The sequence below is a fragment of the Cervus elaphus genome, chromosome 1, assembly GCF_910594005.1.
Source record: "Cervus elaphus chromosome 1, mCerEla1.1, whole genome shotgun sequence".
NCBI classification, from domain to species: Eukaryota; Metazoa; Chordata; class Mammalia; order Artiodactyla; family Cervidae; genus Cervus; species Cervus elaphus.
Genome location: NC_057815.1, coordinates 61,654,749 through 61,716,230, shown reverse-complemented (window position 1 = coordinate 61,716,230; position 61,482 = coordinate 61,654,749). Strand labels below are relative to the sequence as shown.

The window sequence follows — 61,482 nt, the reverse complement described above, 5'->3', positions numbered from 1 at the left end:
GATTTATTAATTTATCTTTTCAAAGAACTTTGTTTGGTTAATATTTTCTATTTTCCTGTTCATTTCTTTCTGTTTTAATCTTTATTATTTTCTTTCTTCTGGTAACTTTGGGCTCAGTTTGTTCTTTTTCCAGTTTCTGAAGGGGGAGAGTGAGGTTGTTTAAATGGAATCTTTCTTGCTTTGTAATGTAGGCATTTATTGCTGATATTCCCCCTTAGAACTTCTTTGGCTTATCCCACAAGTTCTGTTATATCCTAACTGTTTAACATACGCAAAACAGTACTACCATTTGTACTTTTCACAGTCTTTCTCAAATGTTTCACTGATGAAGATTTTAATGTTATGTCCCTACTCCTATTTTTTCCATAATCCCTGTGATTTTGTTATTTTATCTTACATACTGTGGTGATTTTTAGAATATGTCTCATCATAGCAGAGAGAATTTTACTCAGTGGACTTGTAGTAGATGGTGAATTTTTTCATTTCCATGGATACTAAAGGCTTCTGAAATTGCAGGCGCCAATGTTAGTCAGCAAATGCTGTCTGGGTGGCCATTTGGACCAGCCGTTTTGTCCCATAATTAAGAGCAATAAATATTTATTTATTGACAATTAACTACCAGCTATTATGATAAGTGGTGGCTATATTGAGGCTAATAAGAAATACTGCCTGTAACTCTTTCAGTCTAGTGGAGGAAAGAGAGACAAGTAATTACAATAGAGGGGAACTGATACTATTAAAGAATAAAGAAAAGCAAGGTCTTTTCTCTCCAGACATCAGTGAGTCAGCAAAGACCTCCCAGAGAAAAGTTTCCTCTAACCCAGACCTTTCAATGCAAAAAGTCAGTCTCTTTCATCATTGTCCCCATCTCTGCCTCTTTACTCTCTTTCCTGAGTTACCCAAGCTACCAGAGGCAGAACAAGGAAGAGTTAATATGGCCCAGGTGGGAGGGGTAAGGGCCCTGAGGGAAGCAGCTAGAACAGCCACATAAAGGGCCCCACAGGCATCAGTCAAGGTGAAGAGAAGCTGCAAACACTTGGTGCTTAGGGCCTTTCCTCAGTCAAGTCTTCTGGGGCTTTTTTCCTCCTTCATTTATCCATCCAACCTTTATTAAGTTTCTGCTGTGGGCTAGGTTCTGGGAGAAACTGGCTCTACTCATCCTGCCTCCTCCAACACCAGAGATACTTCTTCCTCCTCTGGCTGCTAGTCTGTGTTGAGTGCCGTTTCCTCCCCTTCTGTCACCTGCTCTGCCTCTGGCACCCCAGGAATGAGACTCAACTCTGGAATGTGACCCCCCTTCTGGAATGTGAAGGAGGAAAGGAGACAGAGAGAGAAGTTCCTTTCTCTGCTGCCATCTCTCTTTCTCCGTTGCTTCCCACGCCCAACGTCAATTCTCCAGCCCGTGTTCAAGTTCACTACTTCAGCATGGAGTGAAGAATAACAGAAGAACCCCACACCCCAAAAACCCACCAGGTTTTCTCCTATCAGCCTTCCTACTTTGCTCCAGGTCCCTTCTGCCTCCTCCTCCTGTTTCTCCCTTTCTCTCCACTCTCTTCCTTTCCTCTTGGAGGGCTGGTGCCCAGAATGTTAAAGCTGGGCAACACGTAAGATCATTGTGCCCACCCCTGCTGAGGAAGTCGGGCCCAGGAGTTCTGCCTAAGATACAGTCAGGAACAGGACCAGCCTGAGGCCTGATCCCCACCCAGCACTGGCTTTCTCTTCATCTACAGAGACTAAGACTGACTCTACTTGGACTCTGAGGAAGAAAAAATTCACCTCAGCTCCACTCTCAGCTGAGCCCCAAGTGGAGGGCTCCAGCTATTCTAGCACGGCAGCAGTGACACCCCCACTTCGCTTCCACTGTTCCCCTTTACTCCCCCAACACTCACGGACTTTCAGGCAAAGGGATTCTTCACCCGAGCTAGGGTTGTGACCCTGATTATCCAAGGTTATATCCATATAATCCCAGTCAAAGATTATGCCACTGCCTCCCAGCCCTGCATGATTCCTACACATACATGCATGGATCTGTGCCACTGACACCCCCAAAATCTCTCCCTTTGTCCTTCTCCCATCATGAGTCATGCTTCCATGAGCCCGGAAGCTCTGACCCCACAGGATGACAGAAGCTCCACAGCCCAACGCTACCTTCTCACGCCCAGCCTTCTTCATAATGACCGGCATCCCAGGGCTCGGGGGCGCGCAGGCCTGGCTGACACTGGTCTTTGGGCCCGCGTACCTGCTCTCCCTGCTGGGGAATGGAGCACTCCTGGCAGTGGTGCAGACAGCCTCCACACTGCAGCAGCCCATGTTTCTGCTCCTGGCCACCCTGGCAGCCACAGATCTGAGCTTAGCCACATCGATAGCTCCAGGGCTGCTGGCTGTGCTGTGGCTCGGGCCCCGGCCTGTGCCCTACGCTGCCTGCCTGGCGCAGATGTTCTTTGTTCACGCACTGACAGCGGTGGAATCCGGTGTACTGTTGGCCATGGCCTGTGACCGCGCTGTGGCAGTCGGGCGTCCGTTGCACTACCCCATCCTGGTCACCAAAGCCCGTGTGGGGTATGCAGCTCTGGCACTGGCGCTAAAAGCTGTGGCTATTGTTGTGCCTTTCCCTCTGCTGGTCGCACGGTTTGAGCACTTCCAGGCCCAGAACATAGACCATGCCTACTGTGCACACATGGCAGTGGTGGAGCTGGTGGTGGGTAACACACGAGCCAACAACCTGTACGGGCTGGTGCTGTCGTTGGCTGTGTCGGGTATAGATATTCTAGGCATCACGGGCTCCTATGGGCTCATCGCCCACGCGGTGCTGCGGCTGCCCACCCGGGAAGCCCGCACCAAGGCCTTTGGTACCTGCAGTTCCCACATCTGTGTCATTCTAGCCTTCTATGTGCCTGGTCTCTTCTCCTACCTCACACACCGCTTTGGTCGTCACACCGTCCCCAAGCCTGTGCACGTCCTTCTCTCTAACACCTATCTGCTGCTGCCACCTGCCCTTAACCCTCTCATCTATGGGGCCCGCACCAAGCAGATCAGGGACCGGCTCCTGGAAATCTTCACATTCAAGAAAAGCCAGTTCTAATGAGCAGTGAAAACAAGGGAGCCTGAGGGTGGGAGAGGGGGTACATTCAGAGGAGTCTGGGGTCTGGAGGTGTGGATGATGTCATCTTTGTCCCATGATCTGCATATGACTGTGACAACCACTCAACAGATATTTGCTGTGAAGTCTCTGTGTACCAGAGATCTGTAGACTGGTCTAGCCATGCATCCTGCTTGGGAAGAGACAGGAGACAGGCAAACATGTTGCCATGCAAAGGAGGTAAGAAAAGGTGCCAGGGAATTATCATGGGACAATACACATGATTTAACTTAAAACCACCCTCCTCCTTCTCCCCTGACTCTGCTCCATCATTTTAACCTAAATCTGCCCACGTTCCCACACCAAAGCTTCTCTATAGACCCTGGACCCAGGGGTCTGGAAAGTGACTTAGCCTCCAGATTCAAGTACTTGGGCACCTATCTGGAATTATAGCCCTCCCTCTATGCCTGGAGTCTGATTCTGTTTTCAGTCTACCCTTCGGGAAGGAGTTAAGCAGGCTTATTCCCCAGTTTCTGATAATTGGGATAAGATGCCCTGGATTCCCAAATTTTTCCAAGACTGTGATCCTGAAGACATTCTCAATTCAGAGAACCTTCTTGGTCTCTATATGTAAACCACTATTCCCCCTACCCTCACTGCCCTGCCAAAGTCTCAGATATTGATGACTAGAACTTCTCTCCCTGGGCCTATAGCTTCAGGGGTCAGGGGTTCAACTGAAAGAAATTTTGATAGCCCAGAAAATCATTGTAACCAATTCACCTGTTTGCCAGAGATCATTATCTTCTCTTACCAACATGCCCTTTTGTGCATCCTCAAACAAGAATATAGAATTCTCAAATAAAATTCTCATCAGCACCCCTATTTGTCCTGGCCAGCATCATGAGCACATGATGTTGGTGCAATATGATGAAACAGGAATATTTCACATTGCTGTGGCTACCAAGAACAGAAATATTAAACAGGAAGTGTCATGGTGTTGCCTAACATGGGATTCACTTTCTGCTAATTTAAAAAAAAAAAACTCCACACTGCAAGGACCTTGCACAGAAAGATCTTTCAAGCCAGCATTAAGTCTGGGTGCGCGGCCAGTCATGTATTCAGTTGTCTAACTCTGTGACCCCCAGGCACTCCAGCCCATCAGGCTCTTCTGTCCATGGGCTTTCCCAGGCAAGAATACTGGAGTGGGTTACCATTTCCTCCTCCAGGGGATCTTCCCTACCCATCTCCTGCATTGCAGGAGGATTCTTTACTGCTGAGCCACCAGGGAAGCCCAGCGTTAAGTCTAGAATGAGTATATTCTCACATAAAAGGTAGCGAGACACTGTTACGCGGTCAGAGAAAGCTGCGGGCTGCACAGCCAGACCTAAGCTCTCTGGGAAAATGATCATAACAGTGGGTACTGGAGTTAATCACAAAGACCTGAAGTGGGTGCAGTCAGAGCACTCAGCACAGGTAGCTGGACCGAGCACCACGGGATGCCACACGGGAGGCTGTGGATCTGAAAAAAAGCAAGTGATGCCATCTCCAGGTCCTCATCAACAAGTAACTACAGAGAGAGCCCAGAAGCTGTGTGATTTTCAGAGTGTTGTCACACTGAAGCCAAGTGGACAAGGAGCAAATTCAGTTTTTCTCAGTCCAAGTGTAGACTCCGTCATTCTCAAGGCTAACCTTTTTCATGAAGTTCTGAGGTAAAAACCATCCACGTAATGATTTTGCAGATAACTTTGATAAAATTCTAACCCTAATGGGTCATCGGTCTTTTAAGATGTACACATCTTTCTCTTAGTGAAACCTCCTCAAAAAATCTATATTGACAAAATAATTAGAGATGTGAACAAACATGTATGCAGTAAGATATTTATTACAACATTATTATAAAGAAATATAAAGAAATGTGACAGTCCTGTGTCACACACACACACACACACACACACACACACACGCACACGCGCGCGCGCACACACACACACACACATACACCTTCCCAATCTGGTACATGAAAAGGGAAATCATATGCAGCCAATGTTCAAAAGCAATGAATCCTGTTCCCCGCCCACCACAGGAAGCCTCTCTTCTAAGGCACCTTCATTCTGTGGTTGTGCACAACTCCCAAGGCAGCTGAGTCCAAAGCCATACATTGTCCACTGTAAGTCAAAAAGTCCACCCCCTTGGACATTTTTATTTTGTTTTGGATTGAGATTGCATACATACCTACCATGTGGTGTATTTAGAAGGCTTTTCTGGCACGCTTACTCCTCCACAACAACCTGAGAATGATTATAAGCCCATAATCCCTTATCTATAATTCCAAAATAAAAAAATCTCTGAAGAAACAATAGCTTGTTCATAACTTTGACCCAAAATCTGGCCTGACCCGTCACGATCATATTTATAATATTTATTTATCTCAGTATGAATATTCATATATTTAACTACAGAAACATTGATAGATTTGATTACAGTAGGGCACTGCCCTGAATCTCACTGGGGTACTCCTTTACGTATCATAAAGGCACTATATTCCCTTTCTAAAATCTGAATCATCCTGAATTCCAAAATATACCCATCCCAGGAGATTTCAAATAAGGGATTAGGGACCTGTAGGATTATCCCTGTAGCCCAAGAGAAGTGAAGAGACCTGTTAGGACTCTTTGTCACTCTAAAGTCTTTGCTATCAACACCATTCTACACTACCCTAGAAGTTCCTGTAGAAAGCAGCATTGTTCTCTGGATAACAACCCCCACCTGTTTGTTCCCCTCATGCTCTCCACTCTGGTCACCCCTTAAATACGCTGATGAGCTGTGCCCCTTTCCCAAGGGAGACCACAGAAGGTGCTACAATGGCGGAAAAACCCATGAACAGGATAAGGCCCAAACAGCCCAGTCCTCGGGCTCATCAATTCCACCCAGAACTCAGCTGTCATCTCTTGCCCTTCAGCAATTTTCAGTCTCAGATTCTATGTGCCAAAAGGAAAGACAGATTTACTTAGGGTAGGGCAATAAGGGATTAGGGAGTCTGGAGAATCATGGTAATCAGACAGCAAGAGAGAGAAGACAGAGGTGTAGGATTCTGGCCAAGGAGTTGAACTGTACCCAATTTCCCCTCTGAGCCCCCGCTATGAACAAAAATCTGCAAAGAGAGCCTCATCTGATTTCACCAACAGCACATCATACCTGCACCTGCTTCATCCACCTGCTTCTCAATCTGGATCCCCCCTCAGGAGACAGATGTGTGTCACTCCCTGCCTCTGTCTCCCAGCAGCTCTCACTGTCTCTGTCCCTCTGCATCTGTCTCCTTGCACTGATGGCCAGCCTTCCCCTACGCATCTTGTCTTTGTCTGCTCTCTACCTCTATCTACCTCACTCAGAATTCCTTTCTAAGAAAAAAGAGGTGCCAACTATACTTTACAAGGTGACCTCTCCTCATCAACCATAATTAAAAATGTGCCAAAGGGGCACCAGAAGGAAGAGAGACTTGGTTTCACATAACAAGAAACTTGGGATTTCTGGTTTGGTCTACTGCATCTCTTCTCTCATCCTACCCATTTCCTTTTCACCACACTGCATTGTACTTCTACCTGCACACAGCTCTCCCAACACACTCAGGTGAGCAGAAGGAACATGTTGATCTCTCCCTTCACCAAAAAGAACTACTGGTTAATGGTTAAAGCTGGAGTCAGGCAGGAATGGATTTGAATCCCAGATCCTCCAATAACTCACTGTATGCCTTGCATTAAATTTATCTAACCTCTCTGAGCCTGTTAATTCACCCATAAAATAGAAATGACACTATCTACTTCAAGGATTACTAAAAGGATTCACTAAGATAATTCATTTGAAGTGTTTGGAATAGTCTCTAACACAATTTTAACAAACATTTGAATATTAATTCTTCTCCTGGACCATGACGCATGCTCACTGTCAAACCTTTGCTCAAAGACCTGATATCCTAGCCCTGTCTAGGAAGAGCAACCCTCTCCTAGGAAACTTTTCCTGACAACACTCTCTCCCACCTTGGTAGGACCCTTCCCAGTGCCCCATACTCGTATCACCTCAGCCAGCTCAGACAATGGCCAACTTTGTGGGGTAACCCGACATGCTGGGGAGGGATAGGGTAGGATGCACCCCACATGCTAGGGGTCTTCACAGGCACACAGGAGTGGAGTGGGAAAGTAGCTACTAGCAAGACTCTCTAGAGTGGTTCTTCTCCAGGGGAAAAAACCACTCTTCTTCAGCAAAACAACAGGTTGAGATTTTGGGGCAGAGAAACAAGTGAAAACCAGAGATTAGGGCCATAAAGAGTATCCACCAGATACAAAGCAGCCCAGGAAAGGGAATAGAGGATGAAGAAAATTTTTCTTAAATTTACCTGGGAAATTCTGGCTTCCAGAAAATTCTCTCCAGTTACTAAGGCAACAATACCCCAATTTGATTCTTATCCTCCACACTGTCACTGCTCAGCTTGGCAACCTCCTACACACACCTGGTTTTTACTGCAATTGTAACCCACTCATTAATAATGGGTTTCAACCTAGGCTGCATATTAGAATTGCCTGGGAGCTTTTAGAATTCCTGATGCCCAGGCATATTCCTGACCAGTTAAATCAAAATCCTTGGGCATAGGATCCAGGTACTAGTAATTTCTAAAGCTTTCAGTTCGTTCCAAAGTACAGCCAAGGTTCAGAACCACTGCTTTGTTCTCAGTTTAAGTCCTGATCTGTGCTTCTCCATGTCTTTCAAGACCCCAATCCAACCTCACAAAGAAGTTATTTGCAACTGACAACAGCATTGCAAATTGCTTTAAGGAGGAAAGGCTTGATCCTGTTTCCTTAAAGAATTCAGACCAAGAACTATACACACACATAAACACATCCTAATGGAAACCTCAATCTTCCTCCCCCACTGAAGCAGGAGAATGAACGGGTTGACTAAAAAGTATGCACTCAGGTTGCGGGTACAGTGAGGTTATGAAAGTGACTGCCCTCTCCACACCCCAGGCCCCAACACCCAGCAGGACCTCTATGACCTCATGCTGCAGTAGGTCAGAGTCCAGCACCTGGGGCCTCGCCTCCCTGGGCAGCCTGGGGTCCCGCAGCAGCCACTGCCCTGCCTAACCCCTCCCACACCCCGTCATGTTGGTTGGTACCCCCCACCTGCTGACACTGGATGAAGCTGATGCCACCTGGACTCTCATCAAAGATAAGGTAGGAAAAGAGGGCAAAAGAGGAAACAACACAGTGTGACCTACATAGGTCTCAGCAGCTTGTAAGTAGGAAGAGGTTGGAAGGGTGAAGACAATAACAACTAGGATTCACTCAGTGCTGTCTTCTGTGTGAGGCACTGCACTAAGTGTCCAATTTGATTACAATTGCAAAAACAGTCAGAAAGCTTCCTTGAAAGACAATGAATGGGGAGCTAAGAGAGTAAGAAGAAGTGCTGTGTTGGGGACAGACTTAGAAGGTCATAAAGGCTTCCTGGAGTAAGTAACATTCTAGCTCTACAAGGAGAAGTTATTCACATGGAGGGAAGAGGAATACCTGGCACATAAAGAGTGTGTAAGAAACACCTAAATGGGGGGGAGGGGGACGGGAGTGAGTGAACAGTGTACTAACTAAAGGTAGAATATGTGCAAACATCAAGAAAGGGAAAAGAAAAATGTGTATTAGTGAACTGCAAATAGTCCTCTGGAACAGAGTTCAAAGAAGTAGTGATGAAAATGAGGAAGAAGAGGTACAGGGGCTAATGGTGAAAGGCCTTTTACATTTTCTAAAGAACCTGAACTTTACCTTTGACCTCTTCACAGATATTCCCTCCAGTTTAACTTCCACAGGATGAGAAACTTGGGTTTTGAACCAAAATATACAGATTTTCAGAAGCAGGCAGATTTCAGCTCTATCTGAGTTGCCGGTGTCCAAAAAAAAACCACACCAAATTTAGATGGCCACAATTTCTGAGATTAGAGAATTTAGGGATCAATTCTGGTCATGTTATCTGAATTAAAGTGAATTTGAAGCCTTTGCAGAAGGCAACCCACCAAGTTTAAAACAATCATCTTGAAGTGCCCAGTAAACTCAAAGCAGCCTTAATGGCACGTAACTCCCATTTGAAATGGAGTACTTGCTCACCACAGAGGTCAGCTTCCCAGGCAGAAAGAGAAGAGTCAAGGTCCTCTCAAGAATGAGAGCAACTAGTCTCAGCAAGGGGAAAGGATGGTCCTGATCAATTGGGGTGAAGTAAATGAGCTCTTTAACTATCAGAAAGCTACACCACCTCTGAGAATCAGAAAAACTCCCTGTCCTATTTAAATGAACAATTGTCAGGAAAGTCAGGGTAGAGACATACAGGATAAATCACTGATGATATGTGACAAATTCAAGGTTTGAGTGACCTGATTTCCTCTCTCCAGAACTGCTGAGTTAGTGGGCACTTGTAGAACACCTCACTAAACAGGATGTGGCTCAAGGGCTCCCTATTCAGAATTCAAACCACCAAGGTACCTACAGGAAGATAATCTTCCACCATCATTTTCATGGGCTGCCCCTGGGAGAGGCTAAATTTGCAGGCCTCTAAGTCCTCAGAACTTCCACCCAGAAGCACAGTGGAAGCAGGCAATGGTCTCAAATGGTGACTCTGCCAAGAACACACTCACCCTAGCACAGAGCTGAGCACGTTATTATTCCTACTTTAGGATAACATTGGGGCCCTCAGAGTAAGAATAAGGGCCTAATAAATTTCCATGGCAAAAACCAAGCACAAAAAGGCCAAGACAAGAAGGACCAAACCAAGAGGAACTGTGATCCGTAAAAGCCTATTGGAACTAGTATTACAAACATGAGGCCTCAAATCCACACAAGAACTATCTCCTTCAGCTCAGGCAGAAGATGTATACTAAGAGGTTATAAACATAGTATAATAAGCATGAACTTCCAGACCTATTTGTGTATCCACTCTTGGTTAGTAACAGCACCCATCTAACCAATCACCTAAGAATAATCGTTGAGGATGCCTTTTCCCTCACCCCTTAAGTGACCAAGTCCTACTAATTCTATAACCTAAGTATCTTCCCCCACGGTTTTACTTCAGGGCCTTACCATGTCTTACCTGGAATTTTACAATGCTAACTGACTTTTCTCTATTTTGTGCCTTCTTAGACAAAACTAACTTTCTAAAATGCCTACCTGAATCGTGCCCCTCCTAAGCAGAGCCCTTCAAGTGGCTTCCCACTGTCCTCGGGGTAAAATTCCCGTTAGCACACACGTAAGGCCTTGAATAACTGAGCTCCTGTATCCTGTCCCTCTCCATACCCCAGACTTAACATGAAAGTATCTGTTCCTGACTATGCCCCTCTTAGTTTCTAAGTTCAAGCTTTTTTCACTGGCTGTTCCCTCTGCCTGGACTGACCATTCTCTTAGCTTGCTAATTCCCTCAAAGCTAAAGTATTACCACCTAGAAACTATCTTTGATCCTCTTCAATCAAAGACAAAGGCTGTTAAATCATCTGCTCTGCAGTTTGCTCTCTGAGCTGTTTTAGGACAAGGACAAAGTCTCTTGTATCTAGCAGAGTAGCACACAGCAGACATTCAGGTTTTGCTATAGGAAGAACTCGGAGACAAGCAAGAAGCACCACGCTGTGAGCACTTTGTGGAGTATAAAGAACAGTGACAGTGGGAGGGTCCATCTAGAGCAGGCTACCAGGTTAACTAACTCCTAACCTGGCCCCATCTCAGTCCCTGACCTATATACTGACTGCCCGCAGGTTATCGAGGAGCGCTTTGGGCCCAATGTAGTGGCAGTACCTTTTCTGTCTGATGCAGCCTGCTATGATCTACTGGGTGTTCTAGTGAAACAGTCCCGCCCAGCCCACAGCCGCCTGGCTCTGCCAGGTCGGCAGGGCCGGCGGGCACTACAACCAGTGGGGCTGCTACCAAACCTCTTGGAACAGGCAGGCTCTGAGGGTGCCTTCGCCCACTGCACTCGAGAATACTCACCAAACAGCCGAGCAGAGATAACCTATGAAGAAATGCGACTGCTGGATGGGCAGCCCTGCCGGATCCGCTTACACATGGGGGGTCTACGCAAGAAGATGGCCTTCCTGCTGCTGCCACCAGGGCAGGTGAGCCTACAGCAGTCTCTTCCCTGGCTCCGAAGCACCCACAGCATCTACATCATCTACCAGGTCTTCTCCTGCTCCTGGCTACAGCTGGGGCTGTTGCCAACAGCCCGTGAGCCCCAGCTGCTCCGGTTACAACGATCACTGCCTATTGCCTTCTCCTGCCTCAAGTTTTCACTGCAACCCAAGGGAGTGCTGGGACCACAGAAGCCCCTGATCAAAGACCCACTGCCCCAAGGGGCCAGCTGGGCCAGACCCAACCTCAGCATCATGCCACCATCGGCCCCTGCATCAGCCTCTGATGACATCCCCGAAGCTGCTGATGTGCCCCCACCTGTCCCAGCCCCACCTACGCCACCTCCCCAAGAAGGGCCAGAGGGCAGACCAACCAGATTCTCCTACAAGGGTCGAAACCCCTTCCGAAGGGGCCCCCAGATGCTGTCAGGTACTGCTAGAGGAAATGAAGATGAGAGGGCTGGGATACGGTGGAGGGAAAGTGCATGGGGAGTATAGCCCAGGAATGTGTGGGCCACACGTAACTCCACACTGGACCCTGGTCAAAGGGATGGAGTAAGGGAGCCAGGGGAGGGTGAGATGGAAGCATGGTCCTGGTGAGGGGGTGGGTACAGGACAGAAGACCAGAGGGAGGGACCAGGGAGGCAGAAAGACCAGGGCACGAGTCAAGCTGTGACTATCCCCAACCCTGGCAGAGAACTGGCTCTTCAGCCCCCGCAGCCCCCCACCAGGAGCCCAGGGTGGGGGCCCCGGGGACCCCGACCGGCACTCCATGTCCCTGCCCCTGCTGCAGGGTCTATCCTCGGAGTTCGACAGCGACGAATGAAGCTGAGGCGAAAGATGCAGGGGGCGAGGCCCCCAAGATCTGACATGGGGTACTGGTCCCCAATAAACATCAACTGCTGCTCCCCCAAACATTTTGGGCCCATGCTGCTTCTTCCTGTGGGGGTCTGGAGGATGAAAAGTCCCAGCTTTTTTCTCTAGGCTTCTTGTCCCCTCACCCTCTAAAGGCATAAGAGGTACCTTGAAACCTTGGTATCATGTCCTCACCAGAGAGAAAACACCCTGACCACTTCCCCATCTATTTACAACTTTCCTGGAGCCCCAGCCCCACAGATAAAGGGTGGGAAAGAAAAATGAGCACAGAATAGAGATTTCCCTTTTATACATATTGCAACAAGTTCTCCAGAAAACATTCATCAGAAATAAATTAAAAAGTCCTCTTGCCACTGCCTCCAAACATAAAAAGGAGCCTACACCCTGGCCCCAGCCCAGGCCACCCAAGGCCCTGATTGTCCATGGAAGAAAGTTAAGGATTGAGGGGCCCGAAGCCTGAGACAGGAGGGCCAGACCCCTCCTCGGAAGTATCCAACAAGAAAGGTGAGGTGACAGCGTGCGCCTGGGAGATGGCAGCCAACTCCTTGAGAAACTCAGGGAAAATGACTGCACAGTAGACAGCATTCTTGACTCGCAGAGCCTCACCTTGGCGCTCAGGGGCCCCACCCCGGGGGGGTAGGACTGGTGTCGAAGCCCCAGGGGAGCCCCCACCTAGGCCAAGTCCTGCGCCACCGTCTCTCCCAGGCTGGAGAACCATCTGTGCCGCCTGCCGAGCCCTGGTTGGACTGTGTGCATGCCGCAGGAGTAGCTCCCCCAAGGACGGCCTCCGGCTCTTCACTGGGAACAAACAGGAGTGTCGGGAAGGTGCTGAGGTCAGGCAGAATCCCTTGGCCTGGGAGAGGAGAGGTCCCCACCCGACCCCACCCCTACCTCCCAGGTTCATGAACTTCTCAACTAGGCCTCTTAACACCTAAGTGCTGCCTGCTCAGCCTCCTTCCCTCCATCCAGCCTTCCCACCAGTCAACCACCATACTCAGTCTTCAGTCAACCCTTCATTCCCAGACAGGACTCCTCCCTTCTCCAGGTCCCTTTACCTTGAGGGATTCTCTTACTGCTCCTCCCTTTCCAATCACTATTCTACATCACTAAGCTCTTCCTCCCCAGTCTGTAACATGCCCTTACTTCCTGCTGCCCAGCACCCTCTATACTAGAGTCAAACACTTCCCCTTTCCCCCTTCCCATCTATGACACCTCAGCCACACCCTCTGCTCCTTCAATACCCACAGAGGCTACATATGCAATCAGAGTTCAGTGACTTTATCAGATCTGTCACACACCGCTGTCCCTCCAAGATCTACTCTCCTGTGCTACCACTTGGCCTTCCACCAATTCCTTTCCTAGAACCACCAAAGCTATCCTCCCACTGGTTGTGGCCAGACAACTTCATGTCAGTTCAAATGAACCACTGAAAATACTGCCTTCTCTCCTCTAATTTCCTGCTGAGACTCCTGGCCCTGGATGTATTCTTGTCCCTGTCCAAGACCTAGGGCCTAGACTCTGGGGATCTAGTCTCCAGATCATGATATCATTTCCATTCTCTCCCTCTAATACTGGCGACAGAGATACATTAAACAGATACATTAAATGTGGCTTTCAGAGTCCATTACAACCAGGTTCACACACTTCCTCCCACTTCTTCTAGAGACTCTACAGAGCCCTCGGCTTTGGCACCCCCATCTATCTGCTCCCCCAGAACCTTCCAGGCTCTTCTCATGCTTCTGTAGCCCCTTCTGCCTTAGTTTTTGTTCTCCTTGATGTTTTCATCCCTGCCCTAATCCTCCTATACCCAACTTTCCTCTAATTTGGCCTCCACTCACTTCCCATTTTACTGCCCTATCACGATGCATTTCAATAATTTGTTCTCACGTCTTCTCCTCAAACATTAATCTGTGAGTTTGAGGGCTTGCACTCTGTCTTATTTACCCCTATATCCCTGGACCCTTCCACAGTGAACATAGTACCAGGACTGTGGAAGCAAGATTACTTCCTGGCACTAGACCATGAGGAAGTCATACTAAGAAACTTCAGCTGGGCCTTCACAGCTCTATAATAATCCTCCTGGTACTCTCTTCCCAACCTACACACTTTCCTCCGAAAGCCCTCATCTCACCTCTGCTTTCTTGCTCAGCATATTATTGTGCTTCCTACTTAGATTAGCAAATAAAGGATGACTTAAATTCCCTAAAATTTCCTCTACATCTCAAAACTCCACTGGTACATATCATTTCCTCCTTTGATCTCTCATTTGCCTCAAAAGGGGAAAAAAAATTTCCCTGGTGCCCTGGATCCTACTTACTTCCACCACCTTTGGGACCTTGCTCCCTCAGTTATGACAGTCCTCTAGTCCCTGTCTAGATTATCAGCTTTTTGAAAATAAGTATCTCATCTTGTACCTCCATGAGTCCCCTGTACCAAAGACAACACCACATGGCAAGCACCCAGATGTACTAAGATGTAGCACTTAGATGTGTGCTAAGTCACTTCAGTCATGTCTAACTCTTTGCAACTCTATGGACTGTAGACCGCCAGGCTCCTCTGTCCAAGGGATTATCCAGGCAGGAATACTGGAGTAGACTGCCATACCTCCTTCAGGGGATCTTCCTGACCCACAGATAGAACTCGCATGTCTTATGCCCCCTGCATTGGCAGGCAGGTTCTTTACCACTAGCACTACCTGGGAAGCTCAAGCACTCAAGATACTTGCTGATAAAAGATCTAAATTTAAAACATCATATATAACTCTTCCTTCTTCCTTATACCTCACAACTACTCACTCAACTGCCAATACTTCTTTCCCACTTCCACCTTATCAAATTCTTCTAATTCAATCTAATTCAAGCCTCACAGGTCACATCTGCATTACGGCAGACACTTCCTGACTCTTCTGGAAGAGAGTCTTCTGACTATTGCTCTTCTGACTCCATCTTTTCCTAACTCCAATGCACCTAGCACATGAAACTTACATACTTCTCTCTCCACTCCCACATATAGAACCTCCAGTTGGTATCTCACTGCCTAAAAGTTTACAACTTCCACCCATCCCAACTTCTACTCTGAGAACCTTCTGCTGTGAGGAAATCTTCCCAGGCTTACTACAACTATTCCACCACCTTTCAAATTCCCTGCTCCAGATAAACAGTTCATGCTATCTCCTGAACAAATAATAAAGTCATCCCACTCCTTTGCCACCCAAGTCCTACCCATGTCTCAAGACCCGTGTCAAATGTCATATCCTCCACCAGGCTTTAACAATATCGCAACCTAAAAAAAAACAATCTCAACCTAGAAACTATTTGTCCCCTTACCTATCCCAAGCTTCTAGAGTAGTTTTGCTGATACTGTTGATTTGGCTCTCAGTGAACACAACTATTTTTCCTCTGACCTTGAAGACAAAATCAAGATTCTACTCTCTGCAACTCTCCAGTAAGGAGTAAGGGTTCCCACCACCTTAGTAAGAATTCAATTAACCTGAGCTAGTTAGTTGCCTAGGGAGGAAGGGGAGGTGGTGGCAGGGTAGACCTCACCTAGGGAATCAGATCGGCGGGGGGCAGGTCCTGCTGCAGGGCCCTCGGTCCAGTCCAACTTGCCACGGGCAATGAGGTACTTCTTGGCTTTGGATAGCAGTGCTGGGAAGTCCTCCTGGGAGGCTGCAAAGCTCTCAATCTTATTCTTCACAGAGCCCAGCACCTATGAAGCACAACTTCATGACATTTCTCGGTGGCTGCAGACTGACATAGTCCTTTCTAGACCCACCAGGCCTGTTCCCAGCACCCCCAGGGCCACTCCAGCTGTGGGCCTGGCCCACCGTGGAGCCTGGACGCACCCATGCACGCATGCATCGCACACCTGCAGCAGGGACTTGACACTGGGCTGGAAGACCATGTTGGTGTTGAGCAGGAAAGAGCGGAGCAGGGGCTGGGGGTGACAGGCCAGCTGGGCCACCAGCCCCGTCAGCAGGAAGTTGACATAGACGGAGTTCTGCAGCATATTCTCGAGTTTGGCAAAGAGCACAGCCATGAAGGGGCCTGGGGAGGTGGGCACAAGGATACAAAGCCTGAACACAGTGCACATCACACACGTTCCTCCCCAAAACGAGATCCCCCACTAGGTGAAAATTACTTGTATGTCAGTCACTGGGAATGTTTAAATATCCTGCGAACACCTATTCTGGACAAGATAAAATGGCAGACACCACATGAACCCACAAGAGGGCCAGATGCCAGATTTATACACATTCTAGCTGAAGAGCCAGACCACAGGCTCTGGAATTAGACAGACTTGATTAAATTTGAGCTCTACTGTTAACTAGTAAAATTACTAGATGAATCAAAAATCTCCAAGCACAGTTTCCTACTTGTTAAAATAAGAAAAACACCCACATCACAAAGTTATTAAGAGGATCAAAGAGAGACTGATATACAGAATTTAGGTCAAAATCCAGCATATTTTAAGTATTCAATAATAACTATAAGCTATATGATATTTCTCAGTTTTTTAAAAAGCTTCACCCAAGAGAACAACTGAAGAAAGAACAAGTGAGTAAGTGATTAGAACCAAAAGAAGAAATCAAGTTACACACACAACAGAGAATAACACTAGACCTGAGTCAGAAATAAAGCAAGAAGAAAGCATAATGAAGGCAAAGAAGGTGACTATACTGGTCAACTTAAAAGGGGAGAAATCTTTGGAGAACCAAAGAAATAATCAGGTTTGTTCAAGAACTGGGAACAAAAATGGTAAGATAGAATCTGTAGGAAAAAACAGCTTAGTTCAGGGCCAGAGAAAACTGATCCAGGACAGACTCTTTGGTGGAAAAGAGACTAGCAGAAGGGATTAGAATGGCCTTCTAGAAGAACTGGCCTCAACTAAGCCAGGTCACCAACACTAGTGCAGTAGAACCATCACATTCTGTCTGGTCAGGGATTTGTGGGGGAAAGGGACTGTGCCTATGAACTACCCTAGGAATTAAGCCAGGAGAACAATGAAGGGCAAGAGACACTGAATCCTGAAAAAGATCCTAGAATAGTCTTCACACTACACACACACACAACTAGCTTTAGCTCTAAATCAACTCTTGGTTTAGCAAGGCCTAAGATACCCCTTGTCATCTCCAGGGGACTTTTTTACAAGACAAAACCTCAGATGAGTTTATGAAGAAGAAAAAAGACAGAGAGCTTCAGTTAACACTTCAAGAAAATGGTAAAACCTGCACACCACCTTCTAGTTTCATAGAAAAGGAAAGAGCAAAGCAGAGGCTAAGTAAATGAATACACCTATTCTCTGTAGTCTGCAAGAGTTGTTATTACTAAAGAGCGAAAGGCCTGATGATGTGTAAGCAGCATGGCAGCATATCCCGGGCCCAGAACATGTACTGATTGTACTGATCAATGCACAGTAACCTAACTACAAACAACAGGAAGACATGTGGTGCCTTGGTCAACTATTATATGCCATGCGCCTGAGATAATAATCCTAAGCTACCACATGCTGAGTTCTCACAACATACCAGCATCACAGTAAGTGATTTACCTGCATCAAAGACATAGACGGGACACTAACTCAAGGAATGTCTAGTCCAAATCACTACACAGCTTCCCAGAAGTGTCTTCCCAAAAACCCCCAGGATGGTATATAGAGGAGGGACAAGAGCCAGGTGCGGGCTGGGCTGGGTAAAGCAGGATCAAACAAAAACAAAACGGAGTTAGCCAAGCCACTCAGGCCAGGTCTAGCCCCAGGGTCTTTGGAAGAAACCAAAACAAACCAGCTAACCAAACTTAGCTGGGGGGTCAAGGCCAGTGTTGTCATTTTCCCTGATAGCAGTATGTCACTGATCTAATTTACCCAGACAGAGGTATTTCACTCTATCTGCTGCAATTCTTACCACTAACCATAAACCCTTAGAAAGGCTTACCGAGCAGTCAGGGCAAGGTACAAGGATAGGGAACAGGAGAAACTTGAAACTGAGCCCTTCTCTAAAGAGGCTGGGAGAAAGGAGGCCAGGGCTGAAGAAGGAAAGTCCATCAGAGAGCTGACTATGGGCCACAGAAGAGCTGACAGGAGACCCAACACCCAGACAGATACACTGGTGGGAACAGCATAGAACAGCATGATTTACAGGTGCCTCACAAACAGGACAGCACATGTCTTACACATGGTTCAGATGTATTACTATGATTTACCAGGAAACACCAAACACAAAATATCCTGATCACACATCCCAGGAAACAGCCAGACTGAGGAAGAGTTGGAACATGCACATAGGACAGACACATAAGGCTTAGACAAAAGTCAATACTCAAACCAGCACAAGCATGGAAGATGTACAGACAGACACAGAGACACAAGTATGACGTGATATGTATCTGGAGGGGACCCAAGCAAAATGGATGAGGAGCTAGGCAAGTACACAGGAATGACATGGCCAAGAAGTCTCAGAAACTAGCACAAACAGGTCGAGAACATGCAAAGTACACAAAGGCGAAGACCTAGGCTAAGTAGCTTACCAGTGAAGGGCTGGCTTGGCAGCTGGTTGAGAGTCCGCAAAGGGCTGCTGAGGAAGGGGCCAGGGGGCTCAGGGGGACAGGTGAAGCTCTCGTAGGCCTCCTCCTCCTCAAGAGGTAGTGAAGGCTCTAGAGGGGGCTCAGAGCCAGCACCCCCATTGCTCAATGCCACCTCAAGCTCCCGAAGCTCCTGCCCAAAGCCCTCTAGTCCTGCCATGCCCTCAGAGGTGTCCTCAAGTGGTTCCCCAGCTCCCTCCTTTGGCACCCGACGAACCTTCTTGGCCCCCTCAGGCCATGGTCCTGGCAGCCCATTGAGCTGGGGAGGGGGCAGATGGCCAAGGCTTCCCCGTGCACCCCCAGCCAGCCCCCCACTCCCCAGCTCTTCCTCCTCCCCTTCCCCCGCATTGTCCCTGCCCTCCTCGGGCAGTAGGCTGCGCTTCTTAGTCCGGGAGCCAACAGGACTGGGCTCAGGAGGGGGCCGCTCGCCGTCATAGGGGGCAGACCAGGTACGGCAGGCCTGGACACAGCGGTCCACACCACGGCGCGCCTCACGCAGGTACTCCAGGTAATTGTCTTCCAGCTCACCAGGCTCCTCCACAGGGCTGGGCCGGCGGCCAGGGCTGGAGGCTGGGGACGTGGCAAGCCCTGGTGAGCGAGGGGCTGGGGCTGGGGACTCGGAGCCACCCAGGCTCTGCTGTCGCAGGAAGAGGGCTAGACGAGATGGTGTGGAGGGCCGGGGTACCGTCACCACAGAAGAGGAGTCAACACTTGGGCTTCCAGGGCCTGCCGAGGGGAAAGAACATAAGAGGGATCAAAGAGACAGAGGTGCGGGAAGAGGGATGAGACACCATGGGTAACTACATGAGACGGCAACAAAGCAGCAGAAAAGTGACTGGCTCGGACAGCTGACTCTCCACCACTCAAATTAAGCTTTTCCTCATTCAACACCCCCCTCACCACCATCACCACGAAAACAACAGAAACAGAAGAGCGTGACCAGACTGAGGAAAAGGAACAGCTTTGATCAGAAGCTAAACTTCTCCGGTAGAGTTAATGATCCACCCTGCAACACCTCTCATCAACTTCCCTAAAGATGGAATGCCACTCACGGCCACCTCCCTCCTTTCACCCTGGCCCCGCATTCTTGCTACGCTCCCCCAGGACCCAGGCCATACCCGTTGTGTCCTCCCTTCTCCCTGCCTCTCTGCTAGGCCCACCTCGTGCCCATGAGGCATGCTCTGGACGAGGTGGGCTGGAGGCACGGTGCCGACAACAGCGTGGGATTAGGGAGAGAAACTTGTCTGCGGCTCGTCCATATAGGTCCACATCACGCACAGCCGGCTTCTGGCTCAGCATCACATGGTTACACGGGACAAGATACCTGAGAAAGACAGCAGAAAAGAAAGGACAGATCAGGAAGGAAGGACAGGGTTTGGGAGAACATCAGTGGAACTACAGGGCTAAGCCAGGTTTCAAGAGGACATGCACAAGCAACCCCAATGCAACCCATCACCCCAGCAGTGCACAAGGCACGAAGAGCCATGAAGGTTCAGGATCAGCCATCCCTCAGCCCTGCCCCAACAGGTACCTGAGAACCAGCTGCAGCAGGACATCCTCACAGCTGAGGTTCAGAAGGGTCCTGAAGAGACTCAAAGACACCATGCAGAGCTGGGGGGGGCGGGGGCGGGGAAGATGAGTCACTGTAAGAGCTCTCAGCCCTCTAGGATGTTTAACAAACGGGAACCGCCCCCCACAACCTAAGGCCCAACCAACCACTCTTAAAACAACAATGGCACAGGGCCTGGCATATAACAATCATTCAAATATTAAATAAATGATTACACTATCTTTTGTGTTCAAGACTTCATTATTTACAGACAGGAACAAACCGTGTACCAGATTTAATGCATTTCTATAGACCACATACATGTCATCAAACTCTGGCTATATATACCTGGCAACAGAGATTCTAGCAACACTTAAATGGAAGGAATATCCATGAAGAGACCCCAGGAAATACTGGGACTGAGTGAATGTCTAACAGGAGACAACACAAAATGATAACTAAGTGAATGCCAGTCAGCAGACTGTAGCAGCATAGTAACTGAATGCCTACCAGCAAGAAACCAGAGGGAACCTGGAAGAATCCCAGCTAGGAAGTAGGTGGGGCTGTGAACATGGAGTGTGAGTCACCTCTCCAACACCAGTGTCTCTCGGAGAAGGTAGGATAAAGAAAAGTTCAAGGGCAGTTGACGGGAAAAGGAAAAAATAGGTGGGTCCAGAACAAGGGAAACCTTTTGTTTCAGAAAAGTAATAAGGGTGGTTCACCTCCAGCTAGGCAAAAACAGCAGACACAAGTAAGTTCTCCCTCACTCCTCTGAATCCCCAAGTGCTGTCTCTATACTTTCCTTATGACAGGTATACCTTGAGTTCCTCGAAGACAAATACTGGGTCTTAGTCTAGGGCACTACCTCCACAGTCTAGGTGTTCATCATTTACCAAACGACTGAGGGGAAATTAAAAGCCAGTCATGGTGGGAAAGAGATAAGATAGCAGTTCACATTTTAGTCAGCATGGATATTTATCCTAAATGACCATCTTAACTAGCACTCAGACTCATTAAAACATGAGTTTTAATGTTTTAATGAAAACACTCAGACTCATTAAAGATTGTGTGGTAGGTAGAAAAATGGTCCCTCAAAGATGTACAGATCCTAATCTCCAGATCTTGTACCTTTTTACCTTACATGGCAGAAGAGACTTTGCAGGCATGATTAAGGTTATTAAGGAATTTAAGTTGAGGAGAGTAGCCTGGATTATCCAGAGAGGCCCAGTTAAATCACACGAGTCTTTACAAGCAAATAATATTTTCTAGTTGGGTCAAAAAGAAAGAGATTTGAACCATGAGAGGGACTCCATCCACCACTGATGGTTTTGAAAGTGTAAGGAGTCAAGGATTTAGCTGGTCTCTAGAAGCTGGGAATGGTTCCCAGCTGACAGCCAGCAAGAAAATAGTAATCTCAGTCCTTTAACTACAATTAAGTAAACATGACCAAGGACTAAAATGATCAAGGAAATGGATTTTCTCCTGGGCCCTCCAAAAAAGACGCAGCCCCATTGGCATTTTGATTTTAGTAGGGTAAGGTCAGTACCAGATACATGACCTACAGAATGGTAAAGTAATAAATTTGTGTTGTTTTAAGCCACTATGTTTGTGATAATTTGTTATGACAGCAATAGGAAACTAATACAGATACTCAGGTACTCAGACTAGCTAGCCAGCATTATTCACCTTAAGCCAGGAAAGTCAGACTATAGTGGTTACAAAGTCAAGCCAATAGAATCAAGCTTAAAGGGGCCAAACAGAGGAAAGGGAAAGTACCTGCATGTTTAACATGGGAATCCTGAAATCAGAACAGATTTGGTTCCTCCAAGAGCAGACAGCCAAGAATAAATACCCAAAGACCACAAAAGGCTCCTGAAACCAGAGGACCAAATGCAATACTAACAGAAATATGTGCTAAAGACTAAAGACACTGAGGGAGAATCAAAGAAGTTAGGGTAAGATTAAGACAAAAACAAGATGAACAGAGCCCAGCACAGGAAAAAAATAAATCAACCCTAGGAAGGAAATCAACATTCTCAGAATATGAACAGGACACTCTATGAGGCCAAATAGATTTAAGACAATGGTTGAACTTCAGCATAATTAGAAATAAAACTTTTTCAATATCTTTGTAAAATTAAAGCTTTGGCAACTATTTCCTACTGGTTTATGCCAATAATTCTTAAGCTAAGGCATGTATCATACTTACATTTTGGAGTATTATAAAAGTTCACATGCCTTGGGCCTACTTCCAAAGACTTAACTCAAGAGACTTAGAGCAGAGCTTAGAATCTGTTGTAGTTATTGTCATTTTCAAATTTTAGGGTATACACTTGGTTCAGAAACACTGGTCAAATCAGAGTCAGTCTAAAAACCTCACACATACCCTAACTTAGCTATTCAGGAGAATGTCAAGTATATAAAACATAGCTATCCAGAAATCTTACCTACCTCAAACCCTACTACCAGGTTAACTCAGTTAACTGGAACAACTTTCCAGAACCCTTAGTGATTCAAGAACTTCTATTTCAAACACAAAGACCCGGAGAACTTCAATTATTTGTAATAAAAGGAGGAAACAAAAATGGTGATAGAGCCAAAATAAATGCCATAAAGTGCATGGCTAAACAAATGCTTTATTTCCCCCAGAAAGACTGTAGGTCTTTATTACTTAGAAACAATTTACACCTATTTTATATATATTTCTATTGGTTAAAATCTAAACTTCTTACCACGGTCTACAAAGCCATGCATGATCTGAATCTTACCCACCTCTCCCTCCTTTCTCCCCCATGCTCACTACACCTCCAGTCACACTGGTCTTTTATCTCCTCAAATACATTTCATTTCCTCTTCCCCACTTGTGTCCTTTGCAAGCACTGCTCCCTCTGCCTAGACTGTTCTTCACTTGCTCTTTAGTAGGCTAGCTCCCTCATGGCCTTTAGGTCTCAGTTCAATGTCATCTCTTCTGAGAGGTTTTTTGATCACCCTACTGGCTTAGATGGTAAAGAATCCACCTGCCAACACATTTTCAAATTTTAATCCTGGGTTGGATCCCTGGGTTAGGAAGATCCCCTGGAAAAGGGAATGACGACTCACTCCAGTATTCTTGCCTAGAGAATTTCAGGGAGACAGGGCCTGGCAGGCTATAGTCCATGGGGTCACAAAGACTTGGATACAACTGAGTGACTATCACTTTCACTCTCTTTTCTAAGCAGCCTTTTTTTTATAAAAATGACCTCAACCTTCAATTATTTCAGTTATGCGTTTGCTTATCTACCTCCTCTACGAAGGAAGCTCCATGAAGTCAGCAACCACTGCTTACCATTATATCCTCAGTACCAGAGAACAATACAGTGAACACTGAACATTCAGTCAAAATGTTCAGGAGGAAGGAATGTAACTAGGCAGGTGGGCAAATGGGTGCCCCAAGTTACAGCAGTTCAAGTGCAGCAAATCCAAAAGGAAGAACAGGTGAACACACTAGTTATAAAGCAGGCTCAAAGCCTGAAGGTGATCTCGAGTCACCTACAAGCCACAGAGCACTACACAGCTGAGGAGAATCTCAAGTCAATGCCATATTACAAGTGCTGCACACTGGCAAAACCTACAGCTATGAGTGGCCAAAGTCATTCAGAAAATATAACTGTCCTATGTAGATCCAGATATTACAAAAGCAGGGAAGCACATTGAAAATGTCCGCAAAACAGTTAAAAGTTTAATACTAGAAAGAAAATGCCACCTAACTTTGAAGTGATTACTGGAGACAAAGGCCAAAGAAGGGCAGAAACACCCTCCCAGAACAAAGGTTGGAGAGAGGAGATGGCTCACCCAGGTAAGCCAGGACAGAGGTAGGGGCCATACCCGGGAGTTGCTGCCAATACGGGCAACAAGGGTGTCAAGGATGGTGTGGGTGTCATGCCGGTGTAACAGCAGGAATCGCAGGAAGGTACGGAGCAAGGCAGGCTCTGAAATACTCCGTAGGAAAAGTTCCAGATAGGCGGTACTGGCGATCATCTCCTCCACAGAGGTCTGAACGAAGGGAAGGGAAAGTTTGGAAATTTAGGGCTTCCCCACACATACACAAAGCCATTTTCCCTAAGTTCTAAGGAGGTACCAGGAACAGACAGGGAAAAAAGGAGGAGTACCCTGCCCACTGTCACCCACACTGGTCCTGGCACTGAGGTAACCACTCCTCAGCCTAACCTCTTAATCTGCCTTGCCACCCATGACTCTCACCTTGTGCAGGGCAGGGCCCATGACTGGCACCAGGAACCCATTATGGATATAATCAACCAGCTGCTTTTGCACCAGAGGATGAGCTACCTGTATGGGTACAAAAGAGAGGATGGAGCATTTTGAAGGGGGCTACTGTCAGGAAGGGAGCAAAATATTAGAACACATATATGCCCTCTCCCCTCAAGCTGAAAGAAAATCAGAACTCCAGAGAATGCACCTTCTCCCACCCCATTACCCCAGAATGACCAAGGGCCAGAGCTCCTGGGAACCCCAGTCCCACCTGAATAACTGCATTGCAGAACTCTAGGGAACTCATGAAGAGCGCAAGGGCTGGCACTCCGAGCCAGTCCTCCCGTCGCAGGCAGTGCCAATCATCCCCTGGAACTTCAATCTTTCGGGGCAGTGATGAGTACAGGGCACTCAGCCCTGTGGCCAGCACCTGGGGGCCATCCCCAAGGACAGGTTACCAAAGGCACAGACAATATAAAAAATGGAAACAGGGAACTATTAACCCAGAGTTTTTATGGGAGTAGGGATAAAAGCTATTACCAGAGCAGATATTTAGTTACCCAAGGTGCCAAGACATCACCTGGGCACACTGGCCCATGAAAAGCCTTCATACCTGCCTTATCCACATGAGCCCAAGTTTCATCCCCACCCCAATTCCAGGTGTTGCATTCAAACCCAGGGGGGCTACTTGCTAAAGGAGAGGGCCCCAGGGCATAGCCCCTCCACACCTCCTAAACGGGAAGGTGCCGACACCGCACCCCACACCCATCCCCGGAGGTGCTGACCGGGCAGAAGTATGAGTGGTCTGCGATGTAGCGGCCCACGGTGGGACTTCCGGCTGACAGAGCCATAAGCAGCAGCAGGGCGTCGCGGGCCTGCTGGCCCAGGCTGCCCTCTCGATGAACAAAAGGGACAAGGCGAGAAAAGAGGAGAAGACGGGGAGCAGCTCCAGGTTCAGAAGGTGGCTGCAGGAAGAACTCGAGCAATGAAGGCTCCCGGGCCAGACACACGCACAGCTGGCTGAGAAGTAGCACCAGGCCTTCATCCAGTGCTGGGCTACTGGGCACAGGGCGGCCACAGGCATCCAGCAAGATCAGTAGAGCCTCACGAACTGGACCATGCCGCAACAGGGGCTGGCGAGCTTCGCTCACTAGCATTTCAAAGAGTTTCAATTGCTCAGCTCGCCGTTCCTCAACCCCATCCCCAAGCTCATCCCATTGAAGCTGCCATGTCAACACACGGGTTAGCAGATCCTCACGCAGAGCAAACTCAAGCAGGGGCCCAGGAGCTGTGGGGACGGAGGACACTGTGCGATCCTCTGCCAGGAGTGTCAGCATCTGGTAAGTGTGGTTGCGCACAGCACTGAGATCATCAGCACCCCCAGGAGCTGCCCGAGGGCCTTGCCGCTCCAGGATTCGCACCACCTGGGGAATCGGGACAGATAAGAGAAGGAAACCAAGATAAGCTGACAAGATGACAAGGTGAGAGAACACAGAAATTTAGAGGGATTCAGGCAGCTAGCAGACTGGGCCCCTGGGCATACAGTCTCCTACCTGGGACCAGTGATTCTTAAAGACCATGAGGCAGGTCTCAGGGTCAGCCATGACAGGGGTCTGCAGACTGGCCCCTTGTGGTACACGGTGCCCAGGGCCCCGGGAGGCCAGTCTGCTCAGCCAGTTCATCCTCTCCATGAGGCAGGCTGGGCCGGGCCGGCGGCCAGAGAGTCACACTCTGAGAACTCGCCAGCTGGAGGCTCTCTCCACTTGTGTCTCTAGTCTGCTTCATCCGGTCTGCAGGAGCCAACAGCTGCCCATGGAGCCAGAAGATGCACCAGGCTGGAACAGTGAGCCCAGAGGTCACTGCCCAATCCAGACCCACAAATCTAATTCAAAGAGAAAGAATAGAGAGATTAACAGAAGTTTGCCTCTTTCTACCACCCACCAGAAAGAACTCAGAACCACCACCCCACTGAAAACCACACATGCAATCAGCACCTTAAATTCAACACGTGTAAAACAGAACTCATCCCAGCACCAAACCTGTGTTACTTCCCCAGCCTTCTCCACCTTAATAAATGATAGCAGTATTCACCTACTTGCTCAGGTCAAACACCTGGGCATCATCCTTCTTTCTTCTTGTTATTACCTCCAATATCCAGTTCATCAGCCTATAATCTATACCCTCCAAACATGTCTCACTATTGCAATAGCTTCCAATCTGGTCTTCATGCCTCCAGTCTTACCCCTCTGAGACTCTATTCCCCACACAGCAACCAGAGTTTTAAAACATAAATTATACTACATCTCTCCTCTGCTGAAAACCCTCCAATGACTCCCCATCACACTGGTAATAATCCAAGTCCTTTACCTTGGCCTCTAGGGCACTATCTAATCTAATCTGTATAACTTCCTACGTGCCCCCTTCTCACTCATACTTCACTCATAGGAGACTTTCTTGAACACTAGCTCTTTCCTCTGTCTGGAATGCACTTTTCCTGATCTTCACAATGTTCACATCACTCGGTTCTTTCCAAATGCCATTTCCTCAAAGAGAACTTACTTAACAATTCTATCAAAACTTCATTTTCCCACCTTCACTCTCTAGCTTTCTAGTCCTCCTTTTGTCTGCATTTTATTTTCTAAAAATATTTATTTGCCTATTCATTTATCTATCTTTCCTACTACAATGTAAGCTCACTGAGGACAAGGTTTCTCTGTTGCACCCCCAGTACCTAGAGATCAATAAATTATTTGCTGAATGTATAGATGCTCAAGTGAATGAATGAACAAATGAACAATCAGGAAATCCAGTCTAGATCTGACTCTAGCCCTCTGGGACTTCTGAGGAAGAAACCTTTTTCTATTACAGGTCCCTCCCTAGAAGCCCACCCAATAGGAAATACACAAACATATCTTTAACTTGCTGAATAATCTTTAAGAGGTAAAAATTCAGAACCAATCAAAAAAGCAAAAGAATTTTCATTCTAGAAAAAAATACAAGGATACACTCCCATAAACACACATATACCCACTCCTGTCAGATGCATTCAACATTCACTCCTGGGGACATGACACAACACCCTCATTAGAGAAAGAGTTGTTGTTCAGTCACTAAGTCGTGTCCGACTCTTTGTAACCCCAGGGGCTGCAGCATGCCATACTTCCCTGTTCTTCACTATTTCCCGAAGTTTGCTCAAACTCAAGTCCACTGAGTTGGTGATGCCATCCAACTATCTCATCCTCTGCCACCACATCCATACAAGACTACTGAAAAAACCATAGCTTTGACAAGAAAGACCTTTGTTGGCAAAGTAATGTCTCTGTTTCTTAATATGCTGTCTAGGTTGGTCACAGTTTTCCTTCCAAGGAGCAAGCATCTTTTAATTTTGTGACTGCAGTCACTGTCTGCAATGATTTTGGAGTCCAAGAATATAAAATCTGCCATTGCTTCCACTTTCTCACCATCTATTTGCCATGAAGTGATGGGACTGGATACCTTAATCTTAGTTTTTTGAATGTTGAGTTTTAAGCCAGCTTTTTCACTCTCCTCTTTCACTCTTATCAAAAGGCTCTTTAGTTCCTGCTTACTTTCTGCCATTAGAGTGGAATCATCTGCATATCTGAGGTTGTTAATATTCCTCCCAGCAGTCTTGATTCCAGCTTGTGATTCATCCAGCCCAGAATTCTGTATGATATACTCTGCATACATAAGTTAAATAAGCAGGGTAACAATATACAGTCTTGACATACTCCTTTCCCATTTTTGAACAAGACCATTGTTCCATGTCCGGTTCTAACTGTTGCTTCTTGACCTGCATACAAGTGTCTCAGGAGGCAGGTAAGGTGGTCTGGTATTCTCATCTCTTGAAGAATTTTCCAGTTTGTTGTGATCCACGCTGTAAAAGGCTTCAGCATAGTCAATGAAGCAGAAGTAGACATTTTCCTGGAATTCCCTTGCTTCTTCTAAGATCCAACAGATGTTCACAATTTGATCTTTGGTTTCTCTGCCTTACCTAAATCCAGCTTATACATCTGAAGTTCTCGGTTCACGTACTGTTGAAGTCTAGCTTGAAGGATTTTGAGCATTACTTTGCTAGCAGGTGAAATGAGTATAGTATATGGTAGTTTGAATTTGCCTCTCTTTGGGATTGGAATGAAAACTGACCTTTTCCAGTCCTGTGGCCACTGCTGAGTTTTTCAAATCTGCTGGCATACTGAGTGCAACACTTTAACAGCATCATCTTTCAGGATTTTAAATAGCTCAGCTGGAACTCCATCACTTCCACTAGCTTTGTTCATACTAATGCTTCCTAAAGTCTACTTGACTTCACACTCCAGGATGTCTGGCTCTAGGTGAGTGACCATACCATCGTGGTAAACATCTGTTGGCCTCAACCATGGCTCACAGTTCCTTCTTCATCACATCTACCACCCTCTCAGCAGTAATGGCTCTCAACAATACCTCCCAAGTATAAAAACTTCAGAGGAAAAAAAACAACTTCAGAGGAAAGGTGTGGTTCAATCATCCTTCCTCTTTATACTCAACAAGGTCTAAAGGAACCCAGAGACCTGCCAACAGACCCACACTTTGCCCTCCAGTTACATTAACCACCATCTCCTTCTACCCAGATACACAGTCTCTCACCACTATCTGCTCACAACTAAAAGGCAGCAACTCTGCTTGCTTAAGGAAACTTTCTTGAGAACAAAAGACAGTCTTATTTTTTTTTTTTTCCAAAAGACACAATGGGAAGAGCCAGTCCTAAAGAGCAGGCAGGGCCCACTCATTGATTAATTCAGTGTACATCATACCAGTACTGGGGCACTGTGTTAAGCAAGCACTGGAAATACAAAGATGGACAAAAACAGTTGGGGGAGCATAAAAAAAACTTCAATAAATATTATAAAGAGGTATTTACAAAAAATGTCATGGGGGCACTACGGAAAAGAAACTAAATCTGCCTGGAAACCATAAGAGGATTCCAGAAAAGAGGAGATACCTGATGTAAAACTTTAACAAAGAGATATTGGTAACAAAGAGAGCAGAGCAAAAAGTCTTCTTCATATTAAAAACATTTACAAAAATACAGCACTGTGAAAGAACACAGTAAATTTAAAGAACAGTTGCAAGTTTGGTGTGGCTTAAACACAGACTATTTAGAAAAGAGAGGACAATGTTAAGTTAAAAGGTAAACACAGGTGAAGGTTATAAATATCACTGAATATCATGCTGAGGAGTTTTATTTATGAACACCCTGGAATAAAGGAGCTTTTTAAACAAGAAAATGTTAAGATCAAATTGGCCTTTAAAAATATGTCAGCTAGCAGTACAAGGTAGAGTAGAGAGAGACCAATGGCAGTAGACAATTTATAAAAATCTGTTTCAATAGTCCATTTAAAAAAAGGATGGCATGGACTAAAGTGGTAAGAGCAGAATTAGAAAAGGTAAATTTGAGATTCACCTCTATGTCCCACAGTATGTCCCATGTGATAATGAAAGTGTTTATACCTGTAATATATCTGTCACTAATAGCAAGTTCCTTGACAAGAGAGACCATATCATTCATTGTTCTTTGAAATTCCAATGCTAACATAGTAACTGCCATTCAAAAACATTTGTGGAACAAGATGCTGAATTTATAAATTATAATAGCTAGCACATATTGAGCACTTATATGTGCCAGTCTCCATTCTAAGCACTGCATGCTATTGCTCATTTAAGCCTAATAAAAACCACAGATGCATTATTATCTCCATTTTACACACAAGGAAATCAAAGCCTAGAAATGTTAAATAGCCAAAGTTACCCAGTTAGTAAGTGGCAAGAATGGGAGGCAAATGCAGATAATCAGCCTGCAGATTTAACTTAATCATGAAGTAGAAGTAATAAGATCTACCAAATGAATGGAGGATGACAGAAGACCCTAATATGAAGTATTAAGAGTCTCAGTAAAAGGTAATTCCACTAACAGACTAGGAACACGCAACAGAGGAACTCTGTTTTAGAAGAGAATTCAGTACAGTTCTGGACATGTTAAGTTTTTAGACACCGATAAGATATCCACGATGTCTAGAAAGCAAGTAGAAATTATACTCAAGCTCAAGAGTAAAATCACAACTAGAGCTATAAATCCAGGAGTCACCAGCTTATATGTAGTAGATGAAGCTAAGTAAGGGGATGGAATCATCCAAAGAGATCAGTAATCACAAAAGGAGCCAAGGGTGACATCCTGGGGAAAACCAGGATTTAAAAAAGCAAAGGAGGAGTCTTTTAAAAAAGACTAGTGAAGGTAGCCAGAAATGGAAGGAGAAATCCAAGAAATAATCAAGAAATCAAGGAAAGGAAGTTTCAGGAAACTGGAGGTTGTCCATAGTGCACAGTCTACAGAGAGATAAAATAATGAAAACTAAAAATAGTCAGTTGATTTTAGCCGGTCAGAGGGGGAGCCTCAAGGGCAGCTGTGAAGTGAGGAAAAGAAGCCTGAAGAAAGTAACAGATTGTGGATAAATCAGAAGGGGATAACTGACCAAAAAAACAAGTATAGTACTAGTCTGAGAAAAAGAAGTACACCACTTTCTCTGAGAAAGGAAGAAAACAGTAAAAGATAAAGCATGGGTGCCACTTCAGGTAAATCTGAAAACTAAAAGAGGAAAGTTAATATCTAATACCACCCCCTACCCGACTACTCTTCCCTCCCTCGCTCACCCAAGAGTCGGGGTGAGGGAGAAAGCAGAGAGGAGAAAATGGAGGTGCCACAGAATAGATGCTCAGTCTTCTACACATGGTTTCCTATAAACCATCAAACACAACCACACTGACTATGGATCACCAGCATGGATGCACTAGAAAAAGTACTTAAGCATCTGTCCTAGTATTTAAGATCCCAAGTAGTCATGGGCTGGAGAAGGCAAAGCCAGCAAGTGCAATTACTAGGAAGAAATTTCCCCTGTTCCGAGAGCTGTCACTTGTCACGGTCTTAGCCCTGGGATACTGCATCATCCTTTGTCAGTTTCCTTAAACTCTGCCCATACTTTTGTATATATTTACAAGCTGTTTGTTAGTCTTTGGAATTAGGTTCTGGAAGCTGGACACAGTTTAGTTTTGGACACGTTAAAACCTTACTTTGCTGAGACTAGTTGCTTGGCCCTCCTTCAGCTCCCCTGGGGATTGAGTGTGAGGTGGTGAGGACAGAAGTGTCAGAATAGGTTAGATCTCTCCTTTCTGTCAGAGATGACAGCCCATTTATCATTAAATTCTTTCCAAACCTAATTTGTGCCATCTGCTACCTTCAAGGACCCTGACTGATACAACAGTATTACTGGTTACAGACTGTTTCCTCAGACATACCTCATCTGAGGACTGAAAACGAATAGAGGTCCTTAAGGTCCAGCGAGAATAATACAAAGTAGTAAATAAAGCATGAACTTTGAAGTCCCTCAAACAAAGGCTTGAATCTCAACCATTTTCCCACTGCATGACCTTAAATAAATCACACATCAGAACCTGTTTCCTCATCCTCCAAATTTCTGATGAAATATGTATTGTTACTGTTTTAAGAGTTAAATAAGATAACCTATGTAGAAGTCCAAGTGCTCTATAAATGACATTTTCCTTCCCACTTCCATCTCCTGATCCTGTCTGAGCAAGGTGCCCTCATCTCTGACAGAAAGGAGAGCTCTAACCTACTCTGACACTTCCATCCTCACCACCTCACACTCAATCCCCAGGGGAGCTGAAGAAGGGCCAAGCAACCAGTCTCAGCAAAGTAAGGTTTTTTGTTGTTGTTGTTTTCAAAGTAAGGTTTTAACATGTCCAAAACTAAACTGCCTCCAGTTTCCAGAACCTAATTCCAAAGACTAACAAACAGCTTCTAGCTTGTGATGTCCCTGGGGCACCACTTCTGCTCCAGTGCTTGACTACATAGGGCACTACTCACAGACCCAAGGGGAACTGGTCTCCAGGACTTTCCCTCCCCACCCCACCCCCATTTTTTTTCAAAGACCTCAAAGAGAAGAACCACACTGAAATCAGTGTCTCAGAACTCAAAAGCTAACACTTAACCTGGACCCTCTCTTCACCTACTTCAAAAGCCTAAAAGAAAGCCATAGTTCAGTGTTCCTGTCACCTATATAAGACTCCCTCACTCCCTGTTAACCCTGAAAAGTTCAGAACAAAACAAAGAAGAGAATGGAATCACCACCCTATGACTGTGCCCTTTCCTCCCATAGCAAAGTCTACAGAAATGCAGACCTCTCTTCCCAAATTCACCTACAAGCTCAGTCACAGGGAAAAAGGAGCTGATCTTCAGACCTCCCAAAGGGCCAGGGCCACGAGTCACCATAGGGCCCCGAATTCAGACTTACAGGCACACTCAGCAAGGGTGTTCGCCAATAGCAGGAACAAGGCAGGAAATGGCTCAGCCTCACTTAGGAACCTTTGCCCTGGGAGAGGCAAAGAGAGGGAGAGAGTTGGGGGGCAGGGATACACCTGTAACACCTACAGCTGACAGAGAGAGACCAAACAACCTTCTAAGAACAGGTCAGTGAAGTTCTAAGGCTTCTCATCCCCTTACAAGGGCTCTTCCTAGGCTATGCCTTTTACTGACCTAAGAGGCAGCAATGTGCTGTTACCCTAGATGCTTAAAGTGGGAAGATCTGACTAAAACCTCATAGGAATACAAAAGCAAAAAACAAACAAACCCCACCTCATAAGAGCCTGCAATCTAGATCTCAGATTACACATATCCTCTCTGCTTGTCTATCCCTCAGCCTATACCTATAAAACAAATGGGATATCAGTGAATGGTCCCAACTCACTCCTCCTCTCCCCAGTACCACCTCTGCTTCTTGCAGGCATCTCCCCACCTGACTCCAGCAGAGCCCTCATAACACAATGTGAACTCTATCACATGTTGACTCCCCTTACCAAAGTAAATCCCATGTTGTACATGGCTTTCTCCCTCCTTGCAAAGAGGGTTGCACCCTCCTTGTGGGAGAGGGTGACAGTGAAGTCAAAGAGGAGGTACAACTGAACCAGATCCTAATGGATGAGAAAAGTTCACTGGGCAGAGAAGAAAAGGCATTCCCAGAAGAGAAAGGAGTAATTACAAAGATTTCAAGGCTCAAAAAAGTAACATGTTTGTTAGGGAGCTGTTAACAATTTATTCAAGCTAGAACACAGAGTAGACAGTGGCAGGAGATGAGGCTAGACATCAGTCGAGGCCAAATGATGCCATATTAAGGAATTTGGATGTTATCCTACAGAAGACAAAGAGCCAAAATTTTTAAGCATAAGAGCTCCATGATTAAATTTGTATTTTTAGAAAGATCATTCCAGGGACGGATTAGAAAAGAACAAGTCTGATACATATACTACTATGTATAAAATAGATAACTAATAAGAATCTACTGTATGGCACAGGGAACTCTCCTTACTGCTCTATGGTGACCTAAATGGAAATTCAAAAAAGATGGGATATATGTATGGCTGACTCATTTTGCTGTACAGGAGAAACTGACACAGCAGTGTAAAGCCACTATACTCCAGTAAAAAAATAAATAGAAAATAATAAAAATTAAATGACCGAAGAAAGGTCTGAAGGCAGGAGACTATCCTGGGGAAAAAGTCCAGATAAGAGATGAGAAGGAAGTAAACTAAAGCCTTATCTGTGAAGATATAACAGAGGAGATGAAGAAAATAGAGATAATATAAAAGGAAATGTATTAAGATTTTAGTGACTGACTACATAGAAGGGGTGAAGGAGCAGAAAGATGGAAGATGACACTGAAGTTCTTGCCTGGACTGCTATATACCATATGGTACAAAAGCAGACATTCAAAGCAAAGACAATGAGTCCTGTTTTGAATATGTTAACTATGATACGTGTGAAGATATACAGGAGATCACTGAGTAAATATGACCAGAACATAGAGAGAGACTAAGACTAGATACAGAGAAGTAATCATCTAATTATGATATATTTTTACATTTCACATTCTCTCTCCAAATTGAAATTATCTTTTCATGTGTCCACCTCTCCCAATCAGATTGAAAATTCCTTGAGACTTCAGAGGACCACGTCTTATTTATTGACATCTTGTTATCTCATAAAATGTGAGCATCACAAGGGCAGACTATATGCTGAAGTATCTACTGAATGAATAAATGAATTCATAAATGAATGAATTTGTCCTCCCAGCACTTAGCAGAGTGCTGGCACACAGCAGAGGTGGACTAAATGGTTACACACAGCACTCCAAACATGGTTCTATCTCTACATCATCATCCTCATCTATGTTTCATTTTCTCAGATCTATCACTCAGCTGTATATCAGAAAGCAAAACCCATTACACTTAAAGCACTACAATTCAACAGAGATTCAGTATAGCAAACAGTAAGCTCACCAACCTAGTGCTTTCTCCAGAACGATCAAGAATGCACAGTCCCTAAGAACCCTCTGACATATGACTTGACTGACCTACCATTATCACAATGTGACCCAAGTATTATGGACAACTGTTCCTGTTTTTGCCACATTATTAAACAAAACCTTCAAACCTATGTCACCCTCAAAGTCTCTTTAACCTCTCTTGGAAACAGAACAACTACAAATCATAAAAAAAAAATATTTTGCCAGTATAATGTCCTCCATGTCATCACAACCCTTCTGATAAATCACATGCTTTTTATTCCACATCACCTTCACTCTTTGTTACAAACTTTTTTCCACCCCAAGTCACTCTCATGAGACCAAATCTGGAGTCCAGACTTTCTCTGGCTCCCCAGTTTTGATTCTCCATCTATAAAATAAGAATTCCTGCCCTTATATACTTCACAGGGAATCTATATAATTCCAGTAAAACCTGAGATCACTATGCAATCCGTATCAGACAGTAATTCTGAGGAAGCAAGTGCAGTATGCTTCCTCAACATAATACATTAGCCACGCCACCATCCCTCTAAATTTCTGAATTTCATGAAACAGTAGAAATAGATTTTAAAGTTTTTAAAATAGGATCATTACTTTTTATTTTGACAAATAGATCAGTTTTTTTTAAAACCCATCACTTACTGTCACCATTACTTCATCAGTGAGAAAGCACTTTAACACCAGAAGACTAGGAATGATAATCTAAGAATAAATTTATCTTTATGGAAAACTCATGTTCCATATGTTTTCTTTCTCTCCTTCCACCTTGAACAGATGAAAACTTTACCATGGACTAGCACTGTTTTTAACCCAACGTTTATGAATCACTGCCCTAAAACTCTTTCATTATACATGTAAGTTTCATAGGGTTCTGTCTAGGTAAGATTGCCAAGGGTTCCACTACCATGAAAATCTGCTAGGTCGTCAGACAGAAGCAATGAAAACATACCACAGAATCGTTGTTTCTGAGGTTCAAATTCTTCAATAGAACGGGGACTTGGGCTACTCCTAATTCTCAGAGAATGGTCTGTATAGGGAAGGTGTACCTCTTCCTGAGGTTGGGAGGGTATCTGCTCTGTGGCAGACTGTCAGTAGAGAAGGAATTTTAATAGTGTGGAAGTTGGCAATTATCTGACTGCCAACCCAGCTTTCTAGAACATTCAAACTTTCCATGTGCATGTGGGTTGGCAGGGAACATGGGACCTGTAAAATGCTAATAACGTGAACCAATGAACATGTCGTGAAGGGAGGAATGATTTCAAAGGGATAAGAGAAAAACTTTTGAGGGTGGTAGAAATGTTCAGTATCTTGAAAATGGTGATGGTTTCACAGATGTAAACATATGTCAGAACTCATCAAACATGTACATTTTAAATATGAGTAGTTTACTGTACATGAATTAGTTTTAATTTAACTGTAAGTCATCCTGTTTGGAAGTCTAAATACAGCGTTGTATGCAACAAGCCATATTATTTTCATGAAAGTACAATTCGCAACTTTAAGCTGCTAGTCCAATACAGAAGGCAAGCGTCAAAGCCCCACAGCTCAGCACAGATAAGGAACAGCAGTGGAGTAAGGCTGCCCAGAATCAGGTGAAGAGCAAACAAACACAGGCAATTATAGCCAAAAAAATCTCTGTGACAGGGAACATCACCAAGTCTGCAGTCCCAAGGAATAACTTGAGGAAACGAGAAATTCCAATGATGACTCTGTTAAACAGTAAGTCTCAAAAATGATTTTCATTACCATTGTTACTATTGTCCACGACACCTTCATGTTTGGATCCTCCAAAATATGTACAGCCTATCAAGCAGAAGAGCGAAGTGCACAACATTACAACCCAAGCTATCCTACTCAACCTAAAACTATTGCTCTCTCTGGGCAGGACACTCCATTCAGAACCGACCTCTCATCTTTATCGAGGTCTCACAATCCTCGTTTCTCCCTCCATGCCGTGCCCTCAGCTTCCTCCTGATTCACCAGCTGTCCGCATGTTCCCGCCTTACCCCTGTCTATTCTCCCTCCCAGCACAGGCCTCAACCCCTCCTCACTCTGGTCCCAGGGCTGTCCCTCACTCCTGCCCACAGGAGCCCCAGCTCCTCTCTAAACCGTGTTCACAAGTCCCTTTCACTTCGCCCCTCAGAAAGCATCCCGGCCCTTCATACAACCCAGCTCCTTACTTGCCCACTCACCCGAGGCTCTAATCTTGCTCCCCTACCTTAGACACTCACACCCGGCCCCTCACCACATTCCAGCCCCTCACCCTGTCCCCTCACAACGAGGGCAGTCACCAAACCCGGTGCCGTCATTCCCCAGCCCCTCATCCCCTCTCGCGCCTTTCCGGGCTCTCTGGACTTAGTGTTCACTCACAGAACCCCGACCCTGACCAGGCCCGATCGCCACCGCGGTGCTAGGTGAGTTCAGGCCGCCATCACTCCTCAGGCGCACCAGCCGCGCCCCGCCCCGCGCCACACGCAACTCGCGCCCCCGCGCACCACACGTAACCGCCCAGCGACGCACCGCTGGGCAGCGGCGTGCCAGCTCATTGGCTGGACCGGGCCAAAACCAGAGCGTCGATGCTTGTTTCCTGGCAACGGCTGAGCGCAGGGGCGGGGTCGCCGACGGCATTCCGAGCAAGGAATACCGCCTCTTCCCCCCAGGTTCCGCCCCCTCGCACTTGCAAACCCCGCCCTTCTGAAGGACTCCCGCGTGTCACAGGGGAAGACCTCTGGGGAGGAGGAGGCCCGCGGGGTGGAGGCGGAGCCTGAGGAGGAAAGGTCAAACCAGAGGGCAGAAGGCGGGACCTAAAGAGCGACGTGACTAAAAGAGGCAGGGAAAGGCCGGGGGGCGGGGCTTAGGACAGAGATCGGGATGAAAGAGTGACTAACGTGGTAGGGGCGGGATCACGGGTCCTAAAGGCGCTTACGGAGGAACAGGGGGCGTGGAGGGGTGGAGCTAACGCTGGGGGGTAGGTCTAAGGGGAGGAGTTAGCAGGTGAGCTGGACCTGCGGAAAAGCAGAACCTTAGAGAAGGCAGGCAGCGAGTGGTCCAGCTCATTTCTTGAAGTACCTGCGGGAACGGCTTGGATAGGACCCAGAAGATGACCGCCCTTCGTTGGCTGGCCAACACCTGCTACCTTGTGATACCTTGGGCACTATCGTTTTCAGTCTCTCAAGGAACATGGAGTAAGCGCCTCCTTTCCAGGCAGAATTCCAGATCAATTATAACCAGTCCCTGCCCTTCGGGATCTCAGCCTTTATAGACAATTGCAACTGTAATTGCCATCGAGGAGCAGTACTCCTCACACAACAACAACACACATCGAGGAGCAGCACTCCTGACACAAAACAAGTGTTATGTGTGTTTAGAGAATGAAGGGGAAGAAGAGCAAACCGGCCTAGGAAAGCCGTCTAGGAGAAGATGATGTCTGAGCAGTCTTTAGAAACAAGCAAGAGTAACATTGAGAAATGAAAGTTTCAGATAAGGTCTGCAGTTTAGTTGCAAGTATTGTATCGATGTTAATTCCCTGGATTTGATCACTGTGCTCTAGTTAAGATGATAACAGAGGAACACGAGTAAGGAGTTTACAAGGACTTTCTGTCCTATTTTTGCAACTTTTTTGTAAGCCTAAAATTAGTTCAAAAGAAAAAGTATTTAAAAAGAAAAAGTAATGGAAGTTTCAGCAAAAAGGATCAGCACATAACAAGGCAAGAAAGAATGGACAACATGTGGGAGGTACTCTGAAAACTATCATTAGTACAGCTTGTCTGGAGCCTAGGGAACATGCAGAGGAAACACTGTGAGATGAGGTCGAAGACATGGACAAAGCTTTGTAGACAATGTTAAGGACTTTAGATTTTCATCTTTGGGATAATAGAGAACTATAAAAAAAAAAGTTATGATCAAATTGATAAGATCCAAATTGGAATAGTAAGGATGTAGAAAAAATGGATACGTGGTTATTAGGTCACCAAGGCTTGATGTCTGGATGAATATGAGAGAAAGTTAGAGGAAAGATTAAAAACTGGACTGGCTTGCCATTTCCTTCTCCAGGGGATCTTCCCAACCCATGGATCCAATTCCCATCTCCTGCATTGGCAGGCAGATTCCTTACCACTGAGCTACCTGGGAAGCAAATACAAGCACAGGAAAAACTAAATGATAGGATTAAGTGTCAGTTAGTGATCACTGTTGGAGAAGTGCTGCCTAGAAGAGGGCAAAGTGGGGCTCTTGATGTGAGTGCCTGTTACATGACTGAGTTCACTCTATGGAATTCATCAAGCTGTGTACTTAGGAAATATGTACTTTTCTATATGTATGGTCTAGTTACTATGCGCTGAATGCGTAAGAAGTCACTTCAGTCATGTCTGACTCTTTGCAACACTATGAACTGTAGCCTGCCAAGCTCCTCTGTCCATGGGATTCTACAGGCAAGAACACTGGAGTGGGTTGCCATGCCCTCCTCCAGGGGATCTTCCTGACCCAGGTATCAAACCTCATCTCCTGGGACTCCTGCACTGCAGGTGGATTCTTTGCCACTGAGCCACCAGGAAAGTCCTCTGGTTACTATGCTGTGTCACAAATCATCCCAAACTTAGTAGGGTAAAACAACGGTCATTTTATTATGCTCACAGATTCTGGGAATTCGTATAAGACAGGGCAGGAATGGCTTATCTCTGTTCCCTGATGTCTGGGACCTCATCTAGAAAATTCAAACATCTGGGGGTGACTTGAGGCTGGTGACTGAAATCATCTGGAGGCTTCTTCACTCACATGTCTGATGCCTGAGACAACTGGGATAACTTGAAGGCTGAGCTCAGCTGAAACTGTCAAAGTACAGGCACATGACTGTTCCTGTGGCTTGAGCTTCTCACAACATGGCAGCCAGGTTGTAAGAGGCAGCATCCTGAGACAGCTTCTGGACAGTGAGTGTTCGAAGAAAACCGGAAGGAAGCTGCTTGGCCTTTTATGATCTAGTCTCAGAAGCCACACAACATCACTCCTGCTTTACCCTATTGACTGAAACAGTCACAAGGAAGGAGAATCAAAGAATTTTTTAACATTTTTTAAAACTGCCACAATATTATACAATTGTAATAGTAACAATACTGGTGCTAAGTGTTTTGGCTGAAAGGCCAGTGATAGGGATCATAAGAGAAAGAGCAGATAGGGACGATAATGAGCTCAGTTAAAAGAGCAAATGGGCTACAGGTGACTGTACAATATCTGAGTGGGGACATCCTGTGAACACTTAGTGATATAGATAAGTCTGGAGATCAAAGAAAGTTACTGGGAGTCATTAGATGGGAAATGAGATCCTGTGGGTGACCCAAATTGACCAGAGAGAGTTGGGAGGATAGAAAGAAAGTCCATCAGAGTCCAGGAAAAGCTCACCAAAACAGGAGGGATAGGCAGAGGGGCTTATGAAAGAGACTAAGAAGAAATAAACAGAAAACCAAGAAATTATGGTATCAATACAAATCATGGGAAAAGCATATTTCAAGAAAATAAAATATACTGTTGTAGACCATAGATGTTTCTTCCAAGACACTCTCTGAAAACACAAATCTAGCCATATCACTTAACTGCGCAAAACATTTCATGCATTCTCCATTGCCTTTAGATAAGTTGCTAGCTTTATAACATGGCTGACAAAGCTTTCCCTGAGCAGTCATCTGTCAACCATTCAGCCTCATCTTTCACCACTAGCCTCTCAGATTCGCTACAAAAACCAACCGATGTTCCCCTAGTCACCTATGCTTCTTGAAATCTCTGTGCCTTTCCATGCTCTTTGCACTTTGCCTGTAGCTCTCTTCACTCTTCCATCTCTACACTTAACTAACTGCTATTCATCCTACAGAACCCAGTCTCAATTGGGACCTTTCCTATGCACTGTAATAACTCTCTGTGTACCCACCTAATTGAGTACTCATCAGACTAATATATAATTGCCTATCTATCTGATGCTTCCCCTTACTAGACTTCGAGTTTATGAAGGACTCCTTGGAATGTGTTTCATTCATCTTTTATTCCCAGTATTTTGCATAATTTTGACCTGGCACATAGCAGGTGTTTTGATTATGACTTTTTGACTGAGAAAGATGATATCAGTGAAAGGAACATCAAGTTGAGGGAGAAGTTTTAGGATTTTTTTTATTATTTTTTTCTGGTATGGGAGGTTTAAGCATGTTCACAGAAAGGGAAAACTGAAAGAGGTTAAGGATTTAGAAAACACAGGAAATAACTGGTGAGATCAGGCACAAGAGGTAACAGGAGGGGGATGAGGATCGAAATGCCACAGGATGACCCCCAGCACACGCATGGAGCAGGAAGGGCGTAGACAAGGGTGCAGATAATGGAACCAGAGCTCACATTGATATGACAGGCATTCTCTGTCCCTGGAGACTAGTTCAGCACCTGACACCTGACATAGCTGACAGTACATAGCTGTTAAAAGAATAAAAAGTGAGGTTCAAGCTGGGAACTTGCACAAGGTAAAACAGAATGAATTCCTAAACCTACACAGGCAACCAAGTCTCCCCACTAGAAAGCCCTTATGTAGTTCAGCTTTGAGGAAGGTGGAGGGAGACAAAGTTCAGCCTTACCTCTGAGGCATACACCCCCACCATCTCCAAGGACCTCATTAGAGATGTTTAGTTGGATAGATGTAAACCGTGGCCCTAGGAGACAGGGCGGAGTGCTGGAGCCACAAGGCTTCCTTCCACCCCTTCGGTAGCGGCTGGCTCTGGTGGCGTTGCTAAGAGCTTCAGAAGCCAAAGAGGGAGGAATTGCAGCTGGAGGCCAAGCGCAGCTTCTTCCGGACAGGCAGGCCCTAGCCCCTACTTCCTGAAGCCCCCTGCAGGCAGAGGCCCTGGATATCTCATCCCCAGGCAGCAGGCCACAGAACCATGAGCCAGGACAGCAAAGTGAAGACAACAGAGTCCAGCCCTCCTGTCCTGACCAAAGCCAGGTGAGAGATCCTGGTCCCCGGTGTCAATCTGCCTCATCAGATGGAGCCTGATCCCTCCTTGCTGCCCCGGGTGGCAAGGGCAACAGTGAACCATGGATAAATGGAACCTGATTTCTCTTGCCCACAGGAAGTCTCTACCGGTCCTGGACCCATCTGGGGATTACTACTACTGGTGGCTGAACACAATGGTCTTCCCAGTAATGTATAACCTCATCATCATCGTGTGCAGGTTTGGCGCTATGGGAAGGGCCCTAAGCAGAGACCAGGGATAGTGAGTGAGGCCCAGGAAGAGGATGGGCCCTTGCTCAGGGCTGGTGTGGGGGCGGCGCCAATGCAAGGGCCCAGGTTTAGTGCTCAGCGGCTTGGGGACAATACCTCGCACACAGAGGGATCCCTTAAGCCAATCCCTTCTGTCCCTACCACGCAGAGCCTGCTTCCCCGACTTGCAGCACGGTTATCTGGTGGCCTGGTTAGTGCTGGACTACACGAGTGACCTGTTCTACCTCCTGGACATCGTGGTGCGCTTCCACACAGGTCAGTGAGTCTCAGGACGGACCCTTCCATGTTCCCTTCCTAAGGAGAGCCTCTTAGTAACAAGAAAGTGACCCCCTCCCTCATAGCACCGTCACATGTCTCTATGTTTACAATACCCCAGTGCTCACCCCAGAAGCCCTGGAGCAGGGTTAGGCCCAACCCCATCCTGTCCCTATAACTGTCTCCCTGTGCTGCCCTGGCCTACCCACCCTCAACCTCATTACCGGAGCGGGAAGGTGCCCCGACTCCACCCCATACCTGACCCCACCCACGGCTGAGCCCCCTTCCCCCACCAGGATTCTTGGAACAGGGCATCCTGGTGGTGGACAAAGGTAGGATCTCGAGTCGCTACGTTCGCACCTGGAGCTTCTTCTTGGACCTGGTTTCCCTGTTGCCCACGGATGTTGCTTACGTGAGTCTGGGTCCACACACACCCACGCTGAGGCTAAACCGCTTTCTGCGAGCGCCGCGCCTCTTTGAGGCCTTTGACCGCACGGAGACCCGCACTGCTTACCCGAACGTCTTCCGCATCGCCAAGCTGATGCTTTACATTTTTGTGGTCATCCATTGGAACAGCTGCCTCTACTTCGCCCTGTCCCGGTACCTGGGCTTCGGGCGTGACATCTGGGTGTACCCCGACCCCGCGCAGCCTGGCTTTGAGCGGCTGCGGCGCCAGTACCTCTACAGCTTTTACTTCTCCACGCTGATCCTGACCACCGTGGGCGACACGCCGCTGCCGGCCCGCGAGGAGGAGTACCTCTTCATGGTGGGCGACTTCCTGCTGGCCGTCATGGGTTTCGCCACCATCATGGGTAGCATGAGCTCTGTCATCTACAACATGAACACGGCAGATGCAGCCTTCTACCCAGACCACGCGCTGGTGAAGAAGTACATGAAGCTACATCGTGTCAACCGCCGGCTGGAGCGGCGAGTCATTGACTGGTGAGGCTGCTGGGGTTCCAGACCAGGACAGGGAGACGTGTGTGGGATAGACTCTGAGGAAGGTGGCTGGGTTCTTACTGCCTGGGGGATCAGGCAGGGCACTCAGGATGTGGTATTCATTGGAGCATTCACTGGGTGGAATTTGGAAAAGGATGTCCTCCATTAATTGGGTATGGACTTAAGGAGAGGGGTTGAGTAAGAGATTGACAGGGAGATGAACTCATAGACAAGGAAAACTAACCCAGAACCCAGGGAATAGGACCTGCCACCACCTGGTAGGACTCAGAAGGTCCTGGAAGGTGTAAGAGGTAAGAGCGATACTCCTCAGGGGATGACCAACAACAAGATGGTTGACTATGTCATGGAGTCCATACTGTAGGGTAAACAAAGGGAAGTGTCACCAAGTTAGGGACATAGAACAGAAGACCTCTAAAGAAGATGGGCTTGGTGACTGAAGTAGATATTTTTAGTGGAATGGTACAAGACATCATGGAATGGTGGGTGGGTAGAGCCTGACGAGAATTAAGTGTCTGTCCACTGTATGAAGGCTTCCAGGCCCTGGATGGGAGAGAAGAGGTCAAAATATGTCTGTGGCCAAGAGATAGTGGACTAAAGATATTTATCAACCAACTGTCAAGTATTCCCACGACCCTTGAGAGAGCTCAGTGTGGTTGGGTTCTTGGCTGAAGCTGAGCTGAGAACCCTGATGGAAAATGTAAGGGGCTGGTGAGGACTGCCGCTCCATTCCTCCCCCAGGTACCAGCACCTGCAGATCAACAAGAAGATGACCAATGAGGTAGCCATCTTACAGCACTTGCCCGAGCGGCTGCGGGCAGAAGTGGCCGTGTCTGTGCACCTGCCCACCCTGAGCCGGGTACAGATCTTCCAGAACTGTGAGGCCAGCCTGCTGGAGGAGCTAGTGCTGAAGCTGCAGCCCCAGACCTACTCGCCGGGCGAATATGTCTGCCGCAAAGGGGACATTGGACGAGAGATGTACATCATCCGAGAGGGTCAGCTGGCCGTGGTGGCCGATGACGGTGTCACCCAGTATGCGGTGCTTGGTGCAGGGCTCTACTTTGGGGAGATCAGCATCATCAACATCAAAGGTGGGCACCTCAGCATTTGTTCTGGAGACCGGGCTAGGGAAAGGGATGGGGACAGCAGAACCCTGTACTGGGACCAGAAGGTCCTTCAGGGCCCACAGATTAAGGACAGCTGGCCCATGCCTGAGTCACTAGAGGGCTCAAGAGAGAGGCAGGACACAGAGGGTCTCTTCCCTGAGAAAAGGCTGAGTCAACGTCCATGAGAAGTTTGGGTCCTTGGAAGAGGCAGTAGACTTGCTCTGTGAGTATTCACCCGAAGCACCAACAGATCAGTGGAAAATGCAGAGATAATAACAATTAGTAATAATAATGGCTAAAACTTTCTACATGCTTCCTACATGCCCTGTTCAAAGTTCTTCACGTATACCAATTCATTTAATTCTCACAGCAGTTCTATAAAGTAGGTACTATTATTCACAGTTTAAAGGTAAGGGAATTGGAGCACAGAGAGTTTGGGGAACTTGTCCAAGGTGACATGGGTGATAAGTATACATACTTGAAGTCAATATGAGAAACAACTTTCTCATAGCCAGCTGGAAAGGAAGGTAGAAGGAATGAACTCCTGCTTACTCCATCAACTCCAGTCCAGGCTAGGTACACTGTACACTGGCTCATTTATTCTTCTTATCAGCCTGTGAAGGAGGACAGCACAGGTAAAGACACCAAGGCCCCAGGAGATGGGAAAAACTTAAAAGGGGTAAGCACGTGTCACTAAGACACTAACGTGCTCTCAGCCTGGGGATCCCACTCTCCAGTTGTCTTAAAGGCCTCACACTTGTCATCCAAGGACCCCCTCAAGCCCTGTATCTGGTATGCAGTTGGCTACTATCTACCTGACTTTGGACAAATCACTTCCCTATTTTAGGCCTCCGTTTCCTCACCTACCCAAGAGGGGTGATATTCAAAACCCATAGAGTTATTTGTGAGAATTAAATGAGCTGTATGGGGAGGCACCCAGTGCAGCGCCTGGCACATGGCAAGGGTTCAACAAATGGTAGCTCCCTTGCCCTTTCTAAGGTCCTTCCAGCTCTGAGACTTCGCAGCATTCAGAACCTATCTTCCCACCAGCCACCCACCATGATCTTTCTAAAATGCAAATGATACCATACAGGTCCCCTGCTAAAAACAGTTCAGTAGTTTCTGTCCTTTAGCATAAGGTCTAGACTCCTTGCCAGGGCTGTGGGCCTTGACCTGGCTCTCTCCATCTCTCCCAGTCTCCTCGCACGCTGCACTCTGGCCTCTCTGCCCTGCCTGCTGGATTCTGTAACCACCCAGCTCTTTCCCACCTCCATCCCTCTGCTCAGGCTCCTCCCTCTGCCTAGTTGCCCTCCCCTCCTTCCCTAGTTACCTCCCACTCAGTCTAGGCATCAGTTCCTCCAGCTTCCCTGAATTCTCTGCCTTAAAGCTTGTCTGGGCCTCTTTGCCTGTCTTCCCACAGTACCAGATGCTCATCTACACTGCATTGACTGTGCTGTTAGGTAACTAGTCCATCAAATGTCTATTTCCTCTAGACTGGACTCTTGGAGGCAGGTCACTGATACCCACTCAGCACAGGGTCTAGGCCTCACCCAGTACATTACAGAATGAAAGAAGTAATGAGGCAGAAAGAGAGGCTCAGAAGCACAAATATGGAGGTGGGGGTCCTGGTTCAGGCGGGAAATATCCCCTCACACCCACCCTGACTAACTGGCCTCCCACCTGTCTGCTCCTGGGCCACAGGGAACATGTCTGGGAATCGCCGTACAGCCAACATCAAGAGTCTAGGTTACTCGGACCTGTTCTGCCTGAGCAAAGAGGACCTGCGGGAAGTACTGAGCGAGTACCCGCAGGCCCAGGCCGTCATGGAGGAAAAGGGGCGTGAGATCCTGCTCAAAATGAACAAGTTGGATGTAAATGCAGAGGCAGCCGAAATCGCCCTACAGGAGGCCACGGAGGCCCGGCTGCGAGGCTTGGACCAGCAACTCGATGATCTGCAAACCAAGTTCGCTCGACTCCTGGCTGAGCTGGAGTCCAGTGCACTCAAGATCGCCTATCGCATTGAGCGGCTGGAGTGGCAGACCCGGGAGTGGCCAATGCCTGAGGAACTCATCGAGGCTGATGACGAGGGCGAACCTGGGGAGGGAACGTCCAAAGATGAAGAGGGCAGAGCAGGCCAGGAGGGACCTCCAGGCCTGGAGTGACCCCATGTCTATCCCTAGGACTCCCACCACCAAGGGAATCCAGAGTTGTAGAGAAATCTGCCTGCAGAAACTCCACCATCCTCTCTGCTGGGTTACAGAGATGGGTGTGAACTGGGTCTGTAGATGTACCACCTAGAGATGCAGGAGTGTAGCATGCATTCAACCTCTGCTCACCAGAACTATACACACACACACACACTCGCACGCACACATACCTATTTGCACATATGCACATTGACCAGGAGACTGTGAAATCCATACAAAATGCTCTGGAGTTACCCTTCTCAGAGCACACATCTTTCTCACCTACGTAAGTCTTACACCCACACCATATATGTACATTCAGTCACACACCTCATAAGAGAGTCACACACACTCTCATACTGAGTCACACATCAATACACACAGACGCCCTCCATGGGTCTGCACACACTTGTGAACACACAAAAGCACACCTATAGCCCTCTTGTTCCAAGGTATCTTTTTTTTTTTTTACGTTTCTTTCTTTTGTTGTTGTTTTTTGTTTTTTTTTTTTACTTTTTTTTCTTTATTTATTTATTTATTTATTCAGTGGGTTTTGTCATACATTGATATGAATCAGCCATAGATTTACACGTGTTCCCCATCCCGATCCCCCCTCCCACCTCCCTCTCCACCCAATTCCTCTGGGTCTTCCCAGTGCACCAGGCCCGAGCACTTGTCTCATGCATCCCACCTGGGCTGGTGATCTGTTTCACCATAGATAATATACATGCTGTTCTAGGTATCTTTTAAATGCTCCTCCACATGGGAGGTTCACAAGTGTACCCTGCAAACAGCACTTCAATAAAGTATTTGCGTCCTCACTAAGCATTAATGGAGTTGATGGAAAAAAACCAAAGCCAATGTGAGCCAGCCAGGATAAATTCTGTCTGAATTCTGGGTTACAGGGGCAAGGGGCACAGGCTGTGTAGTAGCTGGTGGGTTGGCATCGAACAGATGGGAGTACTGATGAATGAAGAATCATTGTGCCTCAGTATAGCAAGCTTACGTATCACACTGCTCTAAGTATGCACATGTTTTCATAGACACATTCACATATACACCCTGAGCGTTGCATCTCACAGCAGGGTTTGTATCCTCAACCTCATGAGCTCTGAGGGGTTCGATCTTGCTTACTAAGCCAGAGTAGATGCCTGCTGCTTTTTCCTTCCTTCATTTCAGCCCTGGAACCTAGGACCAGGGATACCTTACCCTCAGAACTTATTCCAAGGGGAGAATAGTTTCCGGTTACCTGACCCTATCCTACCATGATGGTTCTCAAAGCTGGCCTTGGTCCTGGCAGAAATCCAGTCCTCCGGCTCTGTACAGCTTTCCAAGATATAGGGTGGAGAATGGAGGCGAGTGGAGCAGAATATCATGTCTGGGGACAATTGGAGATGAGTGTTTGGGGAGTTCTGGAGAAACTTTGACATACTTAGAAGAAGGTCTGCAGTTTTGGGGCAGAAGAGGTGTTATGGGGACTGTGGGGCAGAGTCAAATGCTGCTTTCATTGCACTTTCACCCTAGTCATAATTTTAGCTCCTCCAGGGCCTGGCCAGTCTTTGGGTGTGAGCTGTGCCAGGCAGTACTTTAAAATGTGCTTGGAATTTAATTTACCAACATTAAACTGATAAATTTATATTGCATTGACTAAGTGATGATATACTCAGAGATCAATGCCACTGAAAGAAGATTTATTACTTACAGTCCCCAGTAGGAAGAGGGCACACTATGCCATACGGTACCACATGGGGAAGCACCAGGGTTGGTCAGGAGGCAGAAGGAGCAGGAAGAAAATATGGGTAAAAAGTTTTTATTTCTATAGTGGTAGGAAGTTTTTAGGTGAGGACATCCCCTATTAGGTAGGAAACAAAACCCAATTTTGGGTTTTGTGGTTGAAAGGTTCGTAATATGACTTTCAAGCACCCACAAAAGTCAGACCACAGGGGAAATGTAAACAACATTGGTCATTAATTTTCTCATGATTTCAAGATGCTGAATCATCAGTTACAGAATATCAAGAATGATTATTATAAGTGGTACGAGAATACATGGTAGGGCCTCCAGGGCTCTGAGGGCAGGATGTGCCGATGTGTTGTCATGGAGACAGTCCCAGAGTTGTTGGTGTCCCCTACACTGACCAACCTCCTGGATACGATGCAGGTGACACAGAGGGACTCAGATGTGAAGGGCTTGAAACAAAACTTTTTCAAATAGCCACAGAAACTGAGACTGGGGCTGGAGCCAAGATGTCAGGAGAGATTATGAGGGTCATTGCACTTTCGATCATTTCAAAATCTGTGGTTATTTTGTGATAACCTCCTCACAAATTATGAGATCCATAGGGCTGGCATGGGGTGTCTTGATTATTGCTGGGTCCTCAGAGCTAAAACTATGCAAGGTTTTAGGTACCTAAATATTTATTTGACAACCAGAGATGAGAGTTGAATCAGGTAAAGATCCAATTTTGGAGGAAGATGTGTCAGTTCGCAAGAGGTTTTCCTACCATCCCTGCCCTTCAGTCATGTTAAGCTAGAATGGGTAATGAAGGCCACTTTGGTGGTTTCTGATGGATTCAGGGTGCTAAAAATAAGTTTTTCATTGATAATGTACACACCTGTCCCAAGAGAAGACTCTCTTAGAACAGGTGGCTTCTGCCACCTGGTAGAATCCTGACCAACAGCACAAGGAGGGTGATAACTGGCCATCTTGCCTATCTTAGATGCAGGAACAAAATTCTTCTGGAGTCAGCTATGCATCTTGCTGTCTTTGCTTTTCCAGGATGGGAAGATCAGATTCCTCCTGGTGGAGCCACCATCCACAAGACATCTTGAATAACCAAGCTGAGGTCCTCTAGTTGCAGACTGACACCCCTCCTGTGTGGGAGACAGCATTTTGACCATTTGGGATCAAGTTGGATAGAGTTGAGCCAGGATGGGCATCAGGGAACACAATTTTAAGTTCCTGGAATCACAACAAAACAACAAAAATAACCTTTTAGTCCAAAGAGTATTATTTACTGTGTGTCAATTGCTAGGCTAAGCACTTATCTATGTGGCAGGAAACTTCACAGAGGCATTCGTTTGGGCTTTGTTCATTTTATCCCTCCTCTCATCGTAAAAAAGTTCCTGAAGCTTTGTATCCCCCAGACTTAAAGCTTTTCAAATTGCAGTGTCAAAATAGAAATGTTCAGAAACACTCTACCCTGGCTTTTGTTTATAAAAACAGGGCTCCCAAGAGGGAGGAGACATATGTATACTTATGACTGATTCATGTTGATGTTTGGCAGAAACCAACAAAATTCTGTAAGCAATCATTCTTCAATTAAAAATATATAAATTTTAAAATAATAAAACAGAACAATTATAACAATATACTATAATAAAAAAAAAAACAGAGCTCCAAGGTTTTCACAAAAAATTCACCTAAGGGTGGATTGTGCCGAACTGTCTGTGAGGGCTTAGAGTTGAAGAAGCAGATGCTTCTGTACTTCTGAAGAAGGAGATTCTCTAAGACTAAGGGAAGAAATGGGATTCTTGAACATTATATTAGTTTTCTTTTACTGAAGTAACATATTGCCACAAATTTAATAGCTTAAAACAGTACTCATTTATTATCTCACAATTCTGAGTCAGAAATCTGAGCAGTGTGGCTCAACTGGGTCCTCTGGCTCAACTGGGCCTCCCAAAACCAAAATCAAGGTGTCAGTTGGGCTGGGCTGTTATCTGAAGTCTCTGGGAAGAGTCTGCTTCCAAGATCATTCAGTTGTTCAAAGAATTCAGTGTCTTTTGGTCGTGGAACGGAGATCTTTACTTCCTTGACACATGGCCCGTTTATCTTCAGGCCACTGGAGGCATGTTAAGTCTTTCTCATTCTCCAAATCTCTTACTCCTGCTTCTCTTATAAGACTGAGAGATACCTCCGCTTTTTAGGATCATATGATTAGACTAGGCTCATCCAGTTAATCCAAAATAATCTCCATATTCTAATTAATGTCAGCAGGTTATCAGCCTTCATTATATCTGTAAAGGCCCTTTTTGCCATAATCACAGAAATAACACCAGAGGGCAAAGATAATGGGAGCCAAAATTCTACCTATCACAGGGTTACTGGGAAGGAAAGCAGCCTGGACCCCACTTTCACCCCAGGCTTAGAATATGGAACCCTAAGGATCAAATCTTTGGAAACCGCAGAAACATCACTTTGCCCCAGGGCGTACTGGAGTCTCAAAGCAGCGTCCACTAGAGGGAGCACAGGCTTGAGTGAATGAAGCGCATACCTGCATCACCAACATGGTCCCACTGCCACACAGCCTCCTGGTCTCCAGATACTCGGTCCAACACAAAATCCACTGATATTTTTATAAGACCCTAAATTTGGAGGAAGAGAGACTGGAAAGAAAGTCACAAAATACAAGGAAATTAAATCTTCAGTAAAATAGTTGGTTAAACATTTAGATGACAATTGTCTAATTTAGAGAATCAAGGAAAAATCCAATTTTTTATGACACTAGTGGTAAAGAATCCACCTGCCAATGCAGGAGACATGGGATATACAAGTTTGATCCCTGGGTGGGGAAGATCCCTTGGAGGAGGAAATGGCAATGCACTCCAGTATTCTTGCCAGGAGAATCTCATGGACAGAGGAGCCTGGCAGCTTACAGTCCATAGGGTCACAAAGAGTCAAACATGACGGTCTGAGCACAAATGCAATCATTTGTAACTGCTATATGTAAATTATCTCATTTGGCTCTCATAGCAATAATAGGAAAATTAAATTGCTTTATGTTAATTTTTCCAAATCAGGAAACTGAAGCCCACGGAGGAGCTAAAAAAAATTACATAGGATTTTGTAAATTTGGACTTCCCCAGTGACTCAGCAGTAAAGAATCTGCCTATAATGTGGTAGAACTGCAGAAGACGCAAGTTTGATCCCCGGATCAAGAAGATCCCCTGGAGAAGGAAATGGCAACCCACTCTAGTATTCTTGCCTGGAAGATCCCATGGATGGAGGAGCATGGCAGTCTACAGTCCACAGGGTCACAAAAAGTCAGACACGACTTAGTGTCTAAGCAACAACAACAAAATTGTAAAGCTATTTATGCCAGGTCCTGGGCTAAGTGCATTGTCTCAGCTAATCTTTATAAACTATGAGAAACATGCTATTATTTCCCCATTTTGAAATGAGGAAACAAAGGCTCTGGGGGATTAGATAATTTGTCCAGTATCACAAGGCTCCTAAATCACATGGAATGAAACCTAGGTCTGTCTGTTTCTTCTGGGGAGATAAGAAATGGAACTGCCTCAGCTTGAGGCCAAGGACAGGCAAGTTCCTTCTTTTCTTGAGAATGACTGTTGCAAGCTGTGACGGCGGTAACCAGGTGGTAACCAGGGGAGAAGGAGCTACTCATGGTGCAGAGCAGCACTTGTGACTCACCAGCAAGCCAGTGTCCTGAAGTGTGATCTCAAGGCTATCTACCTAGACAAAGGACCACCCACTGCTCTGGAGAAGATCTGCTAGTTCCAGCTCTCTGCCCTCATGCATGCAGCTGTGGGAGGAGTTGGGGAGTCACCACCAGATTCCTTCAGGGGTTTCAAAACTGGGCCCCCCTGCTGACAGCCCAGCTGCTTCTGGCTAAGCTCTTCTCCCCACCCCATCTCCATCCCCACCTCTGTAGGACCTAGGTCCTCACCCATTTCCCTCACTGGGTCACTAACCTCAGAACACCTTGTCCTGGCTAAGACTTGAGATGTACATTCCCCCTCAGTGTTCCCAGTTAGCCATTTCCCCACAGGAGTTTCTTCAGCCCACCCTGCTTCACCTTTTTCTTGCTGAGGGTTTGACTGCTAATGGCAAATACAGATAGAAATAAAGTAGCCAGCTTGGGGGGAAATCAGATTCACAGGGAGTCTGGCCATCCAATCCAGGGAAGATCTGGTACAAACACTGGAGCCAGGAGCAGGAGGACAGGTGGGTGGATCCCAGCTTGCAGGCGAAGCTAGGGTTTGGTTTGAGGCTTGGATCAGAGGTAGATGATCAATCTGGGTTGAAACTTGGGTCAGGGCATAGCCCAAGTCAGCGCAGGTTTTCGGCTGCCCTAAAAGCACAAAAGGTAAGAGTTTGGGGCCAAAATGTGCTGATGGTCAATCAGTCAGATGGTTCTGAAACATCACTTAGTAGCTGGGGGACTCCGTCTCCTACAAAACTGAAAGAAATGCTTGGAGAATTAAAATGTAAATGAGATTATGAATGGAAACTGTCTATCGGTGCCTGACAGAAAGCAACTGCTTAATAATGAATGATAGCTAAGACCATTATTCTTACCTCTCTAGCAGGTAAGAATGGGAGAAGGCAACGGCACCCCACTCCAGTACTCTTGCCTGGAAAATCCCATGGACGGAGGAGCCTGGTAGGCTGCAGTCCATGGGGTCGCTAAGAGTCAGCCGCGACTGAGCTACTTAACTTTCACTTTTCACTTTGATGCTTTGGAGAAGGAAATGGCAACCCTCTCCAGTGTTCTTGCCTGGAGAATCCCAGGGACGGGGGAGCCTGGTGGGCTGTCGTCTACGGGGTCGCACAGAGCTGGACACGACTGAAGCGACTTAGCTGCAGCAGCAGTAGCAGGTAAGAATATGCCTTAGAGGGTCCTGGGGCTCATGGGTTGTGCAGCCTTCCTTGGCCTTGCGCCTAGGGGCTGTGCTGGCAATGCCAAGTCTGGCCAGCAGAGGGCGAAGTGCTGTCTTTCTCTCCCCTCCCAGCTCCCTCCCAGGCCTCAGGAGTGCTTTCCTTGCACAGCTGGGAGAATTACCCAGGGAGAAATGGAATCTTAAAATCCGGATCTTGACTGATTTAAGAAAAACCTTATTGAAATTTTCGAAAGAAGACAGCAGTGGTGCGGCTGAGCGACATTACTGAGGAAGTTATGCTAAATCAGAGCTCAAGGTATGGATACCTGTTGAGGGCAGCACATGGAATGGCTGGGACCATTCAGGACTGCCCTCTCCCACAGTTTGAAAACTCGTGCTTTTCACCCAGAATGCATGGACTCTCCCTGTGTCTGGCACTGCTTTTCCATTTTCAGTACCTTGGCCTGTTGTCCTCAGCCTTGCCCTTCACCAGCAGGTCTCACAGGGCCCCAGAGGCACAAATGTATTCCCGGAAGCCTTCTCTGTGTTTAGCCTCCTGGGTGAGCCTTCCTATGGCCCTTTTAGCCCTCAAGTAAGGCCCTGACCTGGGCCAGGACCAGTCTTCCCTCGGTTTCTTTCCTCTGCCCAACATCCCTACATGCTCCGGCTCCTGCCCATCTGTCTTCTCAGCTCACTGCCTCTTTGTTTAATCATGCCAAGAGAAGGACCTTCGATGTGGGCAGGGAGTGTGTGGGCAGGAGCTCAGCAGAGAGGCATATCTGCGCATCACAGAAATGCAGAGAAAAGAAAGGCCTTGAAAGGCGAGGGGAGGAGGCCACCCACACAGTCACAGGGGAGAGACTAAGCCACTGGGCCAGCAGGCTCCCCAAGGAGTGAATGACTGGTTTCCCTCCTAGCTCTGGATCCCAGCTGCCTGTGTGTCAGGGTCAGGGCTGTGGAGGCAGAGCGTGTTCAGGACCACCGTGCATGAACACTGGGCTCCCCAGGGCAAGTGTTGATGTTTTGTGGACCTTCAGGTTACCTGGAATAAACCCTACCTTATCAAGCAGGTTATTTGGCTGTGCATTCAACACTATGTGCTTTTCTCTTTCATTCTCTCCCTTGCATATTTACTGATGTATTGTTTATTTAAACATTCCCCTCTTATCTCAACTGTGATATAGAATATTGAAAAAAGGATCATGTGCCCACCTTGGGTAGTAGCCTGGGTGACTCAAACTTCCCCAAGGCAAAGGTGATTGTTCTAAGCCACAAGAGTCAGGCAAGGTGGACCAGCACCCCTGCAAGGCACACACGTGCATGCGTGTGCACACACATACACACACACACACGGGCAGGCACCAAAAAACAGAAAACTGACAACCTTGACAGGACAAGGCCTGAGTCAGAAAGGCAGCTTCCCTGAGGACCGAACCTGGCCCTATTTAAGGGCCTCCTGCACTTTCTTCCTTGATCTAGCTTTCTGACTTGTTCTGAAATAAGGGTCCAGGTCTCTGTCCTCTGTCTATTCATACTGACTTTGAAGTTCTCTTTCTGCTGTGATCTAACGTTCCACTGTTTCCTGGCCCTCAGCAATCTCACGTTCTCTCCAAATGTTGGCTTAATCCCTGGCACAAATAGAATCTCCTGATTCTGAGAAATGAGGTTTGACTCTGCTTAGTGTTGCATCTTCATCTCTCCTCCTTCTTCCTCGGCTCATGGTATGTCCCTCTTCCCCCATGTGAAAAAAAGTGAAAGCATCAGTCACTCATGTCAACTCTTTGAGACCCGATGGACTGTAGCCCACCAGGCTCCTCTGCCCACGAAATTTTCCAGGCAAAAATATTGGAGTGGGTAACCATTTCCTTCTCCAGAGGATCTTCCCAACCCAGGGATCAAACCCAGGTCTCCTACAATGCAGGCAGATTCTTTACCACTGAACCATCAGGTAACCCCACTAGTATCTATGACTTTTTTCCTCTTTACAAACCATCTTCTTGAAACAATTTACACCCACAAACTCCTGATCTTCACCTCCCATTACCCATCTGCACTTGGTTAGAGGGGATAAAATGAGCAAGGTACATAGGTGATGAATAATATGGAAGGCACCACAAAATTATAAGCAACTCAAGGTTCCTTGAGCATAAAAAAATAGAAAAGAAATGAGAGTAGTGTGGGGAGTGGTTTGAGAAACTGTTGGAGAAAAGGACAGATGCCAGACACTTGGAATACAGACAAGCAAAAGGGTGACAAGACATGTTAATTGTGGGACTACCATGGTGGTCCAGTGGTTAAGAACCCGCCTGCCAATGCAGGGGACACGAGTTAGATCCCTGGTCCAGGAACTAAGATCCCACATGCAGCAGGGCAATTAAGCCCATGTGCCAGGACTACTGAGGTGGTGCTCCAGAGCCTATGTGCCCCAACTACTGAAGCCCCCTCACCCTAGAACCTGTACTAGGCCACAACAGAAGTCATAGAGAGTAGCCCCCACTTACCACAACTAGAGTAAGCCTACACGTAGCAACAAAGACCCAGCACAACCAAAAACAAAATAAATAAATTTTTTAAAAGAAATGTAAGTGTGAGAATTACCGTAATGAATGAGAGATACAGGTATTACAGAAGTCCAGGGGTTAAGAGGCATCTAATCCAGATGTGTGGGGTTAAGGAAAGCTTCTCAGAGGTATTTCAGCTTCCATAAATCCTTTTCCAAGATTAGCAAACTCTCATATCCTCAATTTCTTTGAACACTCTCTCAACTGCCCTGTTAAAGAAAGCTAGTCACTGCATGACTGAGGGTGGCTTATCCACACCCACAGTCACCTGCAAGAAAGGGCAACAAGGAAGAGAGAATCCACTCCTTTCCTTGAAGAACTTGATCTGGAAGCTGTACTTAAGGCTTCCATCCACAACCGCTGTCAAGAATGTAGTCAAAAAAGCCACACTTAACTTCAGAAATCTAGGAAACATAATGTGGTTGCCATGACATTTTCATCTATATACTTATAATCTGGTTGCCATGACATTTTATTCTAAAATTATTCTTTTCTACTAGCTTTTTAAAATTGAGTCTCTACTCACATCAAAAGGTAGGACCCTCCACACGTACACTGGGTTCCATACTTTGCTGCCTTTTCTCAAGAAACTTGCATTAGTGTCTCTGTTTCTCTTGCCTCTTGGTTTCTGTCTGTCTTTCTCTCTCCTTCAGTCTTTTCTACACGTTGCAGTAATTCGATCTGCCACTAAAAACGTTCTAGTTCTTCCATATTAAAAGTCTTAAATTCCACATCCCCCTCCAGTTACTACCCTTTTTCTTTTCCTTAACCACTACTATTCAAAAAGACTTGTCTCAAGTCACCTGCTCTCCTTCCTTCCATCGCATTCAATGTTCAGTATATCTGATCCATCTTCTGTCTCTAATGAAAAGTGAAAGTCACTCAGTCATGTCCTCACTCTTTGTGACCCCATGGCCAGAATACTGGAGAGGGTAGCCTTTCCCTTTTCCAGGGGATCTTCCCAACCCAGGGATTGAGCCCAGGTCTCCCACATCGCAGGCAGATTCTTTAGCAACTGAGTCACAAGGGAAGCCCAGGAATATTGGAGTGGTTAACCTATCCCTTCTCCAGGGGATCTTCCCAGCCCAGGAATTGAACCGGGGTCTCCTGCAGTGCAGGCAGATTCTATATAAACTGAGCCATTGGGGAAGCTCTAGGACCTCACCAAAATGGCTCTTTCTGTGGCCAAGGCTCTCCAGGTCCCTGAATTCTGAGTACATTTCTCATCCTCGTTATCTTGGTCCAGAAGCAGCATTTGAATACATTCAACATGTCTCTTTTTTCTTATATGATGTCTTTCTCCCCTTGTTCTCCCCTCACCCTGCCAAATGCTCCTTCTTGGGCTCTTTTGCAGGTTGGTCTTTCTCTATCCAGCCTTTAAATAATGGTATTTTCTAGACTTCTCTCTCATCTGGTCCTCATTTCTCCTTATTCAACATACTCTCGTTAATTCTGTGGTTTGCATTAGTTCCTACAACCTATGTATTCAGCTTCCTACTTATGTGTCTAATAGGCATCTGAAACTATACTTGTCCAAAGTGGACCAGATTCCCCGGTGGGAACTTCTGTCTGATAGCTATTACTTTCTCTATGAAGTCAAGGGCTGTGTTATTTGTTGTGAGTAAAAGTTGGGGTGTGTGTGTGTGTGTGTGTGTGTGTGTGTGTGTGTGTGTGTATAGGCACTCACCAGAGTTAGAGATGCAATAAGAGAATTTATGAATCAAGAAAATTTGAAAAAAAAATTGCAAAATGAGAAGAAGAAGGTGACCAGAGAAACAATAAAATTTCTACTCATTCTGGGAAGCAGCATACTAGGAGCACCTGAATTCTGATTTCCCAACTCCCTGGCTTTGAATTATGGCTTTTTTTTCACCTAGTAGCTTTGTGACTTTGGATAAGTTACTCAAACTCTCTCTGAGCCAGTTTTTTCATTTAAAATGATAATCAATTATATTGTGCTCAAATTTGCAGTTTTTTGTGAGGATTAAAGGCCATATGCTTGGAACAGTAGGTGATTATCAAAATTTCACCAGAAATATTATTCATTTTAAATTTCATCCTTCTCTGTCACTTTCCACAAACAAATGGCCTCTAAATTCTGTCTCTCATTCAGCCTTGCAAGGCAGGAGACATGGGTTCGATCCCTGATCAGGGAACTGAAATTCTACATGCCAAGAGGCAACTAAGCAGGCACACAGCAACTACTGAGCCTCCTTGCCACAGCTGGAGGGTCCCTGTGCCACAGTGAAAGATCCCGTGTGATGCCACAAAGACCCGAGGATGCAACCAAATAAATAAATAAACATTTAATAAATAAATAAATAATGTCCCTCTTCCTTCTAAGTATCTCTCAGATCCATCTTTTCCACTACTTCCATGACTTTAGTTCAAACTACTGTGAGTTCTTCCCTGAATTACTGTCATGGATTCCCAATTGATCCCACTCCTAAAGTGGCTCTCCACACCAGTTGCTACTGCAATCTTTCCAAGGTTTCCTAAATCTTAACAAATTCCCAGTGTCCTCACTTCTTCCTTGCATGGCTTGCAAGAGTCTGCATTTGCTACCTCCTGAGATGAGAGGTGTGTTACTTTCTAGGGCTACAGTAACAAATTATCATGAAATTGGTAGCTTAAAAACATGTGTTTATTAGCTCACAGACAGTATAGCTGGGTTCTTTGCTCAGAGTGGTTATCACCAGGCAGAACTCAGAGTGTCATTCAGACTCAATTCTCTTCTGGAGGCTCTGGGAGAAAATCTGCTTTCAGGTTCATTCTTCTTATTAGCAGGATCCAATTTCTGTGGTTGTAGGACTATGGTCCCTATTTTCTTATTGGCTGTCAGCCAGAGATGGCTCTCAACTAGAAGCCATTCTTAGGCATTTGTTGTATGCCCTCCTCCATCCTCAAGCTAACTACAGCCACCCCCATTCCTTGCGTCATTGCCCCCTCCATTTTCAAGCCAGCTACCTTCTATCAAATCTTGTTCTTCACATCTCTTTGACTTCCTCTTCTGCTGCCAACCAGAGAAAACTTGTGGCTTTTGAAGGGATTCATATGATAAGGACAAACTGGATAATCTACTATAAGGTCAACTGATTAGCATTGTTAATTATATTCACAAAAATCCCTCTTGCCCATGTACCATAATCTTAGGAGTAGTGTCTTGTCACATTCACAAGTTCCACCCACACCCGAGGGAAGGAGATCATACAAGAGTGACAGTCATTAGGAATCACCTTGCAATTCTGCCTACCCAAGAGGGAAAGCAGGGAGAAACACCCCTGAGAAATGCTGAGATCTTGAGCTGAGATCAGAAGGATGAGTAGAAGTTAACTGAATAAGGAAGGAAACCTTCCAGAGAGAATGTGCAGAGGACATGTAACTAAAAGACATACATCCAAAAACTGAACTAAAAGAAGGCAAGTGTCTTCAGTGGAGAGAACAAGAACCATAGTGATTTGAAACAAGGTAGTTAGAGAGGTCAGTAGTAGTCAGGCCATGCAGACTTCATCAGTTCAGTTCAGTTCAGTTGCTCAGTCGTGTCCAATTCTTTGTGATCCCATGGATTGCAGCACGCCAGGCTTCCCTGTCCATCACCAACTCCCTTACTCAATCTCATGTAAGGAAACTTACTCAACCTCATGTCCATCGAGTCAGTGATGCCATCCAACCATCTCATTCTCTATCATCCCCTTTTCCTCTCACCTTCAATCTTTCCCAGCATCAAGGTCTTTTCAAATGAGTCACTTTTTCACATCAGGTGGCCAAAGTATTGGAGTTTCAGCTTCAGCATCAGACATTCCAATGAATATTGAGGACTGATTTCCTTTAGGACTGGCTGGTTGGATCTCCTTGCAGTCCAAGACTTCATAGACTCTATTAAAATGCTTTCTCTATTCCCAGAGCAGAAGTCCAAAGAATGGCATAATCAGATTTGTATTCCAAACACAGCACTCTGGTTACAAGGTGGAGGGTGGATATAAAGAGGCATCCATTAAAATGTGGACAACTTAGGAAGCTGGGAGAATAGTACAAGAAACAATGGGCAATGTCAGTGGAGATACAAGCATAATGATTCAAGGAACACTCAGTAGCTAACATCAACAGCACTTCGTGATTGATTGAACATGGGAGAGAAGCTGTTATGTTCCCCAGGAAGCAGACTGGAAGACAGAGATTACTGTGGAGGATGTTTACTAAGGAGTGCTCTCTGAGTCAACACCTGTGTAAGAAAGAGGATGAACGTGGGATCCAGGAAAGGGAGAAGCTGAGCAGCCCAACAAAGACCTCAATCAACCCCAGCGAGGAGCTGGGAACATCTTTCAAAGTTGCCCTCTGTCGGAGTGAGGGAACTGAATCTTTATATCTTCCTGCTGATCAGTCATTGACTGCAGGATGCCTCAGAAAGGGAACCTGACCTTGAATGAGCTAGCTTTCTTCAGCTCAGGCAACTCTTGAAGGGACTGACAGTTGAGGGCTATCTTCCAGCAGCATTCTCTGTGAAAAAGGAGACTAAATTCTTCTCTTTCTTTTTGAGCAGAAATCTGGGCTTTTCATCACAACCTTCACCATAGGGGTGCAGGAGAATAAGGGAGTGGGGCATTCAAGATGATCTGTAAATTTCTGATCTGTGCATCTTGATGGATCACTTAGGACCATATGTTGTCATCACAGATTTACCTGTCATTTTCCCCTACTAGCTTGGGAAATTGGCACTGACTGTATTGGACAGCTAGTGTACAACCCTATACCTGGCACATTGCTGAATAAGTGAATGCCAGTCTATTTCTCCTATTTCCACTCCACTCCCCTCCCCCCTACATTGCCTTTGCTTCCCTGCCCCCACACCCTACCCTCATCCAATATGGGAAAAGCTCAGCGGGTTATCTGAGCCCTCACCTGTGCTGGAGCTGAACAAACAGCAAATCCGGCTGCTATGGTGGGGAAGGCAGGCGGTGCCAGGAGAAGGGGGGTTGGGTTGACGACATTCCCACTGACCTCAGGCTTAAATCCTCTTTCAATATCTTTAGCCTCTATAAACTCAGTGCTAGCTGGATCAGGTCCTCTTCAAAAGACTAACTGGATAAGTTTCTGAATTCCCGATAAACTCAGACCTCGCCCCCCTGTCTAATGTTCTCTTTGAGTGATAACTCCCACCTCTGACAGCTACCGCTGTCAGGCCAGAGAATGAAATCCCCAGTTAGTTGAAGTTTCTTCGGAATGAAGAAGAATGACACGGAGCAGGGAGGAAACATTAGTGGGGGCAAGTCCCACCCAAGTAGCGGAACCCACCGCAGTCCTGCGCATGCCCGCTTCAGCTGCGTTCCCGGTGCACCCTAGAGCTCCCCTTCCAGCCCCCCAACCCCCCAGCACCCCCACCCCGCGCCACCGTGGGAACCTGACGCCCTACACCGGCTGCTACACCTGCGCTGAGAACAAACAGGGAGCTTCAGTGTGTGGGGTGAGGGTGGGCGCTGCCTGGAGACCACAGAGAAAGCCAGCCGCCTCCTCCCTGGTTAAGCCTGCGCTGGGCTGGGAACCGAACCATACCCCACCTTCACCCCGCCTCACTCCTGTTTATCCCGGGGAGTTCTCGCCGCTACCCCGGCCGCCCCTCGATCCCCAAGTCACTCTTCCTC

At 46.4% G+C, this 61,482-nt stretch overlaps 4 protein-coding genes and 1 long non-coding RNA gene across 18 annotated transcripts in view; 3 read left to right on the top strand and 2 right to left on the bottom strand.

Annotated features, from left to right (window-relative positions):
- The first annotated feature begins 2,107 nt into the window (after positions 1-2,107).
- On the top strand, positions 2,108-3,163 carry LOC122694678 (olfactory receptor 52W1). Its single transcript, XM_043903764.1, has one exon. The coding sequence runs from the start codon at positions 2,120-2,122 to the stop codon at positions 3,080-3,082; it is 963 nt and encodes a 320-aa protein (XP_043759699.1). The 5' UTR covers positions 2,108-2,119; the 3' UTR covers positions 3,083-3,163.
- A 1,778-nt stretch (positions 3,164-4,941) lies between these two features.
- Positions 4,942-37,395, bottom strand: FHIP1B (FHF complex subunit HOOK interacting protein 1B). 14 transcript variants are annotated; one of them, XM_043905476.1, is made up of 13 exons: positions 37,277-37,319; positions 36,653-36,709; positions 26,030-26,358; positions 25,262-25,900; positions 24,748-24,906; positions 24,468-24,554; positions 24,060-24,260; positions 20,211-20,290; positions 19,798-20,003; positions 18,626-19,405; positions 15,969-16,147; positions 15,647-15,809; positions 4,942-12,899 (listed from the first exon to the last, which is right to left on the bottom strand). In XM_043905476.1, exons 3-13 carry the CDS (start codon positions 26,165-26,167, stop codon positions 12,535-12,537), a joined length of 2,997 nt encoding a protein of 998 aa, XP_043761411.1. In that variant the 5' UTR covers positions 26,168-26,358; positions 36,653-36,709; positions 37,277-37,319; the 3' UTR covers positions 4,942-12,534. The 14 variants fall into 14 exon arrangements, with proteins under 14 accessions (XP_043761411.1, XP_043761401.1, XP_043761477.1 ...); XM_043905466.1 differs by lacking the exon at positions 36,653-36,709 and having other exon boundaries at positions 37,277-37,395; XM_043905542.1 differs by lacking the exon at positions 36,653-36,709 and having other exon boundaries at positions 19,840-20,003; positions 24,093-24,260; positions 37,277-37,395.
- Positions 8,175-12,051, top strand: C1H11orf42 (chromosome 1 C11orf42 homolog). Its single transcript, XM_043905592.1, has 3 exons — positions 8,175-8,304; positions 10,857-11,655; positions 11,921-12,051. Exons 1-3 carry the CDS (start codon positions 8,233-8,235, stop codon positions 12,049-12,051), a joined length of 1,002 nt encoding a protein of 333 aa, XP_043761527.1. The 5' UTR covers positions 8,175-8,232.
- A 4,303-nt stretch (positions 37,396-41,698) lies between the features above and the next one.
- Positions 41,699-46,705, top strand: CNGA4 (cyclic nucleotide gated channel subunit alpha 4). The gene is made up of 6 exons (XM_043903629.1): positions 41,699-41,876; positions 42,004-42,105; positions 42,304-42,410; positions 42,707-43,352; positions 44,109-44,458; positions 46,175-46,705. Exons 1-6 carry the CDS (start codon positions 41,815-41,817, stop codon positions 46,633-46,635), a joined length of 1,728 nt encoding a protein of 575 aa, XP_043759564.1. The 5' UTR covers positions 41,699-41,814; the 3' UTR covers positions 46,636-46,705.
- A 1,903-nt stretch (positions 46,706-48,608) lies between these two features.
- The window catches only part of LOC122695489, a 14,688-nt gene continuing 1,814 nt past the window's right edge, over positions 48,609-61,482 (bottom strand). Inside the window, exons 2-3 of the long non-coding RNA XR_006341395.1 lie at positions 50,936-51,047; positions 48,609-49,620 (exon numbers count right to left, since the gene is read on the bottom strand). This is a non-coding gene — a long non-coding RNA (uncharacterized LOC122695489). The remainder of the gene's footprint in view (positions 49,621-50,935; positions 51,048-61,482) is intronic.

What these genes read in the sequence shown, in the direction of transcription:
- C1H11orf42 (XM_043905592.1), top strand. Translation starts at nt 8,233, where the DNA reads ATGTTGGTTGGTACCCCCCACCTGCTGACACTGGATGAAGCTGATGCC. An exon ending in GGACTCTCATCAAAGATAAG is followed by an intron (nt 8,305 to 10,856) that starts GTAGGAAAAGAG and finishes GACTGCCCGCAG; the next exon opens with GTTATCGAGGAGCGCTTTGG. An exon ending in GGGCCCCCAGATGCTGTCAG is followed by an intron (nt 11,656 to 11,920) that starts GTACTGCTAGAG and finishes CAACCCTGGCAG; the next exon opens with AGAACTGGCTCTTCAGCCCC.
- LOC122694678 (XM_043903764.1), top strand. Translation starts at nt 2,120, where the DNA reads ATGACAGAAGCTCCACAGCCCAACGCTACCTTCTCACGCCCAGCCTTC.
- CNGA4 (XM_043903629.1), top strand. Translation starts at nt 41,815, where the DNA reads ATGAGCCAGGACAGCAAAGTGAAGACAACAGAGTCCAGCCCTCCTGTC. An exon ending in CTCATCATCATCGTGTGCAG is followed by an intron (nt 42,106 to 42,303) that starts GTTTGGCGCTAT and finishes CCTACCACGCAG; the next exon opens with AGCCTGCTTCCCCGACTTGC. An exon ending in CAGCATCATCAACATCAAAG is followed by an intron (nt 44,459 to 46,174) that starts GTGGGCACCTCA and finishes CCTGGGCCACAG; the next exon opens with GGAACATGTCTGGGAATCGC.
- FHIP1B (XM_043905466.1), bottom strand. Translation starts at nt 26,167, where the DNA reads ATGGAGAGGATGAACTGGCTGAGCAGACTGGCCTCCCGGGGCCCTGGG. An exon ending in GCCAAGCCAGCCCTTCACTG is followed by an intron (nt 16,148 to 18,625) that starts GTAAGCTACTTA and finishes CCACCTCCCCAG; the next exon opens with GCCCCTTCATGGCTGTGCTC. An exon ending in CCGCCGATCTGATTCCCTAG is followed by an intron (nt 12,900 to 15,646) that starts GTGAGGTCTACC and finishes GTTTGTTCCCAG; the next exon opens with TGAAGAGCCGGAGGCCGTCC.